We start from the raw sequence: 60,933 nt of genomic DNA on the forward strand, positions 1-60,933 counted from the left end.
GCTCTTAGAGCATGATTATTGGGGCTTTTTAGAGTGAAGTTGTTAACGGAATATAAGAACCCGTCTCTTAACTTTTAACTAAAAAAGCTAATAACCGGTTCTTACAGTTTGCAAGTAACTTTGTCTCGTTTCACGACATTAATATATTTGACAAACCTAGGCATATTATACCATAAATACACGTAATTAAGACCGTTTTGAACAAAAAAGCTTAATTCGGCTAGACAAATAAATAAGACATGGTCTTTCTGTCATCAATGTGCAACTGAATAATTAGGGAAACAAAGTAATTAATAACCCTTATAAAAGCAAAGTGTGTTTGATGATATTGTCTCACAATCTGCTGATTTTGCAAGAAAAAAAATTCTCAATACAAGGCCACAAAACTTGTGCTCACACAAGAGAGATGGTGATGAAACGCGAAGAGTTGGAGGCCGCAGAGCGTCGTAGCCGCTACGATCGTGGTATTTACAAAGTAGATTACCAGTTACATAAGTACTTTCGCTTTAGTTCTGAGCATGGTTGTATGATCATGGAGATTAATGGATCATTTTCTTCATCTACTTCAACCGTAGGCAATGCTGAGATTTACACAAGAGATTTCATTTCAACCATTGGAAGTCGTAACATCTCCACAAGAGATGTGACTCCAAACTTAGGAGAAAACAGTCCCATCACCAATGGTTCTAAAGATTGGGGGACTGATCTGTCTCTCTAGATGTAATCCTCTTTTTCCAATTAAGAATAAATATTTCCTATGTATTTTTATTTTAAATAATGTGCTTTGTTGTAACATTATTTTATAATAATAAATTGCTATTTCAAATTATTTAAGTTATGTACACATCATATCATATACATAAAGCATTTATATATTGAACAAAATTACTAAGCTCTATAAAAATGTATATGCATGTACTTGAAAACTGGAGTTACTGTTCCAGATTTTTTTTTTTTTTGGATTATACAGAGGTATCTTTGCCCCCACAGAAGTGATCCAGACTAGTCACGTGTTACCACGTGTCGGTCCTATGTCCCTAGCGATGCTGAAATGTTAATTCTCCAATGGCCGGAATTCGAACCCAGGTGGCGGTACTCACAGCCGTAAGCCCTTTACCACTAGAGCTAGAAGGCCCGGTACTCACAGATTTTCAATCACGAAGGCGCCTGTTTCTTTCTTTCTCTCCCAATGTTATAGGTTGTAGCATGAGAGGCTAGGCGCTAGAGGAACCGTGGAGTCCTTGCACGCTGCCCAGGAGAGGAGTTGTAGCCTAGTCTCCGAAGCACCAGATCCCATATTTGCTTGCTCACTTCGCATCTCAGAAGTAGATGGTCTCTGCTTTCTTCTTCAGCTGAGTCACATAGGTAACACGCCGAGGATGTGGATATGCATCATCGATCTCTGCAGACGATATTTTGATGGCTTCCTGTCCTTATGGTTAACAAAGTTGTCTGTCCAAAATGCATGTAATATCATCAACTACATGCACATTTCATCCTATATAAAAGAATGTAAATATAAATTAGTATATAGGTTAAAAACAGATTGCATACCATTATTATATCTAATGAAAGATGTTTGTGATATAGATTGACCCCAAGAAAAATGTTGTGGTTGTTTTAAAATCTCTTGATTCTAATGTTTTATATGTTTGAGCACAAAAATTAATCATTGTTTTGTTTGGAAATATATATATATAATAGTATAATATGTTTTTCATAATTATTTTAACGTAGTTCTAGTTTTCTAAAAACAGAAATATAAGTGTTTCTTATGTATATATTTGCATTGTGTTATGAGCTTTCTATATCATATTTCCTTCAAGTTTTATTTACAAGAATGACTTGTATGATATTTATCCTTTTGAATAAATATGTTTCATGTTATTGATCTTTTAGCTTTCTTAACCCTGTGATATGCCTTAAAACTCTTGATCCCTTATTATCCATTGACATTGCGAGCCTTGCACGACAAAACTTCTCAAACTAAAAAAAAAAACAAAATCCCATCATCAAAACATTTAGGTGATAACTTTTGAAAACTGAGTTCCTCTACACAAACAATGTTGTAAGATAAGACAAAAGCAGTGTAGACAACAAAATACGGATTCACATTAAAATGTTACTAGTAAAGTTCCACTGATTATAACGACTACAACAATCTACCAAAGCAAGAAACGATCGTGTATTTTTTTTTGTCTTCAGTCCCATCTAATTCGGCAACCACGAGCATGAAGCACCTCGAGCAATTCAGATGAGAGCAAGAATCTGAGAGGTGCGAGAAGTTTAAGCTTCTTGAGCCTGTTGCAACATGCTCTTAGAGCAAACTCAAACCCTTCCACAGTCACACGGTTCAAGTGGACTAAGTCAACGTCTTGAACCCGACTCAGATTGCTCATCAACATGCATAGAGCCGTATCAGAGACAGAGCAATTGCACAAGTTTATCTGCCAAACCAACGAAACACACAAACGCAAAGAATCAAAACATGTTTCCATTAACCAAACCGAATCAGTTTAGCACACCAATGCTCTTCCTTTTTTTACCTGTCTTAGGTTTCTTGAGAAGTACGCAAGCGCCCAGAAGCCTGAGTCATCGATATTCTCACATTGCTTGAGGTCCAAGTAAGCCAGTTTCTTGCAACCGCGCGCAATTGCAGATAGACCAGTACCAGTTATATTCTTTATCCCTCGAAGTTCAAGGTGAGTCAGATGTTCTAGCTGGCGGATTTTCTCAGCCCCAGCGTCTGTTAGTTCACCGCAGTAGGATAGAATGAGCCGGTTCAAGCTCTTGCAACCTCTTGATATAGCTGCTAAACCATCATCTCCAAAACCAGCACATCTGCACTCAAAAACATTAATTAAAAAACTTTCCATCAAGAATAGCTCAAAGACTATTCTACAAGGAATGTTAATTACCGGTATAGATCAAGTTCTAGAAGCTTCGAGCATTTGGAGCCAATATGAAAGATCCCTTTGTCTGAGATATTTGCGCAGAGGCCAAGTTTCAATCTTATAAGATTCGAACATTTTGAAATATACTCGAGCCCTGCAGTAAGATACCATAACTTGTAAGATCAAGAAACACATTTAGAGTTTGATTTGACATGTATCTTCTCTTTACCTCTATCATTAACGCCATCACAGTCAGTAAGATCAAGTTCTTGAAGACGCTTGGAGTAACATCCAAGCGATTGAAGACCTTTCTCTGTTATCAAATGACAAGACTCTAACTGTAAACTTTCCAGGTTCAGACAAGACTGAGCAACAGCAGAGATGGCTGCATCCGTCACGAATCCGCAGCACGCCAAGTTAAGAGCTTTCAGGTTGGAGCAGTTGCGTGCGAGTCCCATCATCCCAATGTCAGTCACATCTAAACATCTGCTCACACCGAGTTCTGTTAAGGCTCTACAGCTAGAGGTTAAAGTTAATAGAGAGGAATCAGAGACGCGAGCTCCATCGATCCATAGAGTCTTGAGATGCTTCAAAGCTTTGATGTTGTGTAAGAAGCTCGCGGATATTTCCTGTGGAATCACAAATCATTAAATCAAAACATTTTTTGAACAATTAGTAATGTTCAAAAAATTGCTAGGCGCTTTATATGAGATTATTGATTAGGCGGGCGCTTAATTTAAGGCATGGATTATGAACTTACGGATATACAGTGACTGGCTTTAAGGTGTTGAAGATCAGGATGGCCTTTGACTATGGAGATTAAGCTGGACGAACTCACACGATCACACCTTGTGACATCAATCTCCTGTTTAATAGTTCGTACCAGTTAATAATAATCTTTTAAAAAAATGATTAAAGCTTTAAAATAGTACCTTTAGTGAAGGAGAGCCATTCTCAAGATAGTGTAACCCAGCATCATCTATCAAGGGGCAGCTTACCATATCTAACACCTCAAGCTTTGGTAGTAAAGCTATGGAGCGGACTGAATCATTCGTGATCTGAATCCAAATCACAACCAAGATAGAAACTTTATATCCATTTCCATAAAGTTTTCAACTTTATGCCGATCGAAAACCTTAAAACAGAGTAAAGAGGGAAGCTTTGAGACGAACCTTAAGATACGAAACATCGAGAGACTTCAAGTCTTTACATTTCTTACAGAGAAGATCAATCCCAAGATCAGAGATCTCCATACACCACTTCAAGCTAATCTTGTTAAGTTTACTGCACCCGACGACGATCCTCGCCAATCCGACGTCGCTTAGGCTCAAGCATTTGTCCATCTTCAGCTCCCTGAGCCCCGCCGCGACGGAAAGCGCCGCCGCCTCCCTGTCGCCGAACGCCCAGCAGTGAGACACGTCGACTCGCTCCAGAGCGCGGCACAGACGAGCCAGCGTCTCCAGTCCCCTGGCTCGAACCGCGGTGGCCCGGCTGAGGTTGAGCGATTTCAGGCGCGACGTCGAAACGGCGCCGTCGAGGGCTATGCGTAAAACGGCGTCGTCGTCGAGTTTTGGGCACACGGAGAGGTCGAGCGAGGAGAGGTTCGGGTACTTGAAGAGAAGCGCGGGGAGGAACTCGACGCGGAGGATTCGGATCGAGGTTCGGCTCAGCGAGTCGACTCGGTGGAACTCTCTGCTGACGAGTCGCCATGTTTTCCGACACGGCGGGTCCAGAAACCCGTAGACACGAACCAGGAGATCTTCCGACAAAGCGGATAAAATGGAATGCGACATTTGCAACAGAACAGAAAACAGACAAACAGAAACAGAGAAGAATGTGTTTGGAATCAGACAAGTACGGATCTTTCTTTTTTAAGTCGGAATGAAGAGGAAGACAGCTCGGAGATAGAGTAGATAGTGGTAAACCGGTTGGATCGGGATTCGGTTACGGGTTTTTAGTTTCCGGTTCATCACTCTGAGATTAGTCACACCTTTCGGATTTTCCGGTGGGGAAAAAAAGCTAAACCGAATCTCTCTCGTTTCAATTTTATTTTTCCGATGTCAGTTTTATAAAGAGGGGGAAGAAAGAAGATTAAGAAATGACGGAAGCGCCCCTAACCGTATTAACAAACCACGTGGCCATATCCGAGAGGCTTATGGTGCTCTTAATCGTAGGATCAGGAGCAGATGATAACTACGTGAGTCGTGACTGTACCTAAATTAGGTCTGAAGCCTCTGTGGGGGGTCCCAGTTAACGTGCATCGACCGTACCTATCTGTTTAAACCCAAACCATATCATATAAACGAAATATATAAACGAAGAAGGCATCTTCCAGTGTGACGTGGAAACACGCGGGATCGTCGTGGCGGATCGTAGATCCAATCTGAACCGTTCAAGAAGGGTTAAGTGGGACCGGGAAATTGCTACTATAATCAAACGGTGACGTGCAAGAGTTGGAATGCTCTTTATAAAGCATTTAAATCTAATCTGAAAGCTTCCAACGTCACGTATTAGCACATCTCGATGAAGCTTCACGTGTCGGTTGTAATATCACAATTTGAATTAGTATATCTGCTTTTTCATGTTTTAACTTATATTGATAAGTTCCAAGAAAAGTATTTGAAACTATTTCCAGCTCTAAATTGAATGTTTCATTCTGAAAATGGATCATGTATGTACTTTGTGTACGGTTCTTCAGAAGTTGACATATGTTTTAGACATAGACATGCATACGTGAAGAAACTATTATATCCGGATTTCCTCACTGGATTATTGAAAGAAAGCTATACTTTTTTTTTCAAATGATAATAAGAAAAAAAAAAGCTATACTTTAGAAAATATGCTAGTATAGTGATATACTTTTAGGGTTATTCGGTGCCGGTCTTGATAAAGCTCCCAGAAATTTACAAAAGATTTACATATATACCAAAATTTATATAAAAGTTTTATATAAAATTTTACTAAATTATCTATAGTCCCTAAAATTTCAGAACCCATTATGAGTTTATTGTTACCTTTTTAAGATTTTTGTGCATTGTTAAATATATATAGTAATTTCATAATAATATGGGGCTTATTTGTGATATAACCCAAAAAAAAGTAAAATTAGTTTTGTAGAAAGAGGATAGAAAAAAATAGGAAGAAGAAGAGGAGAAAATGTGTGATTTTGGTTATATAATGAATTATGGATTTTTGTTTGGTTATATCACCTAATTTCCTTACTAATATATTTGGATGTGAAGTCACATAAGCGTTGATGCTAATTTGCGTACTTTATGTTTGAAAAAAATACATATATATATATATATATACGGGCTGGCATGTAATGTTTGCTATATAACACTGGAATATACGAATTGAATATGCTCGTCTATGTGTGTGAATGTGAGTACATCTTATTCAGATTAATGTGGGCTTCAGCAGGAGGTAGAACTAATATGAGTTTAATTTTGTTTGACTAATGTTCAAAAACTCATATTTGTTCCACCACCTGTCAATACACACTTAAGCTTAAAATAAGATAGTTGGTACATTATCTTTGGCTTCTTCTTCTTTTATTTCGAGTTGTTTTATACACAATGGTAGGCTATGCGTTTAAATTTCGAAAATCTTCCAATTTTTCCTTTCTTATATAACTAGTTGTTTGGATATAATTCGGATTATGATAATCTACGCATCAATTAATTTGAATATTTTCGTGTAGTTATAATAAGTATAGTGACTATACTATATAGTTTATTAGTTTAAACATTTTTAGTTTTTTTAGATAAAAGCCAATATTAAATGATGGTATATAATGTAAATTTGTTGGCTGTGATATACCTGGCAAGGATAAGAGCTACCCGACTTGAGCCTAGAATAAAATAAGGTAACGACAAAGGTGAAAGACTAACCTTCATTTACAAGTTGTCGAGGTTCTCCCTTCTCACGTTCTTCTACTTCGTTGACTTTATTTTGTTGACCATTGGCTTGGGTAGGACCGATGGACCAAGATTTTTATATCCCTATAAGCCTTTATCCTCTATTTTAAATACCAGTCACGTAAAATATATATGTTTTATCATATTAAAATCATGTTTCATGCAACTTGGTGTTCTTACAAGACCAACAATATAGAAAAGAAGTGTCTTCACGTCCAGATTTATATACATTCGTATAAATCAAGAAGAGAGATTTTGAATAAAATCTTTAAACAAAAAAAATATCAACAAGTGATATAGATTTTAAAATAATTAAGATATATAACGAAACTGTAAACCTTAACAGAAAACCTTAAACCTTAAATTTAGCAAAAAAAAAAAAAAACTGTAAACCTTAACTGGAACTGTAAACCGTAGAGAAATATATACGTAATACAAACATGGTGATATGGAGAGACGAGTTTCTTTTCATATGATATAACACTGATTGATTTTTAAAACAATGTGAAGAGTTTGGGGATTTTATACAGGGAAAACTTATGATGATGATGATCACATTTTATTGGTGTTAGCCTACATCGAATCTGCAGATTTTGTTCATATGATGACATCAAATGCAAAGATGAGTTCATTGTCTTCCCAAAGAAAGAATACGAATCTATGCCATGTGTCACCTCAAATATTATGGTCCATATAAAACTTCAAAATAGTTATCATACAGTATACGTGCAAGTTAATACAAGTTCATTTTTGTTCCACTATTCCAGTTTAGTATAGATTCTACCGCATATGTTCTCTACTGGTCATATTTATATCACCATATCATGTGTAAAGGTTGGAGTCATCGTCTATTTAGATTTGCTGTTTTAGGATCTCTGGTCCTCGCAAGCAAAAGGGATCACAAATTCAAGAAATTTATTTACAAGGAAATGAAACTAAACCAAATTATGTCAAGTCTATTAAATGAGAATTAACAATTAGCAATAAAGAACAGAAACTCCACACTTGGGTTCACTAGAATGTTCCCGTTTTATCAACATGTGTTATATTGAGAGAAATTTTGTTTTATGGTCTCTTTAATGTCCATTTTTTCAGCTTATAACTCAATCAAACACTGAGACGTATGGATCAACTCATGATAGCTGCGAACAAAAAATGCTTTTCAACTTTAAAAATGAATGTCACAAACGCAACGCTATCTGGACTCAACAAGGCTATCTTCTTCGTAACTGTCCAACCCAACTTATATAAGCAAGGCTTCTTAAGGCGTAGCCCATTAAAGTTACCCAAAACTCTCAAGGCCCACCACGAAGGATAATCAAAACATAGCCTTAAAATAATCGTATTGTATTCTGTGTAGTAACTGACACGTTCTAGGAGTTTAAAAAGGTAAGTAGAAGAAAGAAAATGAAAAAAGCCAAAAAGAAAAGAAAAAAACAAACAAGAGCGCATCGAAAGCTGAGAGCGACATCACAAGAAAGAGAAACGTGGGGACCAGAAGGGACGTGTGCACAGAATATTCACCCCATTTGAATTTTGTTTTCGAATCCGCCACTCCATCTCATACCCCGCCTATCACTCCATCTCGCGATACGGTACTGGACCTATCATATAACCGAACTTACTTATCACCGAGGCTTACTCCTCTTATATCTGATAAGTCGGTAAGATAATGGAAGACCTTTCTCTGCAGGAATAAGAAGGCGTCCAAGAAAGCAAGCGAGGTCAAGTTTCTCTCTCTCTCTTCTCTCTTTCTCTCTTCTCTCCTCCTTTTATTTATTCTCCTCCTCTCTCCATTTTCAAGCTCTTTCTCAAAACCCTAGAAATTTCTCGATTTGGTTAGATCTTTCAGAGCTCTCTCTCTCTCTCTCACCGAGCTCTCGGATTCGCACGTAATCGTGTACCTTTTTGTGTGGTTCTGACGTCAGATTTGAGATTCAGAGCTTCGGAGAATGTCGTCGTTGAGCAGAGAGCTTGTGTTTCTCATACTTCAGTTTCTCGAGGAAGAGAAATTCAAAGAGTCTGTGCACAGGTTCGTATATTATATAGTTATGTGAGATTGTTGCTTGATTTTATTTTTAATTACTCTGTGAAAAGATTGATTAGTATATAAAACTCTGCAGTTTTTTGTAATTAACATCATTTGTTCTTGTAATAAAAAGTTGTATTTGAATTAATTAAAATTATAAAATTAATTTGGATTTGAATCAGACAAGACAATACTTGTGTCTGGTTTTTTGATGTTTGGTAAGGAAAGGGGTTTTTTCCTGATTTGGTAAGTGTTCTTTGTTGTTAATCTTGTAGGCTGGAGAAAGAGTCTGGGTTCTTCTTCAATACCAAGTACTTTGACGAGAAAGTGCTTGCGGGAGAGTGGGATGAAGTTGAGAAATACTTGTCTGGGTTCACCAAGCTTGATGATAACAGATACTCCATGAAGATTTTCTTTGAGATTAGGAAGCAGAAGTATCTCGAGGCTCTTGATAAGTATGTGTATATAAAAAACAAAGCTATGCCTTATCTTGTTTGGTGGTTTCAGAGTGTGTGGTAGATATATCATTCTTTTGTTTCTTTGTGCAGGCAAGATAAGGCAAAAGCAGTTGAGATATTGGTGCAGGACTTGAGAGTCTTCTCCACTTTCAACGAGGAGCTATACAAAGAGATTACTCAGCTTTTGACTTTGCACAACTTCAGGTACGAGATATGGTTATCTACTTAAGCTCTGTAGATTTTCTTTTTAAGATAAATGTTTAAGTTTCAAGTTCTTTTTTTTTTTCCAGTTTAAATAATCAATAGGAATGTGAATGAGGGTGTGATAATCTATAATATTCAGGAATTTGATTCTCTATCAAATGCAGGGAAAATGAGCAGCTTTCCAAATACGGAGACACGAAGACTGCTCGGACCATAATGTTAGGAGAACTAAAGAAACTAATCGAAGCAAATCCTCTCTTTCGTGACAAGTTGACGTTCCCTACTTTGAGATCTTCGAGACTGCGGACTCTGATTAATCAAAGGTGAGTTCCTTGTTTTCTTTTCTCCTCACGTCCATAGTATATGTTACTGGCTAGGTTTGCATGCCTTGGGATTTTATTGTGTACATGTTCTCCTTTGCAGCCTTAATTGGCAGCACCAGCTGTGCAAGAATCCTAGGCCCAACCCAGATATTAAAACACTATTCACAGACCACACATGCGCAGTTCCGAACGGTCCTCTGGCACCTTCACCAGTCAATCAGCCCGTTACTACTTTGACAAAGCCAACAGCTTTTCCGTCCCTTGGAGCTCATGGTGTAAGAAACCTCAATGCTTGACTCTGCTTTATTCATGTTTTTTTTTAATCTTTATAAATATTTTGAGGAACTCTGTGTTAAATGTTAGCCCTTTCCTCCTGGTGCTGCTGTTGCTGCCGCTGCTAATGCTGGCGCTTTAGCTAGTTGGATGGCTGCTGCTGCCTCTGGTGCTTCTACTGTCCAAGCTGCTGTTGTCACTCCTGCGTCCATTCCTATGCCTCAGAATCAAGGTTGGTTTGTGAAAGGTCTTTGACACTTTATTTCCTTCTAAGGCTGACTAATTAATTTTCTTCCAAAAAGTGTCAATCTTGAAGAGACCAAGAACACCACCAGCAACTCCAGGTGTAGTAGATTATCAGAATCCCGACCATGAATTAATGAAGCGTCTCCGCCCTGCCCCATCTGTAGAGGAGGTGACTCAAATTTTACTTTTATTTTTATGGAAAGTTGTTTGTATGATTGTTGCATTTTTTTTCTCAAAAGTTGTAACCATTATTCATTTTGCAGGTGACATACCCTGCACCTAGGCAGCATGCTCCTGCATTGTCGCTGGAAGACTTGCCGTTAAAGGCGGCTCTAGCGTTGCATCAAGGGTCCACTGTGACGAGCATGGATTTTCACCCTATGCAAAATACGCTACTTCTTGGTATGGTGGTTTTGAAACTTCTAAACCATTCCTGTTATTTGTTCTTTGGCTTTCTGATGACCATTTGAGTTACCACCAGTCGGATCCGCCACCGGAGAAATCACGTTATGGGAACTAGCTGTTCGAGAGAAGCTGGTTTCAAAGCCATTCAAAATATGGGATATGGCTAATTGCTCACCTCCGTTGCAGGTTTGTCGTTACTGCTATTAAATTTTGTAGTTTGTGTGTTTGATCTAACAGTCTTGATTTCAACTTTTGGTTGTGCAAGAATCTTATACTTATCATTTTTGTGACTCATTCAGGCTTTGATAGCTAAGGAAACACCAATGTCTGTCACCCGCGTTGCATGGAGTCCAGATGGAAATTTCATTGGTAAGTTCCGTTTCATGCATTGTGGGATTCTAATTGGTCTCTGGTCTCTCAGTCTCAGTCTCAGTCTTTTTTTTGTGCAGGGGTTGCATATACGAAACATCTTATTCACGTGTATGCTTTCTCTGGACCTAACGAGCTTCGCCAGCATGCTGAGGTGAGCATACGTTTTGATCCGTACGATAAGCAGTGCGATGTAATAATATATCCCATTAAACTTAGATCACGTTTTTTTAAACTCACAGGTTGATGCCCATACGGGTGCTGTGAACGACCTGGCTTTCGCTAATCCAAACAGGCAGTTGTGTGTAGTTACTTGCGGAGATGATCAGCTAATCAAGGTGATAAAATGAATCACAGGGTGTCCTTGTTAGACGTCTTTACTGCAGCTGTCTTAACTTGATTGATGTGTGGAACAGGTATGGGACGTTTCAGGTCGGAAGCATTTTACCTTTGAAGGTCACGAAGCTCCTGTTTATTCCATTTGCCCTCATCACAAAGAGAACATTCAGGTGTGGTATTCTATCATCTATGATACTGTTTTATCGTCTGTTTCAAGAACACTTAGTAATTAATAACTAGTAAAAGGAATAGATGGGATAAAAGGAATAATAATTAATAAAATTTAATGGAATAGAATTAGCATTCCACTTGTTTCAATACTTTTTTTAACGTGGAAGATTTATCAAAGAAATGTTGTTGTTTTTTTCTGAAATCTCATGGAATGATATGGAATGAAATGTAATGGAATTAAGCATTCGTGAAGATTTTATTCCATAAAATTGCATTCTAGTTTGCACCCTAGAAGTAGATGACATAATATCATACAGTAGATTCAATATATCACGTTCTTATTTGGATTTCAGTTCATATTTTCAACGGCCATAGATGGGAAAATAAAGGCGTGGCTTTATGATAATATGGGTTCCAGAGTTGACTATGATGCTCCCGGTAAATGGTGTACTACAATGCTTTACAGCGCTGATGGGACCAGGTACGGCTTTTGTCCAGCTTACGGCCTATCAAATCATTCTCAATTCTTCTTACCTAGTTTCTAAAATGTTAAAGTTCTTTCTTCTTCAGATTGTTCTCTTGTGGAACGAGTAAAGATGGAGATTTTTCCCTAGTTGAGTGGAACGAAAGCGAAGGATCAATTAAAAGGACCTATCTTGGGTTTCAGAAAAAGCTGGCAGGTATGGTTCAGTTTGATACCTCAAAGAACCACTTTCTGGCTGTTGGTGAAGATGCGCAAATCAAGTTCTGGGATATGGACAACATCAATGTTCTGACTAGCACTGATGCTGAGGGTGGACTTCCGGTTAGTCCCACAGATTCTTTCCCTTTTGCTTCGTCTTTTTTAGATTTGGATGCTAACTTGTTTCAACTTCAGGCTCTTCCTCGTTTGAGGTTTAACAGGGAAGGAAACCTTCTAGCAGTTACTACGGCAGACAACGGATTTAAGATCCTAGCAAACCAAGCTGGTTTCCGATCTCTGAGAGCCATGGAAACTTCAGCTTTTGAAAAGATGAGGACTCCAGCAGATTCTTCTTTAATTAAAGCTGTAACGTTTCCCAACTTTGTGGTATATATTTCCTTTATTTACATAGCAAGCTGCCTCGTTTATACATTTTAATACTCTGTTAGGTTCCTGGTGCTCCTGTTGCATCTGTCAGCTGTAAAGTTGAACTAGGCTCTCCTGTTAGACCCTCACCAATGCTGGTAAATCAATACATTAAATGTTATTTTCTCTTGGCCATTTTTATTAATCACTATTTTACTGTTGAGAAAATGAAATTAAATTCCATTTGTGTTACATTCATAGCTAATGTTTTTTGTTGTTGTGGCAAACCCTTAAGAATGGAGGTGATCCGTCAAAGCCAAGAGTAGATGACTCAGCAGACAAACCAAAACCTTGGCAATTAGCTGAAATATTGGACCATGCCCAGTGTCGCCAGGCCACTTTACCTGATACCACTGGTTCTTCCACAAAGGTTTGCTCAATTAACTTTGCCAAAAATGTTTTATATTTAAAAAAAAACAAGGCTTATGTTTCTCCTGTTGCATGGCTTTATCAGGTCGTTCGGCTTCTGTATACGAATTCCGGCGCCGGAATCTTGGCACTTGGTTTTAACGGTATTCAGAGGCTCTGGAAGTGGGTTCGCAATGAGCAAAATCCTAGTGGAAAGGTAATCATCATAAAATAGGGTTAGAGAGAGAGATCAATGCATGTTGTGTACGGTTTTGTTTAAGTGCCGTTTATCATGCAGGCAACTGCTGCTGCGGTTCCTCAGCATTGGCAACCAAACAGTGGTCTTCTCATGACCAACGATGTCTCTGGTGTAAACCTTGAAGAGGCCAACCCATGCATCGCTCTCTCTAAGAACGACTCCTACGTCATGTCGGCTGCTGGAGGAAAAGTCTCGTTGTTCAACATGATGACTTTTAAGGTATGTATATATCTTCGTGAACACATGAGCTTAAAAAGAGTACTAAAGCCACAATCTCTAGCTGAAAATGTTCGGTTACTAGTATACTAGAAAACTCTTTTGGTGGTTCTAATATTTAAAGAAACCTGTTGGCCCTATAGGTGATGACAACATTCATGCCACCTCCACCTCCATCATCATTTTTGGCGTTCCATCCTCAGGACAACAACATCATTGCCATTGGAATGGAGGACTCCACCATTCACATCTATAATGTCCGAGTGGATGAGGTAAGTAGTCGATAGTGCCAACCATTAAAACTTGTCAATGGTTGTTATAGCTTCACAATTGATTTCTTCCTTGCTAGATATTGCCTTTAAACTATATGAACGACCTCACTCCACTTCCATTTGTGTTTCATCAGGTCAAGTCAAAGCTAAAGGGTCACCAGAAACGCATCACTGGCTTGGCATTTTCTACAACCCTCAATATCTTGGTTTCATCTGGTGCTGATGCACAGGTGTGTTGCTGTATCATGTATTAAAAATATCTCAACCCGTTAGATTATCTGATTTATGAAGATGCTTACTCTGTCTTCTCTTAGATATGCTTTTGGAGCATTGACACATGGGAGAAGAGAAAATCCGTTGCAATACAAATGCCAGCAGGAAAAGTCGCCATTGGAGACACGCGTGTTCAGTTTCACGTGGATCAGATCCGTATCCTTGCAGTCCACGAGACACAGCTAGCGATATTTGATGCTTCCAAGATGGAATGTATCCGACAGGTATAATATGAGATCATCTCTCTAAATCCATATATGGAAATGCAAGATTTTAATTATTTGTTCTGAGTTTTGTAGTGACTTGTGTTTTGTTGTTTTCATGTCACAGTGGAATCCTCAAGACTCGTTGTCTTCTCATATATCTTCAGCAGTGTATGCATGTAACAGCCAGTTGATCTACACCACTTTCCGTGATGGTAACATTGGAGTGTTCGACGCAGACACACTTGGATTAAGATGCCGTATCTCTCCATCCGCCTACTTGCCTCAAGGGTAAGTGCTTTATCCAACGTTTCATTAGCTTTTTTAAACTTAAATCAGTGTAGGATTCCTTCTTGAATCTTCTTATTTGACTTGGAAAGACTTTGAAACATGACATTGGTTCTCTATATTAACTCTCTTTGGTGTGACAGGAACCAAGGTTTGTCTCCTTTAGTTGTGGCAGCTCACCCGCAAGAGCCAAACCAGTTTGCGGTCGGTTTGAATGACGGGACAGTTAAGGTGATAGAACCTACTGAGGCTGAAGGGAAGTGGGGTATGGTTCCACCCTCTGAAGCTATCAACACTTCAACATCAACTACAAGCAACCAAACTCCAGAACAGTTACAAAGATAAACAAACTTCTATGACATATATTAATCCATGTTATGAATCTCAAATCTTTCCATATTGTTACTTCATGTTGGTTGTTTAGTTAGCGTTGTGATTTTTATTTAGGTTTAGGGCAGTATTTTTAGATCTTCATAAATGTAGCCTTAGTTTCAAGGTTGTTAAGATACTGAAATTGGTAAGATATAAAGTTTGTAATACTATTTGGCATGAAGAAATTTCTTAGGATATTTTTTTAAAGCTTTTGTCACAAAAATAACCTTCAATAAAAAAAATGATCAAAATAAGTTTTATTAAAAAGTAAAAATGTATTTTTATCTTAAGTTTAACTAATCTATACTTACGTTTATAGATAAGGAGTGGGTTTTTGTGGATAGGATTTCAAGTTTTAAAAACTAAAAAATAAATATTAAAAATTTCAAAATAAAAAAGGACTATTTGGTTATTTTATTTCTTGAGTGCTATTTTTGTGATAAAAACTTAAAAAAGTTATTTGAGAGAATTGCCCGTTTGCAGATTTCAAAACTATTATTCCCTTTGTTTTGTTAAATAAAAGTTTCGATAAAAATATTTCACAATAATTTTTGAGAAATTCCCTATGATATTTTTTTTAAGTTTTTGTCACAAAAATAGCTTTTAACGAAGAAAATGACCAAAATAAGTTTTATTAAAGGGTAAAAATGACCAAAATATGTATTTTTATCCTAGGGTTGACTAATCTAAACTTAGGGCTTAGAGTTAAAGGTTGGAGTTTTAGGATAGAGTTTCAAATTTTTTAAAAATAAAAAATAAATCTTAAAAATTTCAAAATAAAAAAAAACTATTTTGGTCATTTTTAGGGTTATTTTTGTGACAAAAACTTAAAAGGGCTATTTGTCAGAATTGCCCATAATTTTTTATGTTTCGATGAATTTTTATAATGATAAATTCTAAAGTTCAAAAGAATTAATAGAACTATTATTGGTTTAAAATTATTAAAAATCAGTGTTTATGATAAAATTTTAATGTCTTTTGAATGTGTGAAAACATTAAAAAGAAATTAAGGAATGTTTTGTTAAGTCTGTCTGCAAATTCTTGTGATATATGCTTTGAATGATCACAAGAATTATTTTGTTAAATCTGTCTCCCCTTTTTACTTGGTTAAACAAAATCAAATTATATATGCATACACATAAGTGAGAAAACCAAAAGAAGATTGTATAAAAGGAATGATTCTTTGTACACTCGAAACAGCAAATTTGAGATTTTGTCTTTCGAACAAACAGAGAGAGCCTGCTCACAATATACAAAAACAAATCTTTTTTTTTTCTTTCGTCTCATTGATATAACTCTTTACAAAAACTAGTGAAAACATGTTCACTTGCCTAAACTCAGTCTGCGTCTTCCATCTCTGGTTGGTCGCTGCGGCTGCGAACTCACGGTGTTAGGAGGTCTCTTGCTTGGTGCTGGTATCAGCGATGGAATTAAACTTCTGCCACAGGAAAAGACAAAGGTTCCTCATCAAGTCAACAACAGAAAAATATACTACAAACAGTCAATAACATTTTATAGATGTATTACCTGGTTTCTGAGACTTTGGTCGTTTTTGGCTTAATTTTCTTTGGTTTGGGGTTTGCTGAACTTTGTTTATTAGAAACTCTGGGCACATTCACTTGAACGTTCAGTCGCCACATCAAATCAGAATCTGAGCAGTCGCTTGCTACGCCATCAGATTCGTTATCTGTAATACTCTGCACTTCGAAATCTTGTTTCCCACCGTTTCTGTCATTTTAAAAGATGTTAGATCAACAATAATAAGGTTTAGATAAAGATATAAAGTAGGAAAATGGTTTTTGGCTAAGTGGAATGTAAGTAACATACAGTTGTTGAGGAGTCATTGACTGGTAGAATTTATCCGGGGAAAGTAAATTATCATCTTGATTCAACTCTGTGTGCTTATCTATCCACTCCCCTGACTTAAATTCTCTATCCTCTTCGTTTGTGTCGAGAGTTTGCCTCGGCCAAGACGGAATAGAAGACTTCATTAGCTCATGGAGATCTAAGCTGTGTCTTCTTGAAGATGCAGTATCACTAAAAGCCTGCATATAATATACACAAATGTCATGAATTGTTGAGCAACTTTGTTGAAACAAAGCATACATACCTCTGGTCCACTTAGATCCATAACTTGGGGCCTAAGGTTGCTTGGTGCGTTTCCCATGGTAGGAAGTTTGGGTCGAAAGACAGGAGTTTCAAGTGATCTTCTTCTCGATATTCTCTGGTTTTGTGGTGGAGCGGTTGGTTGTGCCTCGTTACCATTACCATTTCCTTTCCTCGCTAGAGCCATTTTAAGATTAGCAATCTGAAATCCCCGATAACATAATCATATCAGTGACACGATACTAATGGCCAAGATGAACGAAAACAGCAAATATGGTCTTAGTGTATTAGACCTGTTCTTTAAGCTCCTTGACCTCTGAGTTATCTTTGTTCACACGAGCAGCGCCTAGCTCAACACTCCCTACTCGTTCAGCAAACTTCAGAGTGCTAATAGTTTCTCCAACAGTTTCAGCTTCTGGACTAACGTGGACAAACATAAGCGTCTTGGCTGATCCTCCTGATATAACATACAAACAGAAGTTGCGATGAAAATAAGTATATGTTTTGTATAAGATCCGAGTGCGAGTATATACACATACACAAATGCAACGAGTTATGAGGATTTTGAGAATTTTACCGAGGGAGTCCTGCAGCAGCTGGGTGAGTTTACTGTTTCTGTAAGGCACGTGAGAATTCTTCTGGGAAAGTGAAGAGATAACATCTCCAAGAGCCGAAAGGGACTTGTTGATGTGTTGAGCCTCCTTCAGCCTGTCTCCAGTCACCTCGGACTTGTCCACTCTCTCGCTTCCTGCAAGATCAACCAGATGCATAGAACCATGGAGGATAGCACCGGACGTGAGGTCTCTGCCTTGAACATGAACAGTGACACAGCTGCCAAAAATAAAAAGAATACTGGGGTTAGAACGAGTTATGCAACGGAGTACTCAGGAAAGAATAAAAGGAAAACCAAACCTGTGAGATCGACTACTTCTATCATTCATGGCTGTAGAGCTCACTGCACGGTTCATTTGTCCCACATCCATCAGCTGTATAACGTCAGCCGTCGATGAGACAGGCACTAGATTTGCTTCCGGAACGTTAATTCCATTGTGCGAGTTGTTTCTGATTTCCAACGTAATCAAGAGTTAAGGATCAACAAAATCAAAATATCTCATAGTTCTTGAAAGATGACTAAACAGTAAAGCTAAATCGAAAGGATATCTTTTAGTCTGGCCATCTGTGGCAAGTAGATCTCTGACTTGCTCGTTGTAAATTTCAAGCATCTGAACCGATATTTCGTAGCTGGTCGTGTCTTTTCTTTGATCCGATAAGAGAAACAGGTCTGCTAGGGCCCTATAGTTCACACCTAGGCTTTCTTCAGTCAGTTCCTTAGGCCCTGACTAGAATAGTTCGGAAATTTAGGAATTTGGTGTTGTAGAAAGATTCCAAAAACTCCATAGCATATTGAATCAACAACAATCTAATCATCTACGAATGATCGCACGACAAGTATAGTAGCAGCTATTACCATGGTAAAAGTTTTCCCAGACCCGGTTTGGCCGTAAGCAAAGATGCAGACATTGTAGCCATCAAGAACCGACCGTACCAAAGGCTGCATGTCTGAAAACACTTCCTCTGAAGAACCAAGGATTCATTTCACTAATGTTATTCACAGATAAACAGACTCAAATAAACATTATAGGACCATAAAATTAAGGCCTTCTATAACCTTGTGTTGCGGAAGGACCAAAGACTTTGTTGAACATGAATGGTTTGTGTCCTTCTTTCCCATACTTTGATGGCACTCTGATCGTGATAGTCCCTTCTTCTATGTTTTCCACGGTACTCAAACTAGTTGGTTGGCCGGGCATGAATGGCCTAACCCGACAGTACACCCGTATGTTTCCTAAGAAATACCAAGTGTGAGGTCTTTACGCAGATAAAGGGACTAAAAGGAACTGATTCAAGATCCTACAAGTTTACTGACACAAATCATTTTGTTCTGTGAAGTTACCTTTTAGGTCCTGCACTAGGTTGTACAATTTGCGGTTCTCTTCAAGAACTCTTTTGTATCCCGTAGCCGCGTAAGCTAAACCGTTCAAATGCGTGCCTGTGTGACAGCCCAAAACGATGACACGTTATGTTTTCACTAAATAAACTTGAGGGCTGAACAAGGACATATCAAGAACATGATCTGAGTTGACACCTAGGTGAAGAAAGTCTTCTTGATACTTCTTCTGCAGTAGTTTCATTCCCGTTTTCGTAGTGTATAAAGTTTGCTTCAATTCCTGCAGGCATTTAAACAAAACTCAAGCTCCTTCTAACTTGTGAAAGCTATACTGGGAATAGAAGATACAAAAAGCATCCATTTTCACAATATGGTGTTAAATCTCTGAAAGCCATAAAGTGGCAACACAATGGAAGTACCTGAATGTGCTTTTCTTGATTTAGAAGAATTTCCTGTTCTTCATAGTGTTCAGAATTTATACTTTGAATCTTTTCTTCTACGACCTGTGACGGACTATTGTCTTCTGCTTCCTCATGTTCTCTGATGTCACTCTGCTGAGACTGTACCACTGTCTCGCAAGATGAATCATCTTCTGGAATATGCTTTGAACTTGATTTCATCTGAAAAGAAAAATTAAAAGGCAGTTTCATAACATCAACGAGACAGATTAAAAACTTGGACTGACAGAACTTTTCCACTCCAACGAAAATAACATCATGATTGACCTCACTTGCCCTCACCATTTCATTTTGGATTGACAACCGCTGTTGGATTTCTTCCATAACTTTGTGCAACACAGACTCTACAACCTGAGCAGGTTAAAGTAGAAAAGAAATCAGAATTTCCGATAACAATTTGCGAAATAGCATCTACTAGTCTTGCTAACAATTGCTGAGCCTAAGATTAAAGCTAGATAAACATCAGCTCAGTTTAATCTCCTAAGAAGATTGAACAGATCAATTCCAAGAAGAAAGCGTTCAATCAACAAAGACAACTGCAATAAACTAAAAAGATGAGTTCTTACCCTTGGAATATCTTCATGCTTTCTTTCTGAGATAAATGAGCGAACAAGCGCGTTGATAGACCTAGAATCACCCTGCAAAGTAAAACAGAGATACTTTTGTCAACAACAACCACAAACTACGCCATAAAAACCAGCATTTCCACTTTTCACTCACTTCTTGCCCAACATCAGAACACGCAGGTTGATCAGTCGATGGATGAGTTCTCGACATGGAGCTCATGAAGGGCTCTGAGCTTTTTCTCAGAAATGGTTTTCTGGATCCGAAATTATTCTTCATGTTGGATCCATACCTAAACGGACCGGTTCCACCTTTCAATTTCCACTCGCTGTAAGATTTAAGTGCAAGTATGCAGTTCACTATCCTTATAGACTTTCCTCCCTGAAAAGAAAATATAAATTACAACAAATCAATGATGGAAAAGCTACTCGTCTGCATCTTCTTCAAGACTTCACTATTTTCTACCTTCTCCATGTCAGAAGCTTCAAATGATGGCAACCCCAATTCCTCTACAGCAACTAGAAAGTTCCTGATGTTTTCAAAGTACTGGAAAGCACAGAGTGCAGCTCCATCTGCAACATCATCAGGCGCTTCAACAACCTGTAAGAAGATGCTTTTAATCGATTCTCCACATAAATCAACACAATCTTTCAAAGTAGAGCGATCTGAGCTATACATCATCTATAAACCCAAATTTCATCTATGTCAAGAATTTTAACCTTTGAGACGGATCCAGGACTAACTTTGTTAAGAACATTGCAAAGCACGATCCCACTTCGCAACCCAAGCCTAAAATCTTCTTCTGAAGGCTCAGCGGGAAAATCTCTACCACCAGAAACTCCGATCATTTCTTTAAGCCACCCGGCAGCTTCGTATCTTCTTAGAGCTACACAACAAAGATTCATAGAGACTTAAAAAATTTCGATGTGCGCCTAGAGGATCTCTCTAAACAAAGGCAATTCCATCGCTTAAACTCAAAAAGTTATTATGAATCAACGAATTTAACCAGATAGATCCTATTCTCCATAAAATTCAGCAACCACGCTCCAGATTTTAATAACAAAATTGGACGATGAAGGATCTAACGAAAACACACACGATAAGGTCGGTGAGAAACTCACAAGATTCCTCGACTCTCCGGGGAACCAACAACCCAGCGTCGCTTGATCGGCTGCTATGCTGTTGAAGAACATCTTCCACGATGGATACTACTGAAAACGAAACATCATTCATCTCCGATGTCGTCGTCGCCATCTGCAGGGGATGCTTCGAAGCGATGGATAGTTTTCGTGAGAATGGTGATGGCTGTTTGTTTAAGGGGAGGAGAATCTTATGTGAGGAAGAGAGAAAATTGCGGTTTATATAAAAAGGATCGCGACGGAGGAAGAGAAGAGAAGGGTCTCTCTCTCTCTCTCTTTTGAAATGTAAATTTTCCCTCACTTTCTCGCTCACACTTTCTCACCCCTTTTTTCTCGCTTTCTTTTCGATTAAAAAAATAAAAATAAAAATCTAGCGGACGGGGAGAAAGAGGCGCTACACCCTCCGAACCTGTCCTCCAAACCTCCCGCTTCGGTTTCTTTCCTTCTAGGCTATTTTTTTTTCTTCCATATCAAACATTAGACGACTACATTATCGTAGATATATTTTATTTTTCAAACCACAGAAAGTATATAGTATATTAGAATTTTTGAAAAATTGTTAGGGTACTATTAATGGATATGAAATTATAAATGTATAAATAATATCATATACAATTCTATTTAATACATTTCATTTTATTACAAGTTACCTATTTCTCTATCATTTTAACACTCATTGAATAAACAAGCACTAAATACTGCTGGATAAATCAAATCAAATCAAATGATATGTTAACTTCCATTAGTTATGGTGGTGTGTTGTCAATATCTAGTTTCTGATTATATTTCTTATTTCCTTCTTCAATCAATTACCCTTACTTAGTTCAAGATCTTCTCTTGATTGTCTTAAAGGCTCCCACTTAGATGGATAATTCTCTATATATATTGTTTCCTATAGAATAGTTTATGTCCTTTTTTTTATGGAGAATTTAATGTTGTAATTCTACTACATGGTTATGGTTGTGTAGGTGTTGATTGGTAAAGTGTTTTTAAAGTGATGTATGCCAAAATAATTTCTAAAGTTAATTTTTTTCTAATAATGTTTTATAAATAGTTTCTAAACTACAAATTTTCTTTTCTATTGTTTTTGCTGTAGAAACAAATATATCTAAATACTTATTTTAGATTTAGAAAACTTATATGCACATCATTAAATATTTTCAAACCTATGGTCAAAATCTCACAGCAAAAATATTTATATTGTCACATCAGAAAAATCTACAATTTTAATTATTAAAATCATCAATTTGCATTTCTTTAACATTGCATCTTTGATCGTCGATTTAAGCTAATTATGGAGATCGATAAATATATATATATATATTTAGCTATGGCTGCGTTGTTTTACTTTTAATGTCTTTTTGATATGTTTGGAAATGTCTGACTGTAAGATACTGTCTAATGCATTTACACATTTATATAGCTAAGCATTAACGGTTGGAAGTATATTAAAAGCAGTAATATATATTCTCCAATGTAGGCCATTTTAGATCATAAAATCTTTTTAGTGATTTTGCATGGGAAGTATATTTTATTGCTATATATATCCTGAATTTTTATTGGGTGAATTGGTTTAAAACCCTAAAAAAATGAAAATACCAATGATGTGACTAGTTTGTGTCTATGGAGAAAGGTATAATATTGTGAGATTTAGGGTATTTGGTTAATTAGGGTAAAAGTCTAGTTTATGGGGTGCAATTTCTCATTTGATGAACATGTTGAAAATCAGAAATTTCTTGTTAAATTCGGATATTCATTTTCAATCGGGTAAGGGGAAAAAAGATGATGATGTCCTGAACGCCGTTTTCCTATTATTCAAACCGGACGGAGCTTGGGATCCGATCCAAAAACGGCGCGCATGTTCCGATCCACTGTCTACATGGTAAAAATCGTAATTAAATTATATCGATGGTTTAGCTTAATCAATTAAGGATTAAATAATTACATGGGCCGAAAATTGAATGGCCCACTTTAAAAAGTAGCCCAGAACACATGCTGGCTAAAGTGAGGATTAGGCACGCAAGTTCCGGATCAAAAAGCACACATCAATTTCTGAACCTCCACATTGTTTTCATGATCTACAAATCTAACCCTACTTTCATCGTATTTAAATAGTCAGAATTTATAATAATTAAAAAAAAACTTTGAGAAGTGAACAGGACCCCTTTGCTAAACACACCAACCTGTAAAAGTATTAACTTTGCTTGGATAGTTCTTTTGATAATATATGCATGTAGATTAGTATTGTGTATGGTACGACGTGTGTATGCGCTACGGTGGTCCAATTCAATGGATCTTAATAATAAATGGCTAACTGGGACCATTATCATAATTTAGTAACATTAAGACGGTTATTAGCTTTCTCGAGGGGAGCTTAATTAATAGATTTATTTAACGTTAAACTGTCAAGTGTCAAGTGGAAGAAATCATTTCATTTGCTTCCTAATCAGTAGGAAACACAGACCAGACATCACTTTCAGTCGTTTTTCTTTTCACAGATGACTTGTTTACTATAATACATAGATACTCTTTTCAACAAAATGTATTATATTGAGCTTAATGGAGTGACATGATGCATCAACGATACTAGTATAAACTCCACACATACATATTCTTTTCAATGATAAACTTTAAAGTTATGGAGCATAAATAACTGATTTAGGATATTAATCCAACAACCAGTTCTTAAAATGTGAAATAAATCGATTGAATTTGGTGCACAAAAAAACATGGATTGAACTGATATTGAGATCAACATAATAACAATCAATGGTCTGACCAAAAATAGATAATAACAAGCACGCTGAACAATTAACATAATTAATAGATAATTAATCCTGTCGGCGGAACACGACAAAAGAGGTTTCATGATATGATTTGATGTACTTGAAACACTCTTTTGATTTGTGAGGGCTTTGGAGCGCGGGGTCCTCAAGTGTATACTTTGGAACATTTAAAATAGCAAACAAGGGTCTACTACTGTCCCTCCCGACCTAAACACTTCGGCCTTGGATAGATGTGGTATAACATTGTCAGATCATAACAGCGATTGTTGTGATGATAGCAACTAAGTATATGATATTGACTTTTGGATTGTAAGTGTGGGTTTTAATTTCTTTCTTCTTATAGTTTCTAATTCTTAGATAATGGTTAAGGAAATTTAAAAACACGCAATATTTTAGATGTTAGTCCAACCCCACAGCCTTTAAAAGCTGATTGGATGGGAAATGTTTATGATAACATGTACACACAAAAATTATATGAAAGTCCATTATCTTGTCTTAATATATTATGAATACATCATTTGCAAAAAAAAAAAAAACTAAGAAAACATTTTTCACCAAGAAAAAACGAAATGCTGAGACGTTAGGACTAATACACCAGCGAATACTATTAATTAAGCACTAACTTTTTTGTACTTTTGTATATCTGTTTTCAAGCAAAACTGATTTTTATCCATGCATCTATACTATTAAAGCAGGATCCTATTGTCTTTTTTACCTTAGTCTGTCATTTCTTTACTAACACTGCATGTTTCATTAAGACCAATCAAGTAATATTAATAACACATCTATATTGGACCATTTTTTTCGGATCCAGTCCACTATCCACATCAGATCTCTCTTGGGCCATTTGGGCCGATTAAGAAATCAGATCAAATTCTCACATTTTTTTTCTTTTGGTATATTGAGTCCAAGTTCAAATAATTTTTTTTCAACTATTCTTAATTTTTTTTCTTTTCTTAATATAATTTAAGCATTCATAAAAAAATAGTTTTTTCATTGAAAAGTATAAATCTTTATTAAAAGTATATAATTATTTTTATTAAAAATATTAACCACATAATAAAATTAATTTATCAGAGTTATACCAACTTAATTCATTAAAAAAATAAAGTTTAATTTTTTAAACATAAATAGTCATTTAAAATGAAACACGATAAAGAAAGATAAAAAGTTTAAGTCTTTTATAAAATAAAACACAAATATATGAAATATGACATTTATTAAATATTTTTCAATTGAAAAAAAAAGAAAAAAAAAAAGGAAAAAAATATGCGCTTTGAAAGCGCGGATCAAAATCTAGTATAGTTTAAAAAAAAACTTGATAGATTATGGTCTAGTTAGTGGTGGATATGATTGAGATTTCACTGGACTAGCTGGCATTTTCTTCAGAACTTTTTTTTATGTAATTTGCCTGATTATTTTTAGATGTTTAGTATATTATATCTCTAGGATTAGCAATGTCTCCCTTAGCTAAGGAAAATAGAGCACGAGGCGTATATGAAATATGACATTTATTAAATATTTTTCAATTGAAAAAAAAAGGAAAAAAAAATCCGCGCTTTGAAAGCGCGGATCAAAATCTAGTATAGTTTAAAAAAAAAACTTGATAGATTATGGTCTAGTTAGTGGTGGATATGATTGAGATTTCACTGGACTAGCTGGCATTTTCTTCAGAACTTTTTTTTATGTAATTTGCCTGATTATTTTTAGATGTTTAGTATATTATATCTCTAGGATTAGCAATGTCTCCCTTAGCTAAGGAAAATAGAGCACGAGGCGTATTATTTTACTATCCATTAAAGTTTGACTTAATAGAAAGATTTTTTTGACGAAAAATATGGTGAATCACTTATGAACCTGAACAATATATGAGGCCTTACACCAGTCCATATATATAATATCTATGATCTCTAAGAACAATATATGAGGCCTTACACCAGTCCATATATATAATATCTTATGAACCTGAACAAAATGATTTAATAGAATGATTACTAACCCCTAAATCTATACAACTGTCTGAATTTTCTAGTTAATGGTATGACAATATATTGTAGTGTCTTTCTTTTATGGGCCGGCTGATATGAAAGTACAAGCGGTGCGACCGTCCCGGGTCCAAACCCGTGTCCCTCCATAACTTGATAGTTAAGGAGCAATATTTTTATATATACACATTTTTATATAGAAAATTTTAAATATTCATTAAATTTGGTTAAAAGAGACCCTAAAATATTGTACTTGTATATAATTTGTTTTATCAACTTTTTTATAAAGATATTAATGTAATTTTTTAACATATATTTAAATTTTAAATAAACATGAACATTAAAAATTAATTATTTTTTTTGCCCAGAGGTTCAAATAAATGTTAAGGGGTTCAAATAAATGTTGAGTCGGCCCTGCTTTTCTTCGTAATGTTTGGTGGGAGGATTTAGTGGAAGTTTCAATGCAAGTATCTACATCTAACATGTCTTTAAAGTGATATTAGATGTTCCATCCATTGGCTCTTTCAGGTCATTTTCACTTCAAGAAGCAAGAGCATTAGTGGTTAATGGTTTGATCGATTAGCTGTGTTTGTTTTGGGTTTGCTGCTTATTCACTTAAATGGGCCTGTAGCATGTAGCCCATGATTGCAATAATACCCAACCATTTTGCCGTTTCAAGCTTGTGGCGAGTGTGTGAATTGTCCCACATCGCTTACACCTAGAACGAATGACTCGTGATGGAGAGTATAAGAAGAAAAGTGGAGTGAACAACCAAATCACTTACCTGGACGGGGTCGACTCATGATCAAGAAGATGAGTGGCCTAGGCTAGTGACCTCCATTGCACTTTGAGGAGGGGCGCTTAGCCTAAGGTCTCCCCAAGTGGGAGAGCCTGCGTCATTATTTGTGGCAGAGGGAGCCTGCGTTCGCGCGGCTCCTACCATCCATGCAGTTTTGAATCTTTGTTAAATAGAAGTCATTGGCAAAACCCTAAGTTTGAGATTAATATACGCAGAAAAGTGTCAATAATTGAATTTTTCGTGGACATACTAAATCCACTATCCCACATTGGAAACATATAACAAAAGAAAGCGGCTTTCGTTGTAATAATCATCCTAATCCATGTAGATAAGCATAAGCTTCTTCAAGTATACTCTTTATCATCTTTTTGTGTGTGTCTGTGCTTGAGATTCTCTAAGCGAGCTATTATAATATGTTCTCCTTGCTTCTTTACTCGTTAAGTAGTAGAATACTGATTCGAACAACAACAAATAGTCTTCAATAAGTAATCATACACACAATACTGGTAGCCCTTACCATCCATTGTTAGATTTTAAACTTTTTATCAATCTGTCACACAAATGTGTTGTAATTCCCTTGTATAACGAAAACTTTGGTAAATATTAATTCTGTGAAGACTTGAGAAGAATTATATATATGCAGAGAGATATGTATTTTACAAATTATCACAAATTCAAGTTAGTAATCTTTCTAAATTAAAGTCTTTTTTTGAATATAACATATACATAACATCATTTTTTGTTGAGAATCAAATAAATGATTTTTTTGAAGAACAAGGAATATTTCATTATGAATGGAAAGATAAAACCCTTTTAAATTCCGAAATAAATCAATGGAAAAACTGGTTACGAAGTCATTCTCAATATAATTTACCTCATATTGCATGGACTAGATTAGTAACCCAAAAATGGAAAAAAAAATAAACCAAGACTCTCTAGTTCTAAATCCAAGTTTAAACAAAGTGGATTCATACGATTTTTTTTTTTTTATAATTACAAAAAACAAAATTTTTGTGAGGCTAACTCATTTTTCAATCCAAAACATAAACAGAATTTCAAAAAGGATTCTATATATAATCTTTTTTGCTACAAATCTATTCATTCTACAGAATTTTTTTTTGATATGTCTACATGCCTAGAAATTTTTTTAATCTCTTGTTTCTAGAAAAATATAATATTCGGAGTATAGGGAAAATTTGGCATAGAAAATATTTGGATTGGAGAATTCTCAACTTTTGGTTTAGAAAAAAAGTAAATATTAAGCTTGATACTAAGAGTAAAAAAAAATATCATACACACAATGCTGGTAGCCCTTACCATCCATTGTTAGATTTTAAACTTTTTATCAATCTGTCACACAACTGTGTTGTAATTCCCTTGTATAACGAAAACTTTGGTAAATATTAATTCTGTGAGGACTTGAGAAGAATTATATATATGCAGAGAGATAATAACTGATTTGGTTGGAGAAAATCCACGCTCCCACATCGGAAGTGTATATCAAGTAGGTTGGTTTTGTCTGGACTATAAAAGAAAGAGGTGTTCCATGGTAGAAACTCATCTTTGCGCTTGGGGCAATGACGCAGCTAATGAGGTATTAACCGAGGCGCGTCTATTGCTGGTTGAAAACTATTTCCAAACCCCCTCATTGTTCCTAGGCTTGACCTAGGTCTTTGAGAATTTCTGGAAGGACTCCCTTCGGGGTAAAGTCCTGCAATCTTTACAGTTCAAGTTTTGTTTCTTAGCCTATATATTAAAGGCATTTTGTCGGCATCTTTGCTTAAAGTGAAAAAGATGTTTTATAATGTACAAACACCAATAATCCATACGAAGCTATACTGAATCTTAAGAACATAACTCAGTGCTATTAACTGATAAAAAAACGTACATTTTGTTATTGTTCCATTTTTCCAAGTCGCTGAATGATCTGACAATAGTAGAGAGTTACTGGAATATTTGAATGTTTCTCTGTTTATACTCCAGCTGAAAGAGATTGATTTTCAATAATAGACCTAGACCAGTCAAGACATGAATCATCAGAGCACAGCAAAACTGCAATTTGTATTTTCAAATAAAGAAAATTCAGGTCACAAGAGGCAATAGCTATAAACTTATAAGTTGTTTGGTAACAGAGGGATCAGCTATAAATTTCACGAAGGCTCATAAAAACCAAGTAATATGTGAGATTTTATTGATCGAAAATAAATTTTGGATCCACAGCAATACGAAATAAAGGATGACTAAAGTACAGGCGATAACCAAGTTGTGATTGTCCAGAAATGCTCAAACACGTAATAACCGAGCCTATAGTACCAGCCCATGTATATTGTCTTAAAGAAAAACTGCGTCAGAGCGAGAAACTTGCTAACAGATAGTCCCACATCGGTTACGCGTAGAAAGAAGGACTCGCTAAAAAGAGTATAAGAAGGGAAGTGGAGTGAACAAGCAAATCACTTACCTGGACAGGGTCAACTCGTGATCAAGAAGATGAGTGGCCTAGGCTAGTGACCTCCATTGCACTAAGGAGGGGTGCTTAGCTTAAGGTCTCCCCAAGAGGGAGAGCCTGTGTCATTATTTGTGGCAGAGGGAGCCTGCGTTCGCGCGGCTCCTACCATCTATTATCATTCCTTAATCATTGTTAGCTGCATTCCCAAGTTTGACACATCATACCTAAGGATCATAGATGAGTGCTTGAGGAGACGATGGTAAGGCTCTCTTCTGGATAGAGTTGACATTTGTTTTTTTTTTCAGGCCTTGTCCAAACAATAAAGTCCTCTTTACATAAAAGAACATGAAGAAACTATACTGAAGATTTTAAGAACAGAATATGTAAATGAAATACATACATTTCTCCTGCGGTTGTTTTCTTACAGACAAATCGAGTGTTCGTTCACTAGAGAAAGTATGTGTTCAATAACATATAAATAATACTCATTATTCATGTCTCTCTTGACTCTTACAAAGCTCACTAACATTATTCTGGTTATCCCTGAACCCTTCCCCATATCACTTGTTGAGAACAAACAACAACTCCGTTACAAATTTTTTTCTTCCAATGGCTGAATGATCTAATAACCGTAGAGAAGTTCTATTTTCTCCTTTATAATCCATCATCAAGAATCGTAGAGCAGAAAATCCCTTGAACAAACTCGCTCTGTTTCAACTTTTCTCTGTGATCCTCTGCTGAAAGCGACTTCTTCTCAACCTTCCTGTAAAAATTCACCACAAGACAAAGAATCATGAGAGGGCTACGCAGTGAGAATATCCATATCCTGTTCTAATCAATCTGAGGATGAGGAAGCAATACCGTTCAGGCAAACTCTGATTCGATGCCTTCTTGGCAGAACTTGTCTCTCCATATAAACCTGACTCAGAAATGAAAAGTTCATCTGCCATTGGCGTGATGAACGAAGACAGCAAAGGGTCAGCAGCTATAGTGGCAGACGAAGGAGGCACAACGCGCGAGGTTCCTTCAAACAAGCTCTGAAAGTTTCCATCAGGAAACTCTCTCTTCAAGATGGATAGCATGGACTGAGCCCCGCCTCTTCTTGCTTTCCTTTTCCTCGTCGTCACGTAATATTTTCGTTAAGGAATGAATGAAACACACTCATCTTGAGGAATCACATAAAGCAAAAATAATGGTTTTAAGGAAAAGAAAGAATCAAAAAAGGATATCTTGAACATGTTTGCATGCTGAAGTGTTATATGAGCAACCATATCGGAACTCACTTTCACCGCACAAACGGGGCACACCTGCAAGGAGACAGAAAAAAAGAGTCAATCTCCACCAGGATTCAAACGCAAGAACCTATTATAGCAACTGTCCTGACAACAAACAAGGGTTACTTTCACTAAACAAAGAACCGTGGTCTGCCTAATCTACCCATAATCATTGTGATGAAGCATTAATAAGATCCACATGAGAGAAAAAAGGGTTGGTTACAGAATAGAGTAATATGGAAGAAATATATTTACCCCATTAATTGTGTTCATAGGATGATCTTCGTCTATGTGGCAGCAGAGAGAGACGATATCAAAGTAGTCAGAGCAGAAGGGGCAAGCATACTCCTCCCTGAAGTCATCTTCTCCCTCTATCTCCTCAAACCCCAAGAAATTATCTGCGTTTTCATTTAAAAAAAAAATCGGTCAGATACAATTTACAAATGGTGAAAGAACAGAAACAGAGCTAAGAAAAAAAATAAATAGGACTACTAAAAACGCGTTCCATTCTTGTGTGTTACAATATGGCGACAAATATTAAATCGTGATTAGAAGTAACATCCAGATATGTAATAAAGGATGGAAACAACAGCAGAGTAGCAATCCATAATAACCTCTCCTGTCAAATATGTTTCAGGTTTGAACAAGTTTTTGAATTTCTTATTGGTTAAACAAGAATCAAAGCTTCAAAATTCTAAGAAGTTCATAACGAAACCCAAGAACAAACTCTAGGTATAAACTAGCACACACGCTTAATAATGCCTCAAAGACAGAAACTTTGCCTTCTCAGACCCAACGAATAAAACAAATTCAACATCACAAACATTGAACAATTAAACGAAATAACAGAGTTCACTAAGTCATTGATTCTATCCGCAAATGATCGAGATAATCGCAACAATATCATCTCTGTCTCATTCGTACACCCTTTAAATTAAGACAACAATAATCAAATCTCAAAAAAAAAAGAAACCGACTCACCAGATCGGGACAAGAAATCGAGCTGGTATCTCCTTGAAGCCGATGCGAGACGATCAGTCCACGAATCGGAATCCATTTTTTTCTCAATCGAAAACCAAAGATTCCCACTTTTCAACAAATCAATTAAAACCGAAGAATCCAGAAAGAGATCAGAAAACAATTAATCCCTGGGGGAAATTGATTCTGGATGAAGATTATACGGATATTCAGATTCAGTAATCGAAAAGATTCCGGCGAGATGCAAAGAAGACGACGACGACGACGATTCTGTCGGTTTTCCGGAATTTGTCTTCCTTTTTTTTTAAAAAAAAAATATTCTTTGGATAGAGAGTGAGAGACATATAAGAGACAGAGATGACTTCTGATGTAATAATTACATAAAAAGTTTGGGTTATTACATGTAATTTACTAATTTAATTACTTTTTTTTTTTTTTTCCAATCTTTCGTTTTCAACAGCCCGCACGAATGCATGCCGTTCAAACCTTTTACCCGCCGTGTATTTCCTTTTTGAAATATAAATCTGGCACGATTTTCCTTTGACTAAACGTCATGCTGTTAGTAGCTCTGTATGGTATGTGTTAGGTGATGTTTATTTACTCAGCGAGATAAATCCACATGCAAAAATGTTCGTTGAATGTAGTTAAATAATACATTCAGATTGAACAAAAAAAAATCATCAGAATAGAAATCTTCTATTAGTTCAGTTGAAATTGTCTAAAACAATTAACCGAATCTTCACAAATATCCAGATGTACCTGATCAGTACCGGCTCACCCACATGGGCGGGCAGTGCGACCGTCCTGAACCAATGATATTAGGGGTCTAGCTTTTTTTTTTTAAACAAAAATTTCAAACAAAAAAAATCAGAATTTGTTAAGAACAAAAATAAATATACATGTAGTGCTGATTTTTATTTATTTATATGTTTTCATTTCTAAATTTAATAACATTTTAAATAATATAATTTTCAAAAATCATATTTTTTATGTTCAAATAAAAAAAAGTCATGCTAGAATTGTATTTTAAACTATTAAAGGAATAGAAGGTCTAATTTTTTTTTGTCCAAAATGGTCTTTATAAACACCATGAACCGCCCATGTACCTGATTCAGTCTAAAATGATATTTCATCCGTTTCAGTTTAATTGTCGTTGTAAAATTAAAATTTTTTTTTCAAAATAAGTGTTGTTTCATAATTTTAATCAGAATTTGTTGACTTTATATTTTTTATATTTTTCAATTGGTTAATATGTGATTAGATGTATTGGCAACGATGTTTTATTTAGTAAATATATAAAATTAAATATTTTCTTAAAATTAAATATTTTCTTAATCTTTGTACAAAATTAAATATTTTCTTAATCTTTGTGCTCAAGTTTAAAACGACAATTAAAATGAAACGAAAAGAGTAAACGATAAAAATGATTCTTGTTACACATGATCCTAGCCCTGAAACATTCGACCATTTATTCTGAGTTTATCAGTTTATCACTTATGGATTCGAACTTAAGGTTTTGCCCAAAAATTAAAGACTATTATTAATTGATTTACTTTGAGTTTGGAGAAAGTACTTAAACAAACTAATCTTGTGACCTGTGATTAGTTAGGGATTGCTCATATTGAAGCAGGAAACCTTATAACTGTTTTTGTATTGAATGCCTTATGACTTTGTGAAATTACATATGTTTTTCCACTTAATTTATCCAACGATAAATTAAATAATAGGTTACATGCCTGAGATTTCTCCGGAGTTACATACACTATATAGAGAAACAATAGAATCAGAGATCAATATTAAAAAAAAAGAAGCCTAATAAGAGATCAATGTTTCTAAAAATGATTCAGGCCTTCTTGTTCTTTGCCATGGCAGCAATAAGGTCGGATGTGGTGTAAGAGCGGAGGACAAGATCAGAGAGTGAGAGCTTGAGATCAATGGTTAGTCTCTGAAACACCTGAGACAAGAGTAACACATCTGACAATGCTCTGTGAGCGTCACCATCCCTTGTAAGATTGTAGTAATCCCCTAGTGCTGATAATGACGCTTTTGGCTTCACTGTTGCGTCTGCCAAAAAGAAGAAGAAACCATTTCTGGTTTATCAGAGACCAAACCAACCAATATAGTATACAATGCTGACAAGCAGAGACCAAGGAACATTACCTACAGACTTCATGCTCTCTCTAGCGAGTGGGAGCGAGTCAAAGAACAGCCAGTTATGAGGAATCTCGTAAGAGCAACGGTTGAACTCGTTGATCAAGAACTGAAAATCAAATGTTTTGCCGTTATGTGCAACAATCATCACATAGCCACCAGGCTTCTGTCTACTCTGAACATACCGTAGAAATATCGGTATCATCTCCTCCATTCTACCAAACAGAACAACAAATAAATAACCACACAAACTCAAAGATTGTATATAAAGACAGATCTTGTATATATACCTTGGAACCTCAGGTCTACAAACCATATCATTCCTGATCCCATGGATACTTGCATTCAATATAGGAACACCAGGGTTAATCAGACTTTGAAACGTGCTGTTCTCACCACCAGCTAGATCCTGAGCTGCGATTTCGATAATCCTCTCCTTCACCCTGTGCAACCCTGTCGTCTCGAGATCAGAGACTATAACAGTGAGGAGACTAGACAGATCTTTGTTTTCCGCAAGACGCTGCTGAAGGTTTCCAAAAGGCTGTTGTTGTTGTATCTTGGCCGTGCTCTCTGCATCTACTATCCTGGTGACAGGAACCGCTCCTCCCAGGACGCTGCTCTTGGTGTTGCTCCTGCCTCCTTGTGTAGTTGTACTCACGTTACGCCTGACCCATCTGCTCTTGCTATTAACCGAGGAGGATCTGATATCAAGCAGCTTTGGGGTTGAGTTGTTTTTGAACCAGCCGTGGACACGTTCACAGTAAGAGCTTCCTACGAATAGGTTGGTTCTGAATCTAGAGACTTGCGAGATTGAAATACACATCTCTTTCTTTCGTTTCTCTCCCCTTTAAGTTAAGATCAATAATCAAAACAACAATGTTCCTGAAGAAGACTGCCTGTAGATCCAGAGAATGAACATTAAAAACAGAAAAGTTAATAGCTTTCGAGTTATAGAGACAGATAATGATAGAATGTTACAAACCAAACACAACCGAACACAGTTTACTCAATGTTAAACCAAAAGTCATGATTTTTAAAACTTCAATCTGAACAAAATTCAATAAAAAGAATCGTAATTTACAATCAATAGACACGAAAGTGGCGAACTTTATTAACGACGAAAGTAAATCGAACAGTGTTTTTTTCTTCTAATCTACGTGCGTTCGATTCCTCATCGAAGAAGAGGATCGTAAAGGAGCGAAATTTATGCAATGTTTAAGAATCTAAATCTGACCCAGAAGGAGGAAAGAGAAGATACTTGCCTGGTGTAATGAAAACTCGCATCTGCACGGAATTGAGATGTTTTGAGATTCGACTGTGTTTATAGAAAGAGAGATAGAGAGAGAGAGAGCGAAATGGTGGAGATTGAAGTAAACCCGAGAGGAAGACCCGTTTATTTCGGATCTTTGACCCGATCCGAGTTGGTTTTAGCTAGGAGGGAGGGTCATACATGGTTTCCACTTTTGGAAAATGTCCATGCTACTTCGGCCACTTGAGTTGGTACATTGTGAAAAAAATAGTCTTTAGATTAATCATTAAAATTATGATAGTTTAATACCAAACAGATCTGAGTCAAAACATTAAACATTTATGTAATACGCTCACTAAAGGTCTAAAACATTTAAATTATGATTAGTAAATCATCGACTTATTACAGGAATCTTTTATGTTTTTAATATCTACGAAAGAAAAGAATATTCCAATTTTTTAAAGGAAAAACATCCCAGCAAGTCACTTGGTTCAACTTGCGTATATGACCCTTCTTGTATATTAAAACATTTATTACAAACTTGATTCATGTGTAATTTTTTTTTTAAATTGACCTAATAAATTTATTATTAAAAATTTATGTTACATTTATCGTATTAATTGTTTTATCATTTATCTTCAAATTAATGTCACCTAAAATCTCACACTATCAACTCATCTTTTATTAATTGTGATCATTTCGCTTTACTATATAAAAAATCAATGACACGTATCTCATAGACCAGATTTATTATAAATAACCATACATTTTCTGTTACTAAGGGTATACATTAGTTCATAAGTCTTATTTCATGTGTTATTTCATGTGTCTCTGGCGTTTTCATTAAATACTTAATCGTGTACTATATTTAACCATATACATATAAACGTATCTCATAGCCATAACTTCTATGACAATGCTTGACCAAACTAACTCTGTTACTAACAACGTTTTATTTTTAGTAAACATGATCGAGTGATATTTGAGTTACGATGCTCTTTGAATTTATTGTTGCATTTGTGTTGGCCTTATTTGAGTTATTATTCTCTTTGTATTATATGATCTTTATATTTTTATATACTGAAACACAGACATCATTTGGAGTAGATGAAGTTGGCTGTATTCAAAATAATAAAACATCAAATACGGGTATATTCATTTAACAGCAACAATATTTGTTGTTTGTTACAAAAATCATATATAAATGGTATAATCCTATAATTCTGTTATTGTAACATTATCGGAAAACAATCAGCATAATATCAAGGAAAAATCTATTCTAATATTAAATAATATAATTCAAAAAGTTACTACTCAAATTACAGATATATTATTTGCCCGCAACTATATTGGTCGTAGATTAAAAAATTTCACTAAACTTAAATTGATGGAGTCCACCAGTAGTTACTAGAAAATAGTTTCATCTCACCATGAATTTGTATGTATATTATATCATGAACATTTTTCAATTTAACATATTAAAAACATATATCAGTGTTTTTCGTTTAATATTCAATAGTAATAATGTTCAAATATTAGTGTAAATTAATATTTTAATATGTTCATAAATACAAATAAAATTACTAAATAATAAAATATTTATTTATATGACTTATAACTTTAATTAAAAATTACAGGTAATATTTTATTTCAAAAATATAGATACAAATAATATTCAAATTTGTTGAACTTTGCATATATTAGTGAACAAATCTAATAAGATAAATATATAAGTCACAATTACATGTAATAGTTCGAAACAATTAATTGAATAGACAAACATGCACACTATAAAATTATTATATCAAAAAAAATTATATAAACTTTAAATATATGATTAATTAATAAAAAAATATATACCAATAATAATGTAAAAACAGATGTATATGGTTATAAAATGAAAATAAATACATGCACAGTTGTGTGGGTCGAAATCTAGTTTTAGTTATAACTTGTTTCTGTTTCTGATATATATATTTTTTCTGACAAACTAAAGAATATAAGAATCTTTTTTTTTTTTTACAATATTGATGATGGAGCCATTAGAAATACGTACACGTTTGTTTTTTCTTTGGTTTTGTTTGATATACGTAATTGAAAAAGAAGAAAATTTGGTGAAAGAGTTTCAAAATACGCCATGTTCTAAGTGAACTTACACAAAATAAAAATTGGTTGTACCAAACAGAATCAGATCTGATCCAACTTCAGCCAGAACCGAAGTCAATGCAAAGCCAAAACCGAAATGATCCGGTATAAAATTCCATTATTCAAGAGTTGACCAATGATCTCTATGGGCCAGGCCGTTGACACAAGAATAGGCCCAGCTTTAGTGCGCTAAATTTATCCTCTCAAAAGACTGGCCCAAAGAGCGTCGAACAAAATAAAGGACAAAACTGTCTTTTCAGTGAGATACTCTGTTTTTTCTGTCAGGCGAAAGCAGAGTTACGAGACAATAATAATAGACAAAGAGCTGCTTGTTCTTCCTCCTTTAGAATCCGTCGTTTCTTCAAAAACACGCCACCATGTGAAAATGATAGTGATGATGGTGATGGATTTATCTTCTTGTAGGCTTTGTGGCTGTGAATAATACGAATACCCAATAACTCGGACCGTCTTTGTTTCCTTAATCTGATCCCGCATGCATTGCAAAGTGACTGTGAATTCCACAGCAAAGAGCAAAAAAAAAAAAACTTCAGAATAGTTATATAATTTCCTCTTAAGTTCAAATAAAGCTAAATGGATATAGGGATTTAAGGTAGAAGAAGAGACCTTGGGACAAGATGGTCCACCTCTCCACATTGGTGTCTTGGTGGTCTTGCGCTCACTGCAACACCTAACTGTCTTCTTCTCTTCTTCCATCTGTTAAAATTTAGAAGATCAACATTGACCTATTAGAAGATGAACAAGGTCATAGCTCTCTTGGATCAATCAAATCAAAAGAACCAACCTTTGTTATAAGAGCTCCTTTTGAATACCACAGTACGCCAAGAACAATGGAGAAACTATGGCAAGGTTGCTTCCTTCGTTTCTGGTATGAGTGATCAAGTTAGGCCTAGGCTAGGAGCTCCTTAAAACCATTTCAAACAAGGCTAACTGTGGTAAGAAGATACAAATGCCCTTGGCCGCACTTTTGATTAGTAATCATTATGGCCTTTCTGGTGGATTGAGGACAAAACATCTGCCAAATCATTGTCGGGAGGAAAGCCAAGTGGCAGTACGCACGACCATGATCTGTAGAATTGCTTTTATTAGTTAAGACTTAAGAGTGTGTGTTTCTGTATTAGAGAAAATAAAGTAGAAGGAACCAGAGATTCTGCAATCTTGTTCACATGAAGACAGAGAAAAAGGAATGAAGCAAAAGCCACCAATTATTTAACTTACTTACCGCACCTCCAATAGGGTTCTACCCATTGAAATTCTAAATAGGTTTTAGAACCTTTGGGTAAGAGTTCTACACTATTTAGTGGACTCTACAACTACATACACATATACAATATATATATACACACATATTCATATTTAGAACTCCAATAGATAGAATCTCCCGTTGGAGGTGCTCTTAGAAACTTTTCCTGAGATCAGGAAGCCAATACTCTTCTTCCGAGATAGTTCTAAGAAAAGCAAATAAAGTACACATATTATAAAATACAAGACAATAACATAGTCTTCTAAAACCCAACAGATTACTTTAAGCAAGTAAAATCAAACTTTTGATTAAGATAATAAATGGAGATTTGATTTGAAAAGTAAGTATGTTATGGGAGCTCTTGGAATTAGTTGATTTAGTATATCTTATAGTGCTGTTTTAAAATTCTTTATATAAAGTGAAGTAGAAGAAAGTTACGTAACTGTTTTGGCATAGTCAAAAGGATAACGATTCAAAATTTTGTTGGGTGATATTCTAAGAACATTCTTAGAACATCATGACAAAAATAATTTCTGGTTTATAGTGCTGGACATAGATTTCGTGCCCAGCAAGAACCCGTTGAATATTTTTAGGGCACGAAAAATACTCAAAAACATTAAAATGTTAAACTGATTTGGTCATGTACAGCCCTTCCTTTTTCTTAATATCATACATGGATGGTACTCACAAAGACTAATCCCCGTAACTTATTAAACCATTTGAAACAGTCAATGGCCGGGATCCATTTATCTAACCTATACACATCTTTCTTGCGCAGCAAGAAACCTCTGGGTCTAATACAGCAAGCAAGGCTTCTTACAAGCCTTCCCTCGCTTTCTGGCACTTGTGTGTCTCCAAACTTGTCGGAGCTTGAAAGCTGCCTTAACCTTGCACCACCTGGCTCTCGGAGATCCCCCAATGTTTGCAATACGAACATCATACCCAGCTTCTTCCGTGCCAGACACGCTAACACACAAATTGTTATACGCTTGTTGCTCCCAAACCGCCGCACCAGGGGACAAGTTCGAAGGCATGTTATGATGGTGATGATAAGAAAAACCGTCCTCATCCTCGTTATTTCTGATATGACCTCTTGACACTACGCATTGTAATTCGTCATGTATCATATCGTGTTCACTTGCCCTAAAGCTGTTTCTGAAAGTCGGTATGAATGTTGGGTCGATATGAAACGTTGAGGCTGGTGAGTTCTCCAAACTCATCAGCATTTCGGGTTGGGAAGTGGAGCATGAACCTGTGAAGTAAGCATGCATCGAAGAGTCTGATGGCCCTGAACATTAAAAAAGATCCGAGTAAGTTGAAGACTATGTTCTTTATCAAAAAAAGTTAAAGACTATGTTAAGATATATATATTTGTATAGACCGTGACAAGAATAAACTTGTATACCTTGAAAGTCCATGTGCTGTTGGAATCCAGGACCAAATCCTGGATTCTGCGGGCACTGTAAGGACCTTTGTGGATGATCCGCAAAGGTCCTACCGTCCCTAAAGCAGTCAATGTTTTGATAAGCTTCATGCTTCAACTGGTCCAGCTGATAGCTAGGTAGCTGATCCACGTTTCGAAGGACACCGCCGATGAACACTTTGGTCACTTCATAAACAGAGTTGAAGACAAGTGATACGTCGTGACCGTTTGCGTCGTAGACGTAACACTCTGTTTCATCCAAAACGCAACACATCGCGTGGGATACAATAGATTCCCATATTTTCTTTGAGATCCCTCCACCAACACCAGCAAGTATCTAATCATTTATAAAAAATAAAGAATTATATTTCTGAAAGATGGAGATTATAAATTCATTTCATTTATTTTAGGCTTTTAATTAATCTTACATTATATAACTCGTTTGGATCCTTTGCATAGCAACGGCGGAAGTCCTTGACAGTATAAATCTCCCGTTCAGCCAAACGCAACGCTGAAGCACCATCTTTCCCGATTTTCTCTAGTCTCCAAACCTCGTCACCGGGGTACGGAGGATGATGTTTCTTATAAGCTGCATAACCACACAAAAATAAACAATTAATATAACGTTTAAACCGCGTCTTCAAAACGCAGTAATCTCTAGTGTACTTACATTCTCCACGTTGGTCTTTACACTTAAACGCTTCACTTCTAGCCTCCACGGCTCCATCACCGGTTAGTCTAGCACCTAACCGGAACTTCCGACACCTAGACCAGATCGAGCTATCCGTGAAAGCGATGGCGACAACTCCAACACCGTTTTTAAGAGTCAACGTTACATCTCCGGTGAGTAACGGACGTTTCCCTTCGCGCGGTTTTAGAATATACCGTTTGAATAAGTCGACGGTCCAGCTTTCCTCCGTGAAGTCAGCGTTCAGCGGCACGAAGTCAACTCGAGAAGACGAGAGCGGTCCCGAGACGACTCGAGCGTTCGTGGCTGCTTCCACTAGCTCGATAGCTAACGGGAAACCGTTCTTGGGTTCGATCTTGGCTCCCGTGAATATCGACGGCGGCGGCGAGTTTATGAACCGCAGCTTGAATTGTGTACGTGACGATGGCGTTTCCGAACGCGGTCGCTCGATTTGGGACCACGACGAAGAGAGGTGGTGTTGTTGAGTAAGACGTTCAAGCTCCTCCCGAACCTAAATCATAAAAACATAAGATAATTAATAACTGGTTTATATATTTTATTGAAAATACAAATAAGTAAACGTTTGCAAAAGTTGAAACAACCGCATGTCATCACGTTCATGTGCATACAAACGATATTACATGTATTTTAGTTATATGTAGATTAGTAGAACTCGATCATTATAAGAGTACTATACTTATTGGTTACTAGTATATGATTATACTTTGATATATACTATAGTAACTACCAACTAGACTCAGGGAGACGGGGACCATTCATTGTTGATACGTACGGAGCCCACTAAATTTTAAACCATAGAAATTAAAAAGGGACACAAGAGAAGAAGAGGTCGGTCAAAGCTGGTGGCCATGTATATAGGAACGGGTTCATTTAAATAAACCTTTGATTAATTAGGTGATTTATGCGCGCAGAGTGAATAGTTTAATCGAAGACGATGAGAAAACTCACAATTTTTCGGAACATGTTCTCCATATGAACCATGATTTGGTTATTTGACATATGTCTCATGACTTTCTTCACGGCTCTGTAAAGGGTTCGCATGAGAAAACAAAAGTCAATCAAAACTCATCCAGACAAAGAAATAAAAATTTAATGTGTCTTGTAATAAGATAGAAGAAACTCACGTCTTGAATGTTAATTTATGAGCTTTTAAACCACTGTACCCACTAGCCCCATGAAAAGGGCGGTCTAGCATCTTCATATTGATCACTTTTGGTTTTAAAGAAATTGGATTTAATCTCTTCAAATATTTTATAGGTTCTTTTTCTAAAGAAGAAAGAGATCTTTTGTGTGTGTGTGTGTGTGTGTGAGAGAGAGAGAGAGAGAGAGAGAGAGAGAGAGTGAGAGAGAGAATAGCAATGAGATGAGTTTGAGAAAGAGTAGTTAGGTGATGGAATTATAAAGGGATTTGAGCATTGACGAAGTAGCACTTGAAATTTCGAGGAAGATTCTTCGTTGCTCGCGGAGTTTAGTAGTGCTTATTCATCAACCACGGTAGCGTTAGTTATTTAGTTTTTTTTTTGGTTTGTTAATTAGTACTAACATAAAGACACTTGTGCAGCGTCATATCTCAGCGTCATATCTTGATACGTCACTAAATCAGCTGGTGGAGTCGTTTCATACAAAACTAAGATCAATTTGTAATAATTTATATAGAATACACTTGATCCGGCCAACCAGTACATATATATATATATATATACATATATAAATCTATGCATAACGGTTTTTGAAAACGTCCCTGCATATTGGAATAGTCGGATATAAAGTGGAGTAAAAAGATTTAATAATTTCAGTATATTCAATTATTTTGTCTTCAACTTATATATTCCTGTTAAAACATAGTCCCGACTGTCAAAAACAAGAACGGCTGGACGAGTATTGCAAGTGTATCAGCCAAAGAATAATTGCAAGGGTATTATGCCTTACACCCCACAAAATAATTATATTATGCCTACAATCTTGATGCTATCAATATTAGTGTTGAATCGTTGGCTGAATAATGTTTTGGTGCAGTGATATTTAGGATTTGAAAAACTGTTTTTAGTAGATAAAAAAATAAGGAAAAAGGAAAGGATTTTAAAAATGAGAAAATTACTAGAATGTATAAGAAAAGTTGGTTTATTACTAGAGTGTTGTTATACATCTTTTAAAAATTACTAGAGTATTTGGATACCCCTAGTAAATGACAATAAAGGCATTTGGTTAACTTTCTTTTAATTGAAATTATTTTTAAACATTAAATCTACATCACTAATTAAGTATCCACATCAGTAATAAAGAACAATCAATTATCTCTTTAATTACATAACGTTGAAAAAAAACACAACAACACAGCACAACTTCGTCGAAGAACTAAAGGAACTCTAACCGCTTCTTCCCTGAAATCGTCATCGACGTTGTGTTTACTCCGTCTTCTTCGAACTAACTTTCTGCCTTGTCTTCTCCGATATCGTCTTCCCCGAAATAAAAAAACGAAATATTTTTTCGCTGTAATCGCCCGAAATCATCTTCTCTGCTGCGTTTTTCGAGTTTGTGGCTGAGTTTTAATTTATGTTGTGGCTGAGTAACTTTTCTTTTTTGGCAGGCTTATATATGCAGTTTGGTTTATATATTGTTACTTTCCGCCAATCTCCGAAAACCTAGCTATAATAAGTGTGTATTCCGAGGAGAAAAGACAAATACATTCTAAAAAATACCCAGATCGACAATTGTGGGATGTATTTAATTAAGTTTGTTTGTGATTTCATACTCATATTTGGATAATCTAAATTTTTTTTTCAGATCTGAGTGAAAGAGAAAATTGAACAAAAAAAAAATGAATGAGTTGAAAAGAAGTGGCAGATTCAGCAGAGACGACACAGAGGAGTTCATTGAAGCTTGGATACATGGACGAATACCGGAATGGTGCAGAAAACATGTATTTTTGGTTTTCTATCTAAAAAACATAACTCATCCATGTATTGTGTGTTTGATTTATGCTATGTTTACACTACTTAGCTGTGTCGTTTATATATTTCAGCCGTGTCGTTTACATAACTCAGCCATACCTCAAACATACCCTAAAATCAAAAACTGTTTAGATAACTTAACCGTATCGTTTATATAAATCAGCAATACTTCAAACATACCCTAAAATCGGAAAACTGAATTCAAGTACTTTATGAAGTTATATCGAAGATCATCTTATCAATATAGTGTGAATATAAATCAATTGAATGTGTATAGTTTCTTAAACTTCAAGTTGAGACTTTAATTTGATCTTGAGATATATGTTCTCTTACAATCACTTATACAATTCTGACTTACAAGACTCTAACTTTAATATTTTCTCAAATATAAACCTCAAATCATAAACTTTAGAATTATAAAGTTATAAAATTTAAAGTTTATCTTTGAACATTAAATCCAATATTTTTATTATTCAATATAAAATTATAATATTTTATAATGTTTTAAAATTAAAACTACAAATATTAAATATAAAATTATAAAGTTAAATATTTTCAAAACATTATCTCAAACTATATCTATTGGACCACATACTTTGACCTATACCATAAAACATTAAACTTCAAACTTTTTTAAAAAATTAATTAATCATCTACCATAAATTCTAACTACAAATGTTAAAACTCTAATATTTTTGTTATTTAAAATATAATCTTAAATCTTAAATCGAAACTCAAAACACTATATACTAAACCCTAAACTCACTCAGTTATATACCCCAAACTTTAAACTTCATATTTAAACCATACATCAAAAAATCAACATATAATCATAAAATCCAAGTTTTAAAATTGAAAGCTTTATCAAAAATACACTTTAATATAAAATATAATTTTAACCATCAAAATTAAAACATTAACCATTGATTGTTTAATCTAAGGGCTACAAATCCATCTAGTGGTTATCTTCTAACTTATTTCTCATTGGTTAGATTTTTTAGTACAAGGATTACAATTCTTGACCATTGATTAGTTTTGATCTAATGGTTTAAAATGCATTTTTTTCTTCACTTTCTCTCTTCTATTTGACGTCTCCTTCTCCTCTTCTCTTTCCTTCGGGAGTTCTTTACAGTTCCAGATCTTCTTCATCTCTCTCACTTTCTGTCTTGTAAACAAGAGAGATTCATACATTATCATTCATTTCTTATGCCTTAGTATATTTGGTTTGTAAATCTTAGAAGTGAGAGAAGAAGAAATGTCAAAGAAGAAAAGAAGATTGTCGGAGAAAAAGAAATAGTGTCGAAGAAGACTGGTCTTCGCCGTCGTCACGGATATTGAGCTCGTCGCCATCTATACTTGTCGACATCGTCCTTGTTTCTGTTTCTCCGATCCATTTTTGCCGGTCTCCATCTTCACCGTAGTCGCCACTACCACCGCTTGTCACCACACTGGTCACCTCTATCTCTTTCAATCTCTCTCGCTCTTTCTCTGTGTTTTGAATTTGTTCTTGTTACTAGAAGGTGGATAAGGCAGATGAGCTTGATGGTGGAGGAGATAACAAAACCGTTGTGTGGCTTGAAGACGTCGGAGCTCTCGTGGTAATGAGACTGCAGTGGCAAAGGAAGAAGACAATAATAACCTCCCGGCTCTCGTGATATGGAAGAAACATGCGGTGGTTTAATTAGGTTTAGATTTTGTCAACACGGCTGCAAGCTTTATTGTTTCTAGGAAATAGATTAGATTTCGTTTATAATTAAACTCAGTTGTAACGTATGCATAACTCAACTGTAAGTGTGCATAATTCAGCCGTAACGTATCTAAATGGTATAAGCCAGTCGTAACGTTCCTATAACTCAGCCGTTAAGTGTAATATGTTTCGCGACGTTTCGTATTTTGGGCGGGGAAAAAATATTTTGGGCGGGAAAAAATCATTCCTTCAACTCTGAACACAATATTAAAACTTTAATATTTTCTTAAATTTAAACCTCAAACCCTAAACTATAGAACTATAAAGTTATAAAAATTATAAAGTTTATCTTTTGAACACAATATTAAAACTTTAATCTTTTCTAAAATTTGAACCTAAAACCCAAAACTACATAACTATAAAGTTATAAAAATTATAAACTTAGTCATAACGTATGCATAACTCAGCCGTAATTTTGTTAAAACTTAGCCGTAACGTATGCATAACTCAGTTGTAATTATGCATAACTCAGCTGTAACATATCTGAATGGTATAAACCAGCTGTCCTATAACTCAGCCGTCAAGTGTAATTTGTTTTGCGACGTTTTGTATTTTGGGCGGGAACAAACGCATTCCTTCAACTCTGAACACAATATTAAAACTTTAATATTTTCTTAAATTTGAACCTCAAACCCTAAACTATAGAATTATAAAGTTATAAAAATTATAAAGCTAATCATTTGAAAACAATATTAAAACTTTAATCTTTTCTTAAATTTGAACTTCAAACCCTAAAACTATAAAGTTATAAAAATTATAAACTCAGCCGTAACGTAAGGATAATTCAGCCATAACGTATGTGTTGGAGACTTAATGTATGAACTAAAGTTATCATATTCAGATGACGCACCATGTGAGTCATCAAACATATAAACTCAGCTTTCAAATTCATCATCTTCTTCGTCTTCTCTCATTTTCTTATTTTTTTGTTCAACTCTCTTCTTTTCTTACAATTTACGGGACTTAGCTTCTTCATCTCTCTCTTTGAGTCTTTTTTCTTCTGTAAGATGACGAATCCAATGAGAAAGGGAGCAGCAGGATATAGGACCGCCATACATGAAACTGGAGGAGAGGAAGCTTCTTCTTTAACCGATCATCATCGAAAACGACGACGACTGTAGTAGATCTGTCTCAGATTTTCAATTTTAAAAAATCTATATTTTCAGACCCAGTTGCGGAAACAATAATTACCAGAACCATAAGATCTCAGAGAAAGATAAAGAATAAGTTGAAGAAGATAGATAAAGAAGATGAAGAATGAAGAATAACATAGACCCTTATTTTATTGTTGTAACATTAGTGATGACATGGTAAATCCGAATTGATGACATGGCGGATGACATGAAAAATCGGTTAGTCAGCCGCCAAACGAATATATAACTCAGCCTAAATAAATCAGCTCTCATGTACAATGTAAGTCAGTTGAAACGTGGATATTATTTCAGTAATTAATCTTTCGCTAATAAATCAGCTGTAATTAGGATGAAAATCTTAAGTCAGTCATATCGTCAAATAAACCAGCCGTCAAACAAATGATATTCTAGTAATTAATCTTTCGCTAATAAGTCAGCCGTAAATAAGCTGAGTTTACTATTAATCCATCCAATGACGGCTGATTAAATATAACTCAGCCGTAACAACATCTCATAAGTCGGCCGTAAATTCAATAACTCAACCAGTTGATATTCATTAACTCAGCCGTGGAAACATAACTCAGCCGTGTATTAACTACAACTCAGCCAAATTTTACAGAAATCAAACCGCCGATGTATAAGTCAGCCGTAACTTGTGTACGTAAGTCAGCCGTTATCCCATAAATCAGCCAGATTTCTGTAAATCATCCGTAACTAACGGCTGATTTATGTTCTTAAGTCAGTCGTTTTCTCTTAAGTCAGCCGCATTGTTTAATTCAGCCGTAACGTAGCAATAACTCAGCCGTAACGACGTATATAGTTCTTTACGGCCGATTTAATGAAAACACAGAATCAAATTTCTACGTGGCGCCGGGTTTTTGATTACGTGGCATTAAAAAGTAATGACATTCTTGTAAATACGTTTTTTCTCATAACGTAAAAAAAAAGCATGCTTGGTATTTAAAAAATGCCAGTAATAAAAAAAAGACCTGTATGGTTCTAGTCAATTGTCCTAAAATATTGTATATTTTAGTAAACTTTCCTTTAAAAATTGTATAAATATATATGGATTAAAAAGTTTTAAATTAGCTAATTCACATTTTAATTAACATAAACCCTAAAACATGTATTTGCTTTGTGTTTTTTCAAACGTTTTCTGTTTTTTCTTTTGTGTTTGATTAATGGTTCTTGGTCATATATGGTTGTTGTTGTCGTTGTCGTCACTTTTTAGATTTGATCCTGCATTTATGTTTTAAAATTGCATCTAATTAGAATTGGGTAATTCACCAAATTTTTGTTTAGATATCTCAAACAAAGCTAGGGTCGTCAAAAAAAAAATACAGTATAATAGAAAAAATGTAAAGAAAGTAAAATCACAATTGTATTTTGGGATTTTTGCAAAATTGACTCAAAACTCAAAGTCAAACCTAAAACTAACCCATGTTTTTTTTGGATTTTTCTTTTGTCCTATTCATCCCCACAAATTCATATTATTCACGAAAATGCCATTAATTTTTTTTCTTTTCGAAAATGACATTTTTACTCTCTCAACCTCATCATCTTTAAGTATTTACAAGATTGCCATCAATACACTAACCACCATGAACAACCAATTTGAAGCTCTTAATGCACCTCAAATCGATTTACATTTCTTCTTTCTCAATTCTTATGAACTAAAAACAACATCTCTTTCACTTTTTCTCCATATTCATCCAAAAAACCCAAGATTTTGATTCTAAAATTTTTATGGTTCATAGAGCCATTGAAGCTTACGATTCTTGGTAGGTCACTTTTGTTTGAGATTCTGGATAATTGGAGAAGACTTTTGTGAGCTAAACAAGTTATCTCAAACCCATATCGGAAAAACCTGCATATCATATCAAAAACGTTCAAATGGCTTAAAACATAGAAAATATGTAGAAAATTAGAAAAATATACTTTAGAACACACAAAGTACATATCCAAGTGGAAGATGAGAACCATCTGATTAAAAACCTGTAACAAAAAGATAGATTAGTGAGAAAGACATGAGACAAAAATGAAAAATTCATATAAAGTTTAGTGTTTTCAAGTCAAGGAGATTAGAGTGGGTTGTGAGAGTTTTAGTCTGGGAAAAAGGTATGAACTTTATGCAACAGGAGGTTACCAAATGAAGAAAAATCAGACATAAAAACTTACCAAAACGCTCAGATCTATTATGAAAGGGAGACATGGGAGAAGACTCCGTCAGAAGACTTCCTGGAAGTCGTCTGGAAGACTTTATGGGAAGTCGTCTGGAAGTCTTTTATAGCCCAGAAGTCTTCCAGATATGAAAAACATGCATATCCAAATCCAGATATGAAAAACCTGCATATCCAAAAATGTTTAAATGACTTAAAAACAGAGAAAATGAGTGGGAGATTAGATAGATCTACCTTTATAGAACACAAAAAATTACATATCTAAAATTAATAGATCTACCTTTAAATGAGTGGACGACGAGAACCATGTGATGAAAAACCTGCAAAAAAAGATAAATTAGTGAGAAAGACATGAGACAAAAACAATAAATTGATATAAAATTTGATGTTTATAAGTTCAAAGAGATTAGAGAGAGGTTGAAGAGTTTTAGAATGAGGAACATTACATTTTTGTTGCAGCCATTTGAGAGGAAGAGAGAGAATGTATAAATTTTTCTTTATATAGGGAGACAAAAAATCCAATTAGGTTAAATATTTTCGATTCAGAAGATTTTCAAGTAAGTATTCTAATAGAAGACTTGCTGTCCAGAAGACTTCAATATTTTTAGCGGAAAACTAAAATAGAAGACTTCCAAGACGACTTACCTGTTAGTCATCTAAACCCTAAACATAACCTCTAAACTAAATTAACTAACTAAACACTTCATAAAATCAAATTAAACTTAAAAAGTGTTTACTATACATATAAATAAACACATATAGGTAAAAATTTATTTTTTCAAAAAAATATTTAAGCTTTCCAAAATCTAACCCTAAGAATACATACAATACTACAACATATGTTGCCAAACCCTAGACCAAAGAATATCATGATTAACTATTTTCACTCATCTATGTTGAAAATTATTCAATTTTATTATATCTTAATTTACATCACTTAAAACTGTTTATAATTACATTATTTTAATTTATCACTTGTCAAAATATTTTGTAAACAATTTATAAATTATTTTTAAGATCAACAACATAGAAGACTTACCTGGAAATCGTCCAGACGACTTATCGGGGCTATATTCGTAAAAATGAGTTCTGTTTTTTTTGTTTGGTCACAAGGGGTTGGGTGTATTTTCACAAGGCTTTCAGGTTAGTTTTGCATTTGATTCAAATTTGAGTATATGTTTGCATTTCAAATCAAGTTTTGAGTCATATTTGGCAAATTCCCATTGTATTTTTACCTGAATAGTGATGCAGAGAATATTTGGATATATTCCAAATATCATTATTATTTATTATTAGGATAATTACTTTTATTGTTTTAAAATTTTAATAATTTTCCTATTTTAATTAGGATTAGGGTTTTATGGCTTTTGTGTTTTCATATAAATAGTCTTCTAGACTTATATTGTATTCAGTATTTTTATGATGATTTAATAAGAAAGAGATTGTATACGAGCTTTATAGCATGGGAAAGAATATTTTCAAACCTTCTAGAGGTTTCTATAAACCACTGAGAAGAGTATTCTCAACCCTAAGAACTTTTAATTAAGCACTGTGAAGAGTATTCACAAAACCTAGAAGCTTCCGATACATCAGTTGGTATCAGAGCCAAACGGTTCTATTATCTTGATCGCAGATGCATTTACAACAACAACAACTAGCTGAGATCGTGGAGGAGTTTAAACAAGATGTCAGCAAGTTTAAACAAGATATCAATAAGGTTTTGAAGAAGTTCAAACAAGATATCAACAAGGCTTTGAAGAATTTCGAACAAGGATTTAATAAGTTTGAACATGCGTTAAAGAAGATCGAAGAAGCACGAGCTCAAACTAAGCAATTGGATGATGACGAAGAGGACAAGAACTTTATCGAAGATGATGTCCGCGTTGTCGACTTTGTCTTTAAAGATGAATCCATTGAAAATCGGAGCCGTGCAAAAATAGGGCGTAATCGTGTTGATGAAGATTTTGTGCAGGATCTTAATAATCTGTTTCGTGCAATCTTTGTGCAAAAACAGATTTGTGAAGATTCAAGTTACAAACAGATCCGTGCAAAACATGCTGTTGAAGATTCGAGGAAGAGTTTTTCTTGGGAAACGTTTTGGAATCAAAGACCACGATCAAGATTCGAGGACGAATCTTCTCCAACCCGGAGAGAATGATGCAGAGAATATTTGGATATATTCCAAATATCATTATTATTTATTATTAGGATAATTACTTTTATTGTTTTAAGATTTTAATAGTTTTCCTATTTTAATTAGTATTAGGGTTTTATGGCTTTTGTGTTTTTTTTTTTTTTTTGATAATCCAGGTAATCCGGACACCCCGGAGGAAACCCGATTAGCGCCTAAGTACACCTCCGCAGAAGGCAACTTGGAGGACCACCTTTTTCACCTCATTTTAATCGACGGTGGCCAGTGGGATTCGAACCCGGGTCCGTATTGGGGCCAAAGCTCCCTCAAGACCACTGGACCGTCCTCGCTTGGTTACTTTTGTGTTTTCATATAAATAGTCTTCTAGACTTATATTGTATTCATTAGTTTTATGATGATTTAATAAGAAAGAAATTGTATACGAGCTTTATAGTACGGGAAAAAGTATTTCCAAACCCTAAAGAGATTTTTATAAACCACTGAGAAGAGTATTCTCAACCCTAAGAGCTTTTAATTAAACACCGTGAAGGGTATTCACAAAATCTAGAAGCTTCTGCCGCATCAAATAGCCTTTGATCAAATGAGAAAACGAAATAATTCAATTTAGAGCATTTGAAAATCTATATATATATATATATAATTTTTTTTTTTTTTCGAAACAAGCATTTGAGATTCTATTTACTATCCAAATGCCGTACGTTGACATAGGCGTTGACAAACCTCGATCTTCAACTAAAAGCACATCGACCATAAAAAGGGACCACGCTTATTAGGTGATGCCATAACGCGTTTTTAGTTATTTACTATGATCATATGTGAACATTCAATATACATATTTTTTTCTCTTCATCAACGCGTTACTACTGATGGACAATCTCCTCCTTTGATGAAAACCAAATAAAACGACTAATTTGTCCAAATCTCATTCCTAGTTCAGTGATACAAACAAACATCCCCAAATAAAACGACTAAGTAAAGATGTTTACTTCTTTTTCTTTATCGATTGATTCATTTGATAAAATATGATACAATTTACAAGTTGTAGATATTTACATTGGAAAAATGATTTATTTAAGAGATACATTAGTTTAATATAATTTTTCAAGGCAAACCTTGAACAACCATCTCTTGGTAATGTATCGAACCATGTTACAAATTTACGTTTATCATATAGTTTCATGTTTTATACTCCGAAAATATCAAGTCTCAGTTGCATATATATTAGATTGGATTAAGAATAATCATTAATTACGTGAAACCTAATTAATAAAGTTAACCACATAGAAGAAGAATAGTTCTACGGACATGTCAGTCTCGGACTCTTAGTTGCCCAGTTGACACATTATATATCGGTTGCATAGCGAAAAAAAATTGTAGATGGCTTTTTAAAAGATTGGCAAGTATATATCTATATATATAAAAATATGTTCGTCTCACTCCTGTTGCGCCACGTCATAAAGTCGGTTTCTGACAGGCAGGGCTGGCCCTGAGATTTATGGGACTGTAGGCGATTTTTAAAAAATTCCAGCTAAAAATTTTTTTTGGTAAATTTGGGGGCCTAAAAAAAAATTTTGGGAACTTTTTTTTATGTAATTTTTTCCAAAATTTTTGGGGGCCTAAGGCCAATGTTTCGTTAGGCTTTGCCCAGGACCGGCCCTGCTGACAGGCCGACACGTGTCCAGTTTGGATGATACTCACCGTTTCACTTAATCACAATTATTAATGGGCTTTTCTCTTTTTGTTAATAAATATTTCAGATCAGTGTTTTGGGCTTAACATAATTGGGATTCTGGGCTCTAGGGTAACACATGAGGGAGTCCCACATGAGACGGCTTCTTCTCCAAAAATAATGTCGACGAACGAAAGACAGATCTGCTGCGTTTTAACAACTCCGGTTCAAACCTACGGCCAATGAAGATTTGCTGCACCGGCCACGCTGAATTCCGATCAAGGTCAGTTGGAAGGCGTCGTATTTGGCTGTTCGATTCCACTTCTTCTACCCTTGGTTGAATTTTGGAACCGTTATGGAAGTCGGTTGGATTCATGCATCCTCATTGACTATCACATTAAATCATTCAATGAACCCCCTCATTAAAACATTTTAACTCAAATATAACTAATCTTAACATAAATAATCCTTCGACACCCTAAAATTCTCAAAACCATAAACATTATTATACACTTCTCTTAACAAAATTTTACAAAACATACATACAAACGGAATATACAATTACATCACAAAAAAAAGAAGAAGCATGAATTACTTTAGGAATGACTTCAAGTTTTGAGTCATATTCGCAAAAAAAAAAACCTTAAATAAGTTAGTTTAATTAAGAATATTATAAAACAAAACATTTGAATTAAAATAAGGGCTTTTTGCAAAAGTGACTCAAAACTTGGAGTCAAACAGAAAACTAACATTTTCTTTTGACTCCTTTTTTTTTGAGATTTTAACCCCACACCTGCACTTTATCTACGAAAATGCCATTAACATTTTTTTTTTTTTTTTTCGAAAATGGCTTCTTTACTGTCTCAACCTCATCTTCTTCAAGTATTTACAATACTGCCACTGCAATGAATAGTGGCAACAACCTTGTACGAACTGTTTGGAGCTTTTAATGCCCTTTAATGCACGTAAATCTCTTTACACTCTCTCTGTTTCAATTGTTATGAACTAAAAACAACATTTCTTTCACTTTCTCTCTATATTCATCCAAAAAACTCAAGCTTTTGATTCAAAATATGGGCTATGGTTGCAGAGCCATATTTCTTTCGTTTTGACTTACGATTGCTTTCGTTTGAGGTTCTGGGTGGTTGGAGAAGACCCTGTGTGCAAACGAAGTCATCTCACCTAGTTTAAGGTACGAATTTGAATTTTTTTTCAAGATCTGTTCGCGTAGAAGACTTACTAGTAAGTCATCTGTATGTAGAAGACTTACTGATGAGTCTTCTGGTCAAACGGACGACTTAAATTAAGTCGTCCAGCTTTGTTTGTTAAAAAAAAACACTTCAGACGACTTATATATACGTCGTCTACGAGAAACGGGCTAGTTTTGCATTTGACCGAATCGTGTCAGATCTTTGACTATTTCTGGACGACTTATAATTCAGTCGTCTCTGGGAAAGTTAAAATTTCAATATTTTATGAAAACTTGACGACTTACGTGTAAGTCGTCCTAGGTTAGTTTTGTAATTGAAAAATAAAACTTCATAATTTAACTTTAACCAGACGACTTAATATAAAGTCGTCCCTCCAGAAGACTTAATTTAAAGTCGTCCGGGGAAAGCAAAGTCGTCCAGAATTTTTCCCAATTTTCTGGTCAAACCTTGCTTATCCCGGACGACCTTAAATTAAGTCGTTTAGCTGGACGACTTTCATCTAAGTCGTCTGGAGAAAGTTAAATTTCAAGTTTTATTTTTCAATTACAAAACTAACCTAGGACGACTTACACGTAAGTCGTCAAGTTTTCATAAAATATTGAAATTTTAACTTTCCCAAAGACGACTGAATTATAAGTCGTCCAGAAATAGTCAAAGATCTGACACGATTCGGTCAAATGCAAAACTAGCCCGTTTCTCGTAGACGACTTATATATAAGTCGTCTGAAGTTTTTTTTTTAACAAACAAAGCCGGACGACTTAGAATTAAGTCGTCCCTTTTAATTTTCAATTGCAAAAGTGACCTCTTTAGACGACTTACCTTTAAGTCTTCTGGACGACTTAATGCTAAGTCGTCTGCGGCAATGTTTATTGAACTTCTTCATTTCCCTTTTCTCTATGTTTACTAATGTGTTTTATTTTGAATATTTGCAGATGATTTTTCAGTTACATGCAGTGTATGGAGAATGGTTGTTGAGAGATTTCTGTTGGGATTTTGTGGTTGATGATCTCAAAGGAGGAAGATTGTTTTTATTGAATGAAGATTCAACACATGCTGAACTTGTTGCAATGGCTCAAGAAGATTATAACCTGGACATGAGAACAGTGAGTGTGGAGATTAGCTACTCATTACCAGCAGAAATGATGATGGCTCCAGGCAGTCTTCCCATTCATGTTACAAGTGATAGACAAGTTCGAAACTTGCTGGAGATACTCAAAACCCATAGAGTATGTCTTTGTGTATCAAGCCGCAGCAAGGTCGAAACGGTTTCAGAGAAAAGGGATATTGATGAAGCTGGTGAATGGGAAAAAGATGTTGGTGATAATGATGAAGCTGGTGAATGGGAAGAAGATGTTGGTGATAATGATGAAGCTGGTGAATGGGAAGAAGATGGGGAGGAGGAAAATGGGGAGGAGGATGCTGATAATTCTATTGTTGGTGAAACGGATCAGAATGGTGGGGATTACAGTCTTTATGGAAAGGTTCCAGATGAGGACGAGGAAGATGATGATAATATTTGTTTTGAAGAAATCCAAAAGACATATGCTAAGACAAATGCTATTGAAGGAGGAAAATCGAATGGTACCAGTATCTATGTCAACCAGAGTTTTGTTAGCAAGGGTGCTCTGCTTTCAGAGCTGCGGTTGGCAGCAGTGAGGGGTAAGTTTTCTTTCAAATTATACAAATCAACGAAAACTCTCGTTGTGGCAACATGTCCGGTTAACTATTGTGGATGGAAGGTCAGAGCGAGTGTCAAACATGGGACAAACACGTTTTGGGTAACAAAGTATGTGGAAAAACATTTATGCTCAGCGGGAGACCGAATCGCTCAGCGGAGACACTGTACTCCGAAGTATGTAGGTAGTCTTTTCATTGATCGTGTTGGAATCATTGATGGGATAACTCCGCAGCATATCACTGATGCAATGAGGAACATGTTTGGCATGGCGCTTGATTACACCACTTCATACAGAGCACTGTTATATGCACAAAGATTGGTGAGAGGATCAGCAGAAGAAGGGTATTCGCGTCTGGCATCATATCTCGAGCAAATCTCCATTGCAAATCCTGATTCTATCACGGCGATAGAACTTGATTCTATGAAAAGATTTAAGTATCTATTTCTCTCTTTTGGAGCTTCTATCAAAGGTTTTAAGTATCAGAGAAGGGTCATTGTGGTGGATGGAACTCACCTAAGTGGAAAGTATGGAGGAACTATGTTAGTTGCAGCCGCACAAGATGGCAATTTTCAGATATTCCCATTGGCTTTTGGGATCGTGGATGAGGAAGATATACCTTCTTGGGAATGGTTTTTCACAAAATTGGCTAGTTGTATATCTCATAACAAGCCTCTGGTGATAGTCTCCGACCGGCACAAGGCCATTAAAAGTGCGTGTGATAAGGTGTTTCCTTGGGCAAACCGAGGAATATGTTATTATCACCTTCAAGATAACATTGTCAAAAAGTTTAAAGGGAAACATCTCATGTACTTGGTGAAAGGGGCTGCTTATGCTCACACGGTTTACGATTTTGACCGGTACATGGCTGAGATACGGAGTGCAAACCCGGAACTTGCAACGTATTTGGAGAAAGCCGACGTCAGGCTATGGTCAAGGGTTTATTGTAAGGGGAACAAGTTCAACATAAAAACAAGCAACATTGCTGAATCTATTAATTCCGCACTGAAGCGAGCAAGAGGATTTCATTACGTTCCTGCTGGAGTTCATAAGGCAGAAGTTAGGAAAATGGTATTGGAAAAGGAGACAAGATGCTTTGAGTCTCACAACTGAACATAGCGGGGGTGTTGAATACTTGCTTGTTGTTCGAGAAGAGATAGCGGGTACGATGACGGTCGAACCAATTGATGGATGGCATTTCTTTGTCAAAGGTGGCAAAATGGACTGTGTGGTTGATTTGGAACATGCAAAGTGTGATTGTGGTGTCTATGGAGTGGAGAAAATACCTTGCTCTCATGCTATAGCTGCTGGAATACATGCTGGTTTGCATATCTCCACACTTGTATGTCCACTGTACTCAAAGAATTATCTGTATGCAGGATACTCAGAGAATATATATCCTATCGTGTCACAACATATTGAGGAACGAGAATGCTTTCCTCCAGAACTAAAGCGTGGTCGGGGGAGACCGAAGAAATCAAGATGGCAATCTTGGTTGGAGCTATCTAGGATGAGAGGACACAAACCCAGGAAGAAACACAGGGCACGGAGATGCTCAAACTGCAAGGAAACTGGCCATACGAAACCACAATGTACACAAAATTTTTAAGTCGTCCAGTCTTGATTACCCGTCCAGACGACTAAATTTTTAGTCGTCCAGTGTATTTTATTTTTAGACGACCTTCTACTAAGTCGTCCAGTGTATTTTATTTTTAGACGACCTTCTACTAAGTCGTCCAGTGTATTTTATTTTTAGACGACCTTCTACTATCCCTTCAAGTGTATTTTATTTTTAGACTACCTTCTACTATCCCTTCAAGTCGTCCAAACCTTCTAGACGACTTATTTGTAAGTCGTCCAGTTGGAAAACCTTCCAGACGACTTATAATAAGTCGTCCAAACCTTCTAGATGACTTATTTGTAAGTCGTCCAGTTGGAAAACCTTCCAGACGACTTATTTCTTCCAGACAACTTATATATTTACAAGTTCAAATACAAACACTAATCTTCCAGACAACTTATATATTTACAACTTATATATTTACAAGTTCAACTTATATATTCAAATACAAAGACAAGTTCAAATACAAACACTAATCTAATCATACAAGCCCACGAACCTATCACCATCCACATTTTCTTTTAGATGCTGATCAACAAGCTCCTTCCATATATCCACCGCCATATTATCCCTCATTTTCTTTGCGTTGCACCTAGCAAAGTCTTTAGGGTCAAAGGAGACACCGAGAGCATGACATTCAATGTACTTTACAGTGTACACGCCACAATCACCATTGTTGGCCGTGGGTACACCTTTCAGCGGTCTCTCATATGTGTATGGCTCCAACCCGTATTTGACCCGTATTTCGTCGGTGGCTGCGCACTCAACAAGCAGATAAGGGACCATCTGGAGAAAAGGCTCCATTATCGCATCCCATGCGTCTGGTACACTAGATGAAGGTATGCTGTCCCAGACGACTATGTGCCTCTTAGGGATCGATATCCAAATAGCAACCCAATGCTTGTCGTCCAAGTTCACTGGCGCATAGATATCATCAATGTCCTCCCCCCACTTCTTGTTTGATTGGCAAAATGAAGGTATTGATCCGTCATAAAAATACGACGCCCCACCAGGTAGAACTCTTCCTAAACCTTTGTGATCAGGTTCCGATGTTTTGAAGAGGTGATACTGCTCTCTCCAAGACTGGGAAAAGTTGTGATCCAGGAAGCACATTCGCTCGCTCCTGAAAGCTTGTGGGTTCTCCTGATACTCTGCCTTAGCACATTAATCCAAGCATCTATATGCTGCATATTAAATATAACAAGTTAGAAGTTACCAGACGACTTAAATATAAGTCGTCTACGTGGTCGTCCAAGTAGACGACTTTCCAGACGACTTATAATAAGTCGTCTGGAAAGTAGTCTACTTGGACGACTTTGTAGACGACTTAAATCGTGTGCAGAAGACTTACGCAGTCTTCCAGCCATCCTCTGGCTGTCCGGAGGAAGTGGTACCACCTTGTTGGTGATGTACGTGGTTTGTCCTCGGTCTTAGTTAAATAATGACTGCAAACAAAAAAACAATCAGTTTTGGACGACTAAATCAAGCTATTATGGGTAAAGCAATCACTTACGGATCAGTTTTCAACCAATCAGCGAGTTCCTTCAACCGATCTTTGTTTACTGGCGGAAATGGATTATAGGCTCCCACTTTATCTTTTTTTTTCTCTGCCGTATAAGGAGATCTCACAGTGGGAGCAGGTTTCTTCGCTCGTTTACTCTTTGCACGCTTGTCCAATACAACCAGGCTCGGTTCTGAAACTGGATCGCTTGGCTCGGTGGAAGCGAGGCTCGGTTGTTGATCGGTGGAAGCGAGGCTCGGTTGGTGATCGGTGGAAGTGACAGCAACAATCTCTTTGGAGGTCTTATTTACCGAGTTCGCCTCGGTTGCTGTATCCTCCGGCAACCATCTCTGCAATAAAAGTTGCACACAAGTTAACTCTGGACGACTTAAACAAAAGTTGTCTGGACGACTAGTTGGACCTGGACGACTTAAAATTAAGTCTTCCGTGGTCAACTAGTCGTCCAGACAACTTACGTTTAAGTCGTCCAGGGTCAACTAGTCGTCCAGACAACTTTTACAGTCGTCTGGACAACTAGTTAACCCTGGATTTGATACTAACCTCTTTGATTTGAGGAGGCTGTTTCTTTTGAGGAGGAGGCTGTTTCTTTTGAGGAGGAGGAGGCTGCTGCTGTTTCTTTTGAGGAGGAGGAGGCTGCTGTTTGGTTTGATGAGGAGGAGGCTGGTTACTAACCACGGTTTCATTGGCATGAGGGGTAGCCTGTTTGTTTCTACCCCCGGTTTCTTTGGCAAGAGGGGTAGGTTGTTTATCTTGAGGGGTAGCCTGTTTGTTTCTACCCCCGGTTTCTTTGGCAAGAGGGGTAGGCTGTTTATCTTGAGGGGTAGCCTGATTGGTGACACCAACCTTCTTCTCCACAGCTTCCAATCTATCAGACAACTTCCTAAACTCCCTCATGCACTTATTAAACCCTTTTTTCATGCAGTCAGCTACGCCCTTGAACATAATTTCCAACTCCTCTCTGGTCACCCCTCTAGCCTCTTCTCTAGCCTCTTCACTAGCCACTTTAGGAGCCTCTTTACGAGCTTTCTTCCGAGGTCTTGGATTGTCTTCCTCCTCCTCCTCCTCCTCCTCCAACACAACCATCTCTTTGGCCTTCTTTGATGGAGTCACAACCTTAGGTTTTGTATTGACCTTAGTACCAGTGACTTCCCAGCAATCCATGGTCCACTTCCACGGTCTCCGCTCATACATGACTTTAATGATGTTCTCCGCGGGCAGGTCCTCAACCTCAGAGTCCCATTTTGGCCACATTTCACTAATGTCCTTCTCAACAAAGTTGATCACGCGGGTCTGCAGTAAATAGAAGAATCGAGTTAGATATTTGAAAAAAAATACTAAATAGACGACTTAATTATAAGTCGTCTACTAAGTCGTCCAGCTGGAAGACCTTCCAGACGACTTATAATAAGTCGTCTAATAAGTCGTCCAGATGGAAGACTTTCCAGACGACTTAATTAAGTCGTCCGATAAGTCGTCCAGCTGGACGACCTTCCAGACGACTTATAATAAGTCGTCTGCGCAGTCTTTTGGATTAAAGTAAATACCTGACTCAAGATAGCAGCTTTCATTGATCTGCGGCCTCTGCTGCCCTCGTAAGCCAGTATCGGTGGAGACGGACTGTCTGCTCTGGGACCACCAATACTAGCACCCAATTCCGGCATAGCTGTGTACGTCCAGACCTGAAGAACTTGTATAAACCCATCCACGGTGTAACAGCCAGCAATTTCTTTGTTCCACAAAGAGTCCATCAGCACCTTAAATGCGACTCTCCCCCATGGATAATTCTCAAACCGTTCTAAATCCATCACTAGCCTTGCCAGAGTAGATCGTGTAGCGGTTGAAAACTTTCTCCCTTCAATGAATCCAGTGAAGATGGAGAGGTACGCGAGCCGCTTGCGGTCTTCCCTGGACCAATCCCCGCATCTCTGCAGTGCTGCTATTATCTGATCAGTAGTTGGTCCAGCTTCCAGATGAACTCCCAGCATCCCCCAGAAAGAAACCATCTCTGGGGTAACGTCACATTTTGGTGTCTCAAGGTCCTCGATGTACTCGCAGTTTAGACCAGTGAGGTTTTCAAACTCTAACAGTGAAAACCTCAAAGGTTCTGGACCAACGAGAGACCACATCTCATACTTCTTCTTAATGTCCAGCTTGAAACTGAGCATGTAGTGAACCAGCCTTGAAGCCCAACCAAATCCCTGCTCCTTGAACTTGATGAAAACTCCCAAACTCGACTCCTTGAGCTCTTCAAATTCGTCATCAGTAAGAGCTTTCCTAAGAGCAGTATGCAACTTGCTGTTATCCGTATGATACGAAATGCTATTGTGGGCTTCTGGTTCTTCCCCTGATGTGTATAACCTACGGGGGAGTTCTGGAATATCCATCCTTTTTGTCTGCAAAATAATCAAAGACAACAATATAAGTCCAGACGACTTAGTAGACGACTTATAATTAAGTCGTCTGGAAAGTCTTCCAAATGGACGACTTATATTTAAGTCATCTACTAAGTCGTCCAGTTGGAAGACTTTCCAGACGACTTAAATTACTTACAAGTCTTCCAGTCGCAGAAGGAGTGGAGAGTACTCGTCATTGCGGTTATAGATCTGAAAAAATAAACGTGAAACGGTGAGAATGAGTAAATTGATAGAGACAACGTTTTATGTTCATCTTTTCCTCGAA

At 36.1% G+C, this 60,933-nt stretch overlaps 6 protein-coding genes and 3 non-coding genes across 11 annotated transcripts; 4 read left to right on the forward strand and 5 right to left on the reverse strand.

Moving 5' to 3' along the window:
• Positions 1–2,009: 2,009 nt before the first annotated feature.
• On the reverse strand, positions 2,010–7,298 carry LOC106434679 (F-box/LRR-repeat protein 3-like). Its single transcript, XM_048761924.1, has 7 exons — positions 4,067–7,298; positions 3,827–3,952; positions 3,655–3,759; positions 3,124–3,523; positions 2,919–3,048; positions 2,547–2,841; positions 2,010–2,447 (listed from the first exon to the last, which is right to left on the reverse strand). Exons 1-7 carry the CDS (start codon positions 4,685–4,687, stop codon positions 2,202–2,204), a joined length of 1,923 nt encoding a protein of 640 aa, XP_048617881.1. The 5' UTR covers positions 4,688–7,298; the 3' UTR covers positions 2,010–2,201.
• Positions 7,299–8,529: 1,231 nt separating this feature from the next.
• Positions 8,530–15,167, forward strand: LOC106348699 (topless-related protein 3). Its single transcript, XM_013788490.3, has 25 exons — positions 8,530–8,846; positions 9,119–9,298; positions 9,392–9,505; positions 9,670–9,828; positions 9,929–10,103; positions 10,192–10,333; positions 10,404–10,516; positions 10,611–10,749; positions 10,829–10,938; positions 11,052–11,121; positions 11,202–11,275; positions 11,364–11,459; positions 11,538–11,630; positions 11,985–12,112; positions 12,202–12,436; positions 12,509–12,679; positions 12,763–12,837; positions 12,975–13,109; positions 13,194–13,304; positions 13,386–13,565; positions 13,706–13,834; positions 13,969–14,064; positions 14,149–14,331; positions 14,438–14,601; positions 14,742–15,167. Exons 1-25 carry the CDS (start codon positions 8,767–8,769, stop codon positions 14,941–14,943), a joined length of 3,354 nt encoding a protein of 1,117 aa, XP_013643944.2. The 5' UTR covers positions 8,530–8,766; the 3' UTR covers positions 14,944–15,167.
• A 950-nt stretch (positions 15,168–16,117) lies between these two features.
• Positions 16,118–21,510, reverse strand: LOC106348700 (kinesin-like protein KIN-14G). Its single transcript, XM_013788491.3, has 19 exons — positions 21,168–21,510; positions 20,766–20,932; positions 20,512–20,646; positions 20,203–20,427; positions 20,049–20,120; positions 19,765–19,833; positions 19,444–19,644; positions 19,223–19,304; positions 19,031–19,126; positions 18,746–18,922; positions 18,545–18,651; positions 18,238–18,416; positions 17,989–18,150; positions 17,654–17,907; positions 17,370–17,533; positions 17,081–17,278; positions 16,798–17,015; positions 16,498–16,698; positions 16,118–16,408 (listed from the first exon to the last, which is right to left on the reverse strand). The coding sequence occupies exons 1-19, from the start codon at positions 21,298–21,300 to the stop codon at positions 16,294–16,296; spliced, it is 2,955 nt and encodes a 984-aa protein (XP_013643945.2). The 5' UTR covers positions 21,301–21,510; the 3' UTR covers positions 16,118–16,293.
• Positions 21,511–26,732: 5,222 nt separating this feature from the next.
• LOC125590913 lies at positions 26,733–26,896 on the forward strand. Its single transcript, XR_007326913.1, has one exon. It is a non-coding gene; the product is annotated as a U1 spliceosomal RNA (small nuclear RNA).
• Positions 26,897–28,314: 1,418 nt separating this feature from the next.
• On the forward strand, positions 28,315–28,466 carry LOC125591003. The gene has a single exon (XR_007326994.1). It is a non-coding gene; the product is annotated as a U4 spliceosomal RNA (small nuclear RNA).
• A 739-nt stretch (positions 28,467–29,205) lies between these two features.
• On the forward strand, positions 29,206–29,367 carry LOC125590890. The gene has a single exon (XR_007326892.1). It is a non-coding gene; the product is annotated as a U1 spliceosomal RNA (small nuclear RNA).
• A 216-nt stretch (positions 29,368–29,583) lies between these two features.
• Positions 29,584–31,830, reverse strand: LOC106348704 (protein DEHYDRATION-INDUCED 19 homolog 6-like). Its single transcript, XM_013788497.3, has 5 exons — positions 31,457–31,830; positions 30,731–30,873; positions 30,431–30,508; positions 30,063–30,328; positions 29,584–29,964 (listed from the first exon to the last, which is right to left on the reverse strand). The coding sequence occupies exons 1-5, from the start codon at positions 31,530–31,532 to the stop codon at positions 29,856–29,858; spliced, it is 672 nt and encodes a 223-aa protein (XP_013643951.1). The 5' UTR covers positions 31,533–31,830; the 3' UTR covers positions 29,584–29,855.
• A 1,244-nt stretch (positions 31,831–33,074) lies between these two features.
• Positions 33,075–35,099, reverse strand: LOC106348703 (exonuclease DPD1, chloroplastic/mitochondrial). Of its 3 annotated transcripts, none has more exons than XM_013788496.3 (4): positions 34,867–35,099; positions 33,895–34,500; positions 33,614–33,819; positions 33,075–33,517 (listed from the first exon to the last, which is right to left on the reverse strand). In XM_013788496.3, exons 2-4 carry the CDS (start codon positions 34,425–34,427, stop codon positions 33,297–33,299), a joined length of 960 nt encoding a protein of 319 aa, XP_013643950.1. In that variant the 5' UTR covers positions 34,428–34,500; positions 34,867–35,099; the 3' UTR covers positions 33,075–33,296. The 3 variants fall into 3 exon arrangements, with proteins under 3 accessions (XP_013643950.1, XP_013643949.1, XP_048617883.1); XM_013788495.3 differs by lacking the exon at positions 34,867–35,099 and adding an exon at positions 34,686–34,815; XM_048761926.1 differs by lacking the exon at positions 34,867–35,099 and adding an exon at positions 34,587–34,775.
• A 3,764-nt stretch (positions 35,100–38,863) lies between these two features.
• LOC106350689 (calmodulin-binding protein 60 G-like) lies at positions 38,864–41,827 on the reverse strand. Its single transcript, XM_048761925.1, has 6 exons — positions 41,516–41,827; positions 41,340–41,415; positions 40,353–40,881; positions 40,111–40,271; positions 39,665–40,019; positions 38,864–39,547 (listed from the first exon to the last, which is right to left on the reverse strand). Exons 1-6 carry the CDS (start codon positions 41,590–41,592, stop codon positions 39,054–39,056), a joined length of 1,692 nt encoding a protein of 563 aa, XP_048617882.1. The 5' UTR covers positions 41,593–41,827; the 3' UTR covers positions 38,864–39,053.
• Positions 41,828–60,933: the final 19,106 nt, after the last annotated feature.

Source organism: Brassica napus, chromosome C7 (assembly GCF_020379485.1).
Source record: "Brassica napus cultivar Da-Ae chromosome C7, Da-Ae, whole genome shotgun sequence".
Lineage (NCBI taxonomy): Eukaryota > Viridiplantae > Streptophyta > Magnoliopsida > Brassicales > Brassicaceae > Brassica > Brassica napus.

Excerpts from the sequence above, each read along its gene's own strand:
- LOC106434679 (XM_048761924.1), bottom strand. The coding sequence starts at position 4,687 with ATGTCGCATTCCATTTTATCCGCTTTGTCGGAAGATCTCCTGGTTCGT. Across the intron at positions 3,049-3,123 it reads TGATGGCGTTAATGATAGAG|GGCTCGAGTATATTTCAAAA; the intron begins GTAAAGAGAAGA and ends ATCTTACTGCAG. Across the intron at positions 2,842-2,918 it reads CTAGAACTTGATCTATACCG|ATGTGCTGGTTTTGGAGATG; the intron begins GTAATTAACATT and ends TTTTGAGTGCAG.
- LOC106348699 (XM_013788490.3), top strand. The coding sequence starts at position 8,767 with ATGTCGTCGTTGAGCAGAGAGCTTGTGTTTCTCATACTTCAGTTTCTC. Across the intron at positions 10,334-10,403 it reads TCCTATGCCTCAGAATCAAG|TGTCAATCTTGAAGAGACCA; the intron begins GTTGGTTTGTGA and ends TCTTCCAAAAAG. Across the intron at positions 12,437-12,508 it reads ATGCTGAGGGTGGACTTCCG|GCTCTTCCTCGTTTGAGGTT; the intron begins GTTAGTCCCACA and ends TTTCAACTTCAG.
- LOC106348700 (XM_013788491.3), bottom strand. The coding sequence starts at position 21,300 with ATGGCGACGACGACATCGGAGATGAATGATGTTTCGTTTTCAGTAGTA. Across the intron at positions 19,645-19,764 it reads TGTCAATCCAAAATGAAATG|ATGAAATCAAGTTCAAAGCA; the intron begins GTGAGGGCAAGT and ends TTTTCTTTTCAG. Across the intron at positions 19,127-19,222 it reads AGAAGACTTTCTTCACCTAG|GCACGCATTTGAACGGTTTA; the intron begins GTGTCAACTCAG and ends GCTGTCACACAG.
- LOC106348704 (XM_013788497.3), bottom strand. The coding sequence starts at position 31,532 with ATGGATTCCGATTCGTGGACTGATCGTCTCGCATCGGCTTCAAGGAGA. Across the intron at positions 30,509-30,730 it reads CTATGAACACAATTAATGGG|GTGTGCCCCGTTTGTGCGGT; the intron begins GTAAATATATTT and ends GTCTCCTTGCAG. Across the intron at positions 29,965-30,062 it reads AATCAGAGTTTGCCTGAACG|GAAGGTTGAGAAGAAGTCGC; the intron begins GTATTGCTTCCT and ends GAATTTTTACAG.
- LOC106348703 (XM_013788496.3), bottom strand. The coding sequence starts at position 34,427 with ATGTGTATTTCAATCTCGCAAGTCTCTAGATTCAGAACCAACCTATTC. Across the intron at positions 33,820-33,894 it reads TGTAGACCTGAGGTTCCAAG|AATGGAGGAGATGATACCGA; the intron begins GTATATATACAA and ends TCTGTTTGGTAG. Across the intron at positions 33,518-33,613 it reads AGAGAGCATGAAGTCTGTAG|ACGCAACAGTGAAGCCAAAA; the intron begins GTAATGTTCCTT and ends TCTTTTTGGCAG.
- LOC106350689 (XM_048761925.1), bottom strand. The coding sequence starts at position 41,592 with ATGAAGATGCTAGACCGCCCTTTTCATGGGGCTAGTGGGTACAGTGGT. Across the intron at positions 40,272-40,352 it reads TAAAGACCAACGTGGAGAAT|CTTATAAGAAACATCATCCT; the intron begins GTAAGTACACTA and ends GTGGTTATGCAG. Across the intron at positions 39,548-39,664 it reads ACAGCACATGGACTTTCAAG|GGCCATCAGACTCTTCGATG; the intron begins GTATACAAGTTT and ends TTTAATGTTCAG.